The sequence below is a fragment of the Panthera onca genome, chromosome D1, assembly GCF_046562875.1.
Source record: "Panthera onca isolate mPanOnc1 chromosome D1, mPanOnc1 haplotype 2, whole genome shotgun sequence".
Lineage (NCBI taxonomy): Eukaryota > Metazoa > Chordata > Mammalia > Carnivora > Felidae > Panthera > Panthera onca.
This window is the reverse complement of record NC_138348.1, coordinates 98,747,013-98,816,588: the sequence shown is the minus strand read 5'-3', so window position 1 is coordinate 98,816,588 and position 69,576 is coordinate 98,747,013. Positions and strand designations below refer to the sequence as shown.

General features: G+C 54.0%; 2 protein-coding genes and 1 non-coding gene across 7 annotated transcripts; 2 read left to right on the top strand and 1 right to left on the bottom strand.

The window, feature by feature from the left end:
• Window positions 1–4,596: 4,596 nt before the first annotated feature.
• Window positions 4,597–4,763, top strand: LOC132662667 (U1 spliceosomal RNA). Its single transcript, XR_009602682.1, has one exon. It is a non-coding gene; the product is annotated as a U1 spliceosomal RNA (small nuclear RNA).
• A 24,091-nt stretch (window positions 4,764–28,854) lies between these two features.
• CXCR5 (C-X-C motif chemokine receptor 5) lies at window positions 28,855–40,509 on the top strand. The gene is made up of 2 exons (XM_060604937.3): window positions 28,855–29,184; window positions 37,928–40,509. Exons 1-2 carry the CDS (start codon window positions 29,128–29,130, stop codon window positions 38,993–38,995), a joined length of 1,125 nt encoding a protein of 374 aa, XP_060460920.1. The 5' UTR covers window positions 28,855–29,127; the 3' UTR covers window positions 38,996–40,509.
• Window positions 40,510–40,555: 46 nt separating this feature from the next.
• On the bottom strand, window positions 40,556–69,188 carry BCL9L (BCL9 like). 5 transcript variants are annotated; one of them, XM_060604933.3, is made up of 10 exons: window positions 68,360–69,188; window positions 61,877–61,934; window positions 53,264–53,365; window positions 51,614–51,999; window positions 50,784–50,903; window positions 47,716–47,926; window positions 47,468–47,552; window positions 45,098–47,384; window positions 44,359–44,640; window positions 40,556–43,922 (listed from the first exon to the last, which is right to left on the bottom strand). In XM_060604933.3, exons 3-10 carry the CDS (start codon window positions 53,287–53,289, stop codon window positions 42,829–42,831), a joined length of 4,491 nt encoding a protein of 1,496 aa, XP_060460916.1. In that variant the 5' UTR covers window positions 53,290–53,365; window positions 61,877–61,934; window positions 68,360–69,188; the 3' UTR covers window positions 40,556–42,828. The 5 variants fall into 5 exon arrangements, with proteins under 5 accessions (XP_060460916.1, XP_060460918.1, XP_060460917.1 ...); XM_060604935.3 differs by lacking the exon at window positions 53,264–53,365; XM_060604934.3 differs by lacking the exon at window positions 61,877–61,934.
• Between the last annotated feature and the right edge of the window lie 388 nt (window positions 69,189–69,576).

Below are 69,576 nucleotides of genomic sequence, written 5' to 3'. Positions count from 1 at the left end.
ATCTAGTGATGCGTATCATTCCGTTCCTTTCCAATTATCTCAAGAAAATGATCCAAAATAGATTAAAAATTTTATTCACAAAGATCCAGTGTTGTTTATAAGACTGAAAAAGAAGCTGGAAACAACTTAGATGTCAAAAAAGAAGAGATTGGTTGAATACATTTCAGTATCCTCCCACAATAGAACATTAATGCAGCCATCAGATAAGACCTTTAGTCAAGTTTCTAGTAACATGGGGAAATGCTCTTATTGCGGTGTTAAGTAAAAAGAGAAAAATACCAAATCATATATATGTTATAATCTCAAATACGTTAAAAAATAAAACCCCAAAACACAGAAGCAAGGAAGGGGATTAAAATATACTAACTTATTAACAGTGGTTGTCTTGGGGTATTGGAATCACTGGCAATTTTTCCTTTTCCTTCTTCTTCCCTTTTCCCTCTAATGTTCTATACTGATAATATATTGTCTTTATAATAAAATTTTTATATGAAAATAATTGGCTACAGAAATCAAGACGTGCATTCTTGGCATGAGAATAGACCTATTGGTAGAAGAGATTAGAAAGGCCAGAAATAAATTGTTCCATTTATGGTCAATTGATTTTCAATAGGGCATTAAGAAAACGCAAGGGGGAATAATGGTCTATTCAATAAATGGTACTGGGACAACTGGATATCCACATGCAAAAGAGTGAAGCTGGACCCCTTCCTCACATCATGCATAAAAATTAACTAAACTGGATCATGGACCTAATAGTAAAAGCTAAAACTATAAAATTCTTGGAAGAAAACATAGAAGTAAATCTTCATGACCTTACGAAACCTTCTTAAATAAGACACCAAAAGCACAGACAACAAAAGAAAAATGGACAAATTAGACTTCATCAAAATTAAATATTTTTTGTACTTCAAAGAACATGACCTAGAAAGTGAAAAGACAACCCACATAATGTGGGGAAATATTTGCAAATCATATATCTGATAAGGGAATTGTACCCAAAATATACAAAGAACTCTTACAACTCAACAAAAAGATTAATAATTCAGATGAAAAATGGACAAAGATTCGTGTAAACATTTCTCCAAAGAAGATATGCAGATGTCTAATAAGAACTTCTTTATTCATTTCTTATTGCTGCCATAATTAAAATACCACAAACTTAGTGGGTTAAAACAATACCAATTTATCAGAGCACCTGGCTGACTCAGTCAGTGGAGCGTGTGACTGTGGATCATGAAGTTGTGAGTTCAAGCCCCATGTTGGGTACAGAGATTACTTAAAAATAAAATCTTTAAAAAACAAAACAGTGTATTGTCTTACAGTTCTGGAGCTCAGAAGTCTAATATGGGGAGAAACAGAGACTAACTGTTCCTGGGTACAGGATATCTTTTGGGGATGATGAAAATATTTTAAAATGGATTTTGGTGATGGTTGCACAACTCTGAATATACTAAAAAACATTGATTTGTGCATATACTTTAAATATATGGGTTGTATATATGTAAACTATATCTCAATAAGCTGTGAAAAAATAATAAATGAATCCCAGTAGGATCCCAAATCAGTTTAACAATAAATCCAATGCAAACTGGCTTAAAGAATTAAGGAAATTTATTGGCTCATTTACCTGAAAAGTACAAAGGAAGTAAGGACTTCAAGTGCACCCCTCCCCAGGAGCTAGAGCCCCAAATGTGCATGCTGGTGTCCAAGGTGGGGAAGGTGGGATGGATGTTGTAGAAATATCACCCACTAAGGGCAGAGAGAAGAAAACAGAAGAAGGTCAGGTTCAAAGATACATCTTAGTGGGGTGCCTGGGTGACTCAGTCAGTTAGGAATCATGATCTCACCGTTCATGAGTTCAAGTCCAGCTTCTGTGCTGACAATCTTGGAGCCTGGAGCCTGGAGCTTGCTTCTGATTCCGTGTCTCCCTCTCTCTCTCTCTCTCTCTCTCTCTCTCTGCCCCTCCCACATTCATGCTTTCTTTCTCTCTCTCTCTCAAAACAAACAAGAAATTTTTTTTAAAGTTACATCTTAGAGACTGTGCGCACCAGGCTGAAGCTAGTGAGGGAGTTGTGTGCTAGACTGAGGCTTGAGAAAAACAACTAAGGACAGTGATAAATGTTCTAAAATAAGATTGTTGTGATGGCTTCACAGCCCTGTAAATATAATTAAAAAACACTAAATTATACACCTTAACTGGTAAGGGAATCATATTTCAATAAGGTTGGTTTTTTTTTTTTTAATGTTTAGAGCAAGAAGATAATTATTAATTTAGCACTCGGGCATAGGATGCCAGATTTACAAGTGACCGAGAGACAAGGGTGCCTCTCCTATTTAGGGTTCCCTCAAGGAGAATGGAGTTCAGTGTGAAGTCCAAGATGTGGGAAAGATCATAAGCGAGCCTCTGTGTATTTTAAAGGAGTCCAAGACTCCAGAGCCCAGATAAGTTACGTCTTAGGGCCCTGAAAGAACTTGGAGGTGTAGTCATTATTTATCCTACAATCTGTGAGAATTATGGAGAATTGGGGAAGAGAAGTTTTTTTAAAATTTTTTTAACGTTTATTCATTTTTTGATAGACAGAGCGTGAGTGGGGGAGGGGCAGAGAGAGAGGGAGACACAGAATCTGAAGCAGGCTCCCGGCTCTGAACGGACAGCACAGAGCCCGACATGGGGCTCGAACTCACAGACCGTGAGATCATGACCTGAGCCCAAGTCGGACACCCAACCGACTGAGCCACTCAGGTGCCCCGAAGAGAAGTTTTGAAGATAGGGATAGGCACACATACAGCTTTATCATAAGTGACATGGGGAGGGTGAGAATGGAAGTTCTCCCAGAACCTTTAATAAAATGAAACCTGTTTCAAAGAATGCAAGCTCTGTATGGCAGGGACTTCATCTGTTTGTGCATAACTGTATCTTTAGCTCCTAGAACATTGCCTAACCCATTATAGGCACCCAAATATTTGCTTAAGGTTGAGTGTTGACTTCTTCAGGATAGGCAGTGGGGGAGAACCTGGGTACACAGTGAAAAGCATGGAAGCTAGGCTGTACACAAAATGAATCTTGGACAAAAGAAACCTTAGTGAGAGTTTTGCTGTTGTTGTTATAAAATGGTTTTGGATTTGGCCAAATGCTTTTTCTGTATCTATCGAAATAATCATATGGTTTTTCTCCTTTATTCTGTTAATATGATAAATTACATTAATTGATTTTCCAATGTTAAACCATCTTGCATTCCTAGGATAAACCCACTTGGGAAGGCCATGTTATCCTTTTTATGTACTGCTGAATTCAGTTTGCTAGTATTTTGTTAACAATGAAGCCATCTGGGCCTAAGGGAAGATTTTTCATTACCCATCCAATTTATTTAATTGATATAGGACTCTTCAGATATTTCACTTCTTCTTGAGTCAGTTGTGATCATTAGTGTCTTTCAAGGAATGTATCCATTTCATCAAGTTTTTCAATTCTTATTGGTGTAAAATTTTTCATAATGTTCCATTGTTGTCTTTTTAATATCTGTAGGGTCTGTAGTGAAATCCTCCCTTGTATTTGCACCAAAAACTAAACCTTGACCCAAGGTAAACAATAAACTATAGTGATATGGAAAAAACAAACAGACAAACCCTAAATCTTGGGACCAGAGTCAGATTTGAAAGTCTAGGCAAATTGCAGTTGGTTACTATGTCTCTTACATCTCCTATGCTTATTTTCCTTCCATTGCCAACCTTGGAGGATCCACTTTAGATTTAATGAAAGCTGCTAGGAAGAAAGGTAGCCTCCAGAAACAGCAAGTAGCAAGCTCACTGTTGATCTTGGGTGAGATTCTTAGGTAGGTTTGTGAGTGATACAAAAAAAAAAAAAAAAAAAATTGGTGATCACTGAGAGTCATATATTCACTAAGAAGAATTTGGCTGCAATTCCTAATGGTTATCTATCTACCTCCCTTGACAGCTGGGATTATTTAAACTAGTATTTACTGTGGCCCTATTTTGGACCATGTGTACTAGGTGCAGGCAAAACAGAGGGTGAGAAAAACTCCCGGCCTTTACCATATAGTGAGGGTGATAGTCACGAAACCAGTAAGTGCATGAATATAACTACAAACTGTGGGAAGCGCTATGAAGGAATTGTGCCAGATTTTTAATTTAGATTGGGTGGTGGAAGGGGGGAGGAAGCCGTCCAAGGAGGCCTCCAAGAGGAACTCCCATTGAAAGATGAGTAAGCGTTAGCCTAGGAAATAACGACAGGAAGAGTATTCGAAGTGAGCAGCATGGGCTTGAGTTAGGAAAGTGTTTGCTGACTTTGAGGAACTGAGAGCAGGCAAGTGTTGCTGGAAAGTAGTGGGAAAGTGAGACGCTCTGGAGCCAGGGAGGTGGGAGTGTCAAAAACTACGAAAGCTTTAAAGGGCGATTACATGGTTGCCTTTTATCCTAAGGGCACTAGAAAGCCATTGGTAGAGTTTGGGCAGGAATGTAGCATGATCCAGTTTTGTTTTACTCATTACGGAAAAATGTAAACACATATGACAACAGATACAATAGTATTAGGACCTACGACGTGCCCATGACCAGCTTCAAAAATTATCTTAGATACTTACCTGGCAGGGGAGATACCATGATCATCACGAAGGTGGTTTTCCCGGGGCAAGGCTTATCCATTGCACTCCGGGTGTGCTGACCTCTGCGATTTCCCCAAATGTGGGAAACTCTACTGCATAATTTGTGGTAGTGGGGGACTGCGTTCGCACTTTCCCCTAGGGAAAAAAAAAAAATTACCTTAGAGCCGATCCTCAGGATTCCGGAATAAGAAATAGAAATTCCTGGGGTGCCTGGATGTCTCAGTCAGTTAAGCATCCAACTCTTGGTTTTGGGTTAGGTCATGATCTCGCGATTTCCAGTGTTCGAGCCCCGTATTGGGCTCTGCGCTGACAGTGCTGCGTAGCCTGCTTGGGATTCTCTCTCTCTCCCTCTCTCTCTGCCCCTCCCCCACTCATACTGTCTCTGTGTCTCTCAAATGAAATAAGTAAACATCAAAAAAAAAAAAAAAAAGGAATAGAAATTCCTAGAAATTCTTTTTTTTTTTTTTTTTAATTTTTTTTTTTTTCAACGTTTTTTATTTATTTTTGGGACAGAGAGAGACAGAGCATGAACGGGGGAGGGGCAGAGAGAGAGGGAGACACAGAATCGGAAACAGGCTCCAGGCTCCGAGCCATCAGCCCAGAGCCTGACGCGGGGCTCGAACTCACGGACCGCGAGATCGTGACCTGGCTGAAGTCGGACGCTTAACCGACTGCGCCACCCAGGCGCCCCGAAATTCTTGATATTATAAGCAATTCTGTGTTTTGTTTTAACGTTTATTCATTTTTGAGAGACAGATAGTGAGTGGGGGAGGGGCAGAGAGAGAGGGAGACACAGAATCCAAAGCAGGCTCCAGGCTCTGGGCTGTCAGCACAGAGCCTGGCATGGGGCTCGAACCCACAAACTGTGAGATCATGACCTGAGCCAAAGTTGGGTGCTTAACCAACTGAGCCACCCAGCACCCCAGCAATTCTGTATTTTTTATAACACTTTATTTACATGCTTTATATTCTTTAAAAATTTTTTTTAAATTTTATTCATTTGAAAGAGAGAGACAGACAGAGCTCAAGTGGCGGAGGGGCAGAGAGAGAGGGAGACGTAGAATCTGAAGCAGGCTCCAGGCTCTGAGCTGTCAGAACAGAGCCCAATGTGGGGTTTGACCCATGAACCACAAGGTCATGACCCGAGCGGAAATTGGACACTCAAGTGACTGAGCCACGCAGGAGCCCTTTGCATGTTTTAAGTAATAGCGAATGATTGGGGCGCCTGGCTGACTCAGTCAGTAGAGCATGTGATTCTTGATCTCAGGGTTGTGCGTTTGAGCTCCATGTTGGGTGTAGACATTACTTAAAAAAACAAAAAAATCTTAAGTAACAATAATAATAAGTGATCATGATAATAAACAGTGCACCAGTTTTCTGTGATAGGTGTCTACTAAAAGTTTCAGAGGCTTGCTATAAAAAAAAACAATGTACCGGGGGCCTGGGTGGCTCAGTCGGTTAAGCGTCCGACTTCGGCTCAGGTAATGATCTCAGGGTTCGTGAGTTCAAGCCCCACATCAGCCTCTCTGCTGTCAGCGCAGAGCCCACTTTGGATCCTCCCTCCCCCTCTCTCTCTGCCCCTCCCCTGCTTGCACTCACTCAAAAATAAATATTTAAAAAATAAATTAATCGGGGCGCCTGGGTGGCTCAGTTGGTTAAGCATCCAACTTTGGCTCAGGTCACGATCTCGAGGTCTGTGAGTTCAAGCCCCGCGTCGGGCTCTGGGCTGATGGCTCAGAGCCTGGAGCCTGCTTCCGATTCTGTGTCTCCCTCTCTCTCTGCCCCTCCCCCATTCATGCTCTGTCTCTCTCTGTCTCAAAAAGAAATAAAACGTTAAAAAAAATAAATTAAAAAAAATAAAAAATAAAAAATAAATTAATTAAAATAAATTAAAACTTAAAAAAGCAATGTAGGGGTATGTGGATGTCTCAGTCAGCTGAGCATCCGATTCTTGATTTCCATTCAGGTCATGATCCCAGGCTTAGGATCCCAGGATTGGGCCACATGGAGCTCGGAGCTGAGCCTGGAGCCTGCTTAGGATTCTCTCTCTCCCCCACTTGAGTGCTGTCTTTCTCTCTCTCTCTCTCAAATAAACTTAAAAAAAAAAAAAAAAGCAATGTAATAAATGCACATTTATCATTATTGTAAACCAACAAACTGTGACAAGATTATATATTTCGGGGCGCCTGGCTGGCTCAGTCAGTACAGCATGTGCTTCTTGATCTTAAAGTTGTGAGTTCAAGCCCCACATTGGTCGTGGAGCCTTAAATAAGTAAGTAAATGAATAAATAAATAAATAATAAGAATTTAAAAGTCTTTTAAAAAATATTATATATTTCAATAACATGGAAACATGATCTGTACTTGATATAGTCATTTGTTGATAGAAAGTACTAAGAGACAATCTAAAAAGTTAACACAAAAGAAATGTCAAATAAAAACTATGTAAAAAATTGAAGGAGGATGCTACAAATATTTAGTATTTAAAAGGTAGCATTCTTGGGGCACGTGGGTGGCTCAGTCAGTTAAGTGTCTGAACTTCGGTTCAGGTCATGATTTCATGTCTGTGGGTTTGAGCCCATGTGCGGCTCTGTGCTGGCAGCTTAGAGCCTGGAGCCTGCTTTGGATTCTGTGTCTCCCTCTCTCTGCTTCTCCGCAGCTTGTGCTCTCTCTCTCTCAATAATAAATAAATAAAAACTTTTTAAAAATTATTAAAAAATAAATAAGATAGCATTCTTAAAACGAAAATATTAAACACACAAAGCATTAATTGCCCTAATAGTCGCAATTTTTGTTTAATGACAGATATTCCAGGTAGAAAAGAAATTGGTTGTGTTTGCATTGATATCAGTTGAATTGCTAAAAACGCACCTAAAAGCATCTGTAAGTTAGGCATTAGGGTTCATGTTGCTTCATACAAGCTCATTTCCATTTATAACAATTTGGTTTTAGTGTTGAAATTGGTATTACTTTTGCAAATTCTGGTTTTAGATCAGTTTCTGATTTCGTGTCAGTGTATTTATTCTGCAACATTCACATCTCCTCTCTTTGCATTTCTTCTGTGCAAGTATTTACAAATGACCATAACCCACAGCGAATATTCAAACGTTTTAAAAAGCACCAATGAGCAAAAAAAAAAAAAAAAAAAAAAAAAAGCACCAATGAACGTTATTGAGTAGTATTCAAATAACGCAACGTTCAGATTTCCTGGCACCACACAGAATCCCAGATTGAAGTTGACAGTTGAAGGACTTAACTTTGACTACAAACCTTGTTACTTCTTGAATCACCACTCACTGGATTTCTGTCAAGCAAGTTGTGCCTCTAAGCTTATTTATATTTATTTTATTTACAAGAATACTTGGCCCGAGCAGCAGACAGAGCCAGAACACCCACTTCTCACATGGCAGTGAAGATAAATGGGCATGGACAGGTTCTGGCTATGTTTTGGACTCGGTAGAGGCCATCAAGACAGTACAGCCCATTTTAACAGTTTCTACGCAGAACATCATCTTTTTGTTTGCCACTGGCGGTCTGAGTGGAACACATGGGGGTTATGAGACATTAAGAAGGAAATAAGATGGAATTGTTAGGCTGGGTGAGGACTCTCAGAAAGGAGAGAGGGCGACAGGGCAAAACAGTCTTGTCTCTGTATAGGAGAAGCGGATAGGGAAAGCGAAAGCGGCCGGGGTGCTGAGGATGAGCCGTGATGGACCTCGAAACGTCTTCTGGTAGGATTTCATCAGCACTCGGTTGGGTAACTTTCTCTCGTCACTGGGAAACCTGTGGGACTTTCTCCTCCAAGATCAAGGTGGCCCATGCACTTGCTGCTTTCACTTGTTCCTGGTGGTTGTGGCTGTGTGCAGTCTGCATTGGCTGCTTCAGGGCTCTCTGACTAAGTTAATCTAGTGGGAAGGTCTCACATTTATCAGTTGGCTCAACTCAATTTCACTCTTGGGTCACTGTTTTCTATGCTATAAATAGGCCAGAAGTAAAGTCCCTTCTTTGGTAGAGTCCCTTACTTGCCATTGTACCCTGACTTTTCCCATAGTTCAAGGCCGAGCTCTTTTTTTTTTTTTTTAATGTTTATTTATTTATTTTTGACAGAGAAAGAGAGAACAAGTTGGGGAGGGGCAAGGGCAGAGAGAGAGGGAGACATAGAGTCCGAAGCAGGCTCCAGGCTCTGAGCTGTCATCACAGATCCCGACGCTGGGCTCAAACCTACGAACTGTGAGATCATGACCTGAGCTGAAGTTGGACGCTTAACCTACTGAGCCACCCAGGTGTCCTAAGGCTGAGCTCTTCTTACTCCCTTGATCACTGGATGTGTCAAATCTCTTTTTTGTTCAAGTTACTGGTTTTATGTATCCATGCAATGAATTACTATGTAGCCTGTATAAAAATGATGCATTAAGAAAAGGGGGGGGGGTGCCTGGGTGGCTCAGTCGGTTAAACACCTGATTTCGGCTCAGGCCACGATCTCGCAGTTCATGAGTTCGAGCCCCGCGTCGGGCTCTGTGCTGGCAGCTCAGAGCCTGGAGCCTGCTTTGGACTCTATGTCTCCCTCTCTCTCTGCCCCTCCCCCACTTGTGCTCTGTCTCTCTCAAAAATAAATAAATGTAAAAGTAAAAATAAAAAATCAAAGACTTTGAAGTTTAGAGGGGGAGAGAGACCAGAACACAAGCAATTAAAGTGCAGTATGATAAATGCCTCAGAGGTATACCCGGGGATGCGTGGAGAGCAACAGGTTAAATGTAAGTGGTAGGAGAGAAGAGGCAGGCAGGAAAAGCCTCTAGAGGTCAGATTCAACAGCAGTCTTTCATTTTCCCTATTTTCCCTAGGTTGAAATGATCTACCACCTAGATTCAACAGCTGTTAACATTTTGCCATATTCACTTAGCAAGCAAAAACAACCAGATACGCAAATGCTAAACCCTCTGAAACTTCACCCCTAAATGTTTAAGTACGCAACTCCTAAACATGACATTTTGCATAACCGTAATGCCATTTTCAAGCATAGAAATTAACATTCACTCCTTTTGATTACCTAACAGCTAATCCATATAAAAAAATCATCCCAGGGGTGCCTGGATGGCTCAGTCGGTTGAGCGTCTGACTCCTGATTTCGGCTCAGGTTGTGATCTCACGGTTCGTGAGATCGGGCCCCAGGTCGGGCTGCGTGCTGACGGCGTGGGGCCTGCTCGCGATTCTCTCTCTCCCGCTGTCTGCCCCTTACCCGCGCGCGCGCACACGCTTTCCCTCTCTCTCAAAATAAATGAATAAACTTTAAAAAAAAAAAATAAATAAAAAGACGAAAATGAAAAAATCATCCCGATTTCGCCGAGACATCTTTCAAGGGTTGTTTTCTCTTCCAACCCAGGGTCCAGGCCAGACACACACTGCACATGGTGGCAGCGGTTTGTGCTAGAAGAACTTGGTGAAGCTGGAATTCTGTTTGCCAGAAGCTCCTCCCCTGGACGGTTTCAGGTTAGAGTAGGTCAAAAGAGGAATGTGCATGAGATTTGCGAGGCAGAAATGAAGCAGTAAGTATTATTTCTGAAGGTCATTGTGGTTAGCTGTGCTGACAGTTGCAAACATAAGTGTTAGTGAGCTCAAGCTTGTCCTGTTTTGCTCTGATTAGTGTGCAGAAAGTCTTCCCAGCCGCTGACCCCGTTAGCCAACAGTGGCCCAGGCCCACCTCCACGTATTTGCTGGTGTGTCTGCAAAGGTGGTGGCTGCATGAGCTTTCTCATCACGGTCCCATGTCAGGGAGATGTGCCTGACGTCCCATATGGGTGACTCCTGATTCCCTGACTTCTCTGCTTGTCCTTCACTTCCCCTGCTCCTTCCGCAACGGTGTTTCTGATAGAAACTCCTCCTCTCACAATTCATAGTGTCTCTGACTCCCTGACTGCTATGCTTATTGGTATGGGCTGTGGTCTCAGGGAAACAGAATCTTCAAGATGGGAGTCTGGAATTGGTTCTCTGATCTGATTAATTTTTTTTAATTTTAAGTTTATTTATTTTGAGAGAGACAGTGCAAGCAGGGGAGGGGCAGAGGGAGAGAGAAGGAGAGGGAGAGAGAGAATCCCAAGCAGGCTCCGAATTGCCAGCACAGAGTCAGACACGGGGCTCGAGCCCACGAAACTGTGAGATCATGGCCTGAGTCAGACGCTCGACCAACTGACCCACCCAGACACCCTGATCTGATTAAATTTAAATGTATTAATGACGATCGCCAGTGGTAAAGGGGACATTGGTATTCCATGGCATTTGGTGGCAAAACAGTCACTTAAATTCTTATCTGTAGTCATCTATGATAAATACAGAAGCCAAGCCTTTGTGTAACCAAATATTTGCTGCCATAGAACATTTCAGTTGAAATAGTAGCATAACGAGCCTTGTTGGTTGCTTCTAAGTATGCTGGAGAGTTTGGAGAAAGAAAATGATGAGCTTAGGGCTTTAAATTCTCAGCTTAAGATCTGGGAAAAGGACCAAAAAAAAAAAAATTCTTTGACTACCCTAAAAGAAACTCTTATCTCTTGTAGCCTTAGGGTAAAGATTTCTCGTAACCAAACTCTAAATTTCTACTTTCAGAGAACTGACCTCCAATAAATATTGAATAACCTAGTAGGGTCTCATGTTAAAAATAAGACATTTACTTGGAAGGAATAAGAACCTGAACTTAGGGGACATATGGAAGATTCTGATGAAGCTTGAGACCGTAAACTCCACATTCTGCTCACCTTCCTTCAGCAGTGAAAGTATAGTTAATCCTCCCTTATCTGAAAAAGCTGTAATGGCTTCCCCAAGGTAGTTGCCTTCCAGGGGACTGCTGATCCTCCTGGAACGTAACCCTACCACCTCTTTTAGATATGTAACCAGATTCAAGTGACAGCAGGCCGTAGTGTGGCCCAGGAGAAAACACCACACACATCACAAGAATATTGAGAGCTTGTCAGTTTCTTTGGTGTTTCACTTTTTGTTTTGACATAACTTCAGCCTTACTGAAAAGTTACACAAGTAGTACAACAATTCTCTTTACCTTAAAAAAGAAACCTTTTAGGGCGCCTGGGTGGCTCAGTCCGTTAAGCATCCGACTTCGGCTCAGGTCACGATCCCACGGTTCGTAGGTTTGAGCCCCGCGTTGGGCTCTGTGCCGACAGCTCAGAGCTCGGACCCTGCTTCGGATTCTGTGTCTCCCTCTCTCTCTCTGCCCCTCCCCTGCTCGCGCGCTCTCTCTCTCTCAAAAATAAATAAACATTTAAAATCTTAAAAAGATTTTTAAAAATGTTTATTTACTTATTTTGAGGGGGGATGGGGCAGAGGGAGAGAGAGAGAATACTAAGCAGGCTCCCAGCACGGAGCCCAACTAGGGCCTTGATCTCACAACTGTGAGATCACAGCTTGAGCCAAAATCAAGAGTCGGGTACTTGACTGACTGAGCCAACGAGGCACTGCCCCACCTTTTTTTAAAGTAGGCTTCACACCCAGTGCAAAGCCCACCCTGGGGCTTAAACTCACGACCCTGAGATCAAGACCTGAGCTGAGATCAGGTGAGATCAATACCTGAGTTGAGCTCAAGAGGCAGATGCTAAACTGACTGGAGCCACCCAGGCACCACATATGATTCTCTTTACCTTGAATCAAGACCCCTCAAATGCCAATTTATATTGACAGAAACCTAGGGAATATGTATGAGAATAGATCCTAAAGGTGTTGGATCAGGATGAAAGGAATATAGTTTTGGATTGGGCTGAACGTATTAATATGGGTGCACTAAGCAGAGATTCTAAATTTAATGTATTTATTCAGGTTGGCTGGGAATGACTCTAATCATTTGCTTTTTTAAAATTTTAATATTTATTTATTTTCGAGAGAGAGAGAGAGAGACAGAGCTTGAGCAGGGGGAGGGGCAGGCAGAGAGAGAGGACACAGAATCGGAAGCACAGAATCAGAACATCCAATATGGAAGAGAAAGGCATCCAGAATGTGAGAATGGATTTATGTGGAGCCAGCTTCACGTACTCCTCGGTAAGATCCCGAGGACGCTCCCTTCAGCAGAGAAATTGCATTAGTGAGAAGAACACCAGCGTCACTGAAGGGCTCTGTGGTGGCTCTTCTCTAAAAGCAAAGCATAATCGTGCGAAATGCAGTCATCAAAATGGGCTCTCTGAATTGATCCAACGGGGACGATGGGATACCAGGGTGTTGGGAGTCAAGTGCAGGCCTTTAGTAACTAAGACAAAGTCAGCGCGGCGGCTGTAAAGGACAGCAGGGCCAAAGCAGGCATCGGAGTGATTTGGCCTGCAGAGCGTCAGAGCGTCGGCACTGGCTGGGGGTTCCCAGCGTCCCTCGGGCAGAAATGTCTGGGCAGCCTACTGAAAGTCTTTCCTTGGTTTGAATAAGCGCAGAACCTGTACTCGCGGTGAACAGAAGTCTGACTTCTGACAATAGAGTGAGAGTCCTTCCACAATTCTCAGATTCGGCCCAGTTCATAAACCCCAACCCCCTGCTCTACTGCCGAAAAGTCACTGTTAATGGTCCTCCTGCCCCTTCCCATACTGCCATTCACCAGGTGACGTTAGGAAGGGAAAACCACCAGATGTGGGGGAGATTACTGAACCGTGGCTCTGAACTGATGCTAATCCCTGGAGACTCAAAATGCCACTGTGATCTATCAGAGTAGCGGCTTATGGAAGTTAAATGATCTTCGAAAGTTACGGCTTGGCTCCCTCTCTCAGCAAGCCCAGTGGTTCCCAGAACCATCCGATTGTTAATTCCTCAGCTCCAGAATGTATAGGTGGGTATGAATTGCAGCTCAGATATACTCAGGAGGTATCTGACTGTATACCCTGAACAACTGGTAGAGTCCCCACATTGGTCCTCTGACCAAGGGAGTAAAGACGATGATGATAGAAAAGGCCAAGTACAAGTCACGAGAACCGTGTCCACATACTAAAACAGTAAACTAAAGCCAGTATCACATTTCTGGAAGGATTGAGAAGCTTAGTGGCACCAATGAGTTCTTGAAAGATTCAAGGGTGGGGCGCCTGGGTGGCTCAGTTGGTTAAGCGTCCGACTTAAGCTCAGGTCATGACCTCGCAGTTGGTGGGTTCGAGCCCCGTGTCGGACTCTGTGCTGACAGCTCAGAGCCGGGAGCCTGCTTCGGATTCTGTGTCGCCCCTCTTTCTCTGTCCCTCCCCCACTCATTCTCTCTCTGCCCCTCCCCTGCTTGTGCTCTGTCTCTCTCTCTCTCTCAAAATAAATAAACAGCTTTTTAAAATTTTTTTAAAAGAAATTAAAATTAATAAAAAATGTTCAATGCTTTAGTTACTAATTGCTTTTAAGATACCAATAATAAACTTTTGCATGTGAACATAACCTTTTTATGAAGAATATTTTCCAAAAGGATAAGACGAGTGGGGGAAAGCATGGCTCTGTTTTCTATTTTCGTAAATCCCTTTAACGTCTGGCTCATAGAAGACAGCTAGATTCTCATAACTGATTCGGCATAGTCTATTGCAATATCCCGTATCACGGAGCCTCTGGATGACTCCATAGTTCATTCTTGATAAAACAAGAGTGAAAGAGATAGTTTGGCATTATTTCGAAAATAGTTTTCATCTCACAGACCCTCTGAAAGGGTCTTAGGGGACTCTACGATTCCCAGACCACACCCTGAGAACCCCTGTTATATATAGCATCGTGCCACGAGGTTTTTGCTCTCTTTTGCATTTTCTTTCACCATTAATGCATTTTTGTAGCTATTTTTCATTAACTACAAAGTAATTAATGCTCATCAGCTTTGCAGATGTTATAAGGATGGAAGGCGAGGGGATTATTGTAAAAGGTGACAAGAATAAAAGCCGACACGATTTCAGCAGACCAGGATCGAACAAAATTAAAGGTGGAATGACCTGTCTTAACATTTTGCTTTGTTTTTAATTGGTTGCACGAGTACTGGCAGCATAGGCTGGGAAGAACCGGCCTGACAGCAGCTTGTATGAAAAAGATCTGGCAGCTTGTGTCAACCACAAGCTAAATATGAACCAACAGTTTAAACATAACGTTGAGAAGCATCAGTAGGAGCACCTGGCTGGCTTAGTCGGTGGAGCATGCGACTCTTGACTTCAGGGTCATGAGTTCGAGCCCCACGTTGCGTGGGGCAATTACTTAAAATAAATTAATTAATTAAAAAAAAAAAGCATCAATAGAAGTGTAACCACTGAGCTGGGGCAGACAGGTAGTGTTACTGACTTGGAGGAGAGGTGGGGGAGTCCCCACCTGGATTCTCAGAAAGCACAAGGGGAGGGGATAGGACGCGTGCGGCATTTGTGCTCTGCTAACAATGTGGGGTTTTTTTTCTTAACGTTTCCTTATTTTGAGGGAACGAGAGCACACGTGAGTGGGGGAGGGGCAGAGAGAGAGGGAGAGAGAGAGAGCATCCCAAGCAGGCTCTGCACAGTCTGGAGTCTGTGGGAGGTTCAAATCCCAGCTCTGCCACTTGCTAAATGCACTACTTCTGTTAAACTCTCTGAACCTCGGTTTCCCCATTTATAGAATCAAAATGATAATATCGTGTATATTAGGAAGATTGAATGAGAAAATCCGTGTAAAGTGCTTATCTTAGTATCTGGCACATGGTAATTGTTCATTAAACATTATTGCATAAAGTATATTTTATCAGATATTTTTAAAGGGAAACAGAATCTGGAGACATGCCTTTCTGCCTACACATAGGCTGCTGACTTGCTTTGTCCGGAGGAGTGGTGTTCGTGCCCACGGGCCACAGGCGGCCCCGTTTGAGAAGAGGAGCTCTGTTCTACATTTGCAGCACCAGAAGTCCCCTCCAGAGGCTTTCCTAGAAGGAAGATGGATTAACATTTGCTTTGAAATGACAGTTGTTTCACAAACTTTTGCTTTAATTATGAATTTATATTTCTGAGCATACTTACTGAGCTAAGACAACTCACGTAATTCTTTTTTCCTTAATTTTTTTAATGTTTATTTTTGAAGGAGAGAGAGAGAGACAGACACAGAGCGCGAGCAGAGGAGGGGCAGAGAGAGGGGGAGACACAGAATCCGAAGCAGGCTCCAGGCTCCGAGCTGTCAGCACAGAGCCCGACGCGGGGCTCGAACTCACAAACCGTGAGATCGTGACCTGAGCCGAAGTCGGACGCTTAACCGACTGAGCCACCCAGATGCCCCAACAACTCACGTAATTCTTACTGAATTATGCTTGAAAGCCCCTTTCTAGGATGAAATGATAAAATCTAATTGTTTTATTCCAAGACTATCCTTCAAATAGTCTTGTCTTTCACCACTGACTTATGAGTCCTTCCTTAGTACGTATTAAATTCTAGTTGGGGCAGCCAACAAGTATTTCTAAGCCTTGACTATGTGCCATACTATGGTAGGCATGGGGAAAAATGACACATGGTGAGGAAAAACATAGTCCCTCTCCTGACGCCTGGAGCTTTATACAAACGCTGACGTACATTTCCAGGTTATCTATTTGGTTCCACTGGTATCTCTAGGACTTTTCGTCCCAGGGCCACGGTCGTTACCATCGCGTACTTGCCATTTATAGAACAGCTCGTAAGGGCCAGGCACTGTGCTGGGCGCTTTCCATACAATATTTCATCGAACATTCATAACAGTTCTGTAAATGGTATTCTTTCCCCCACTCTACCGAACTCAGAAACGGAGGAACTTTCCCAAGGCGACTATACTAGTCCACTCCAGCCGCCATAAATAACCAAATACCACAGACTGTGTGGTATAAACAATCAAAATTCTTTTCTCACAGTTCTGGAGCCTGGAAAATCCAAGATCAGGGTTCTGAGGTCCCAGAAGGGTTTGGTTTCTGGTGAGAGGTCTATCCTCGGCTTGCAGATGACTGATCGCTCTCCCTGACTGTGTTCTCACATGGCCTTTCTTCTGCGGTCTCGTGGCAAATGGGGAGAACCCATCTCCAAATACAGTCACACCGAAGGTGAAGGCTTCGGCGTGTAAATTTGGGGGGGGGGGGGGACCCAATTCAGTCTGTAAGAGCGACATGTCCAGGAAGTAGTGGCACCACATTCAAACTTCCTCCAGGCCTGAATTCTTATTCAACGCCGTTTCTGTCTAATAGGGGGAAATCCCATCTAATTACACTTACTTTCTTGAAAACCAGAGAAAACCAAGAACAAAACGAAACAAATCGAAGCATCCTTATCCGTGAATCCTTTCAGATGAATTTCACAAATCACCTCGACACGTTCCGCGTTGGAAAGAACCGATGTCTATATACCAACACATCGCCGCATCCGGGAACAGACTAAGTGCTGTCTCAGCACCACGTGAGGGGAGTCACCTGCTTCTCCTCATCCGCGTCTCACGTACATTTCTTCTTATTAAGGGTTTTCTGAGACGATTTCTTTGAGCTTAGTGCTTCTCAAGTTTTAATGTACATGCGGTCCCCTGGGGATCTTCTTAAACAGCAGACGCAGCGGCCTGGGGTGAGCCTGGGTTCCTGCATTTCCAACAAGCTCCCAGACGCGGCTGCGGGCGTGCTAGGGACCGTACTTGGAAAAGTAAGGTTGTGTTCGCACTGTTCTGAACGAGACGGTTTAGTCTAATATTTCAGAACTGGCTACTGTGATTATCCAGAAAAGCTACTGATTTTTATTTGACCAGTTTTGCATACCGTTTCCTTCCCGAACCCAGCAGGTTTCCTTGTGACTGTGGAGACCTGCTGGAGCAGCCAGGGTCAGGGCCAGGGTCTGGGGAGAGGGGACCGCATGCAGGTGCTAAAACAGTCCTCTGGCATCCCCTGCCTGGAAGCCTGGGCAACCAGGCAGTAACGCCCTTCCCACCCTCACCCTTGCGATGTCACCTTTCTTTTTTGTTTTTAAGTTTACTTATTTATTTTGAAAGAAAGGGAGAGAGCATGAGCACGAGCAGGACAGAGAGAGAGAGAGAGAGAGAGAGAGAGAATCCCAAGCAGGCTCCGTCTCACAAACGGTGAGATCATGACCTGAGCTGAGATCGAAAGTCAGATTCTTAAGGGCGCCTGGGTGGCTCAGTCGGTTAGGCGGCCGACTTCGGCTCAGGTCACGATCTCACGGTCCATGAGTTCGAGCCCCGCGTCGGGCTCTGTGCTGACAGCTCAGAGCCTGGAGCCTGTTTCAGATTCTGTGTCTCCCTCTCTCTGACCCTCCCCCATTCATGCTCTGTCTCTCTCCGTCTCAAAAATACATAAATGTTAAAAAAAAAAAAAAGAAAGTCAGATGCTTGACCAACTGAGCCACCCAGGCACCCCGTGATGTTACCTTTCCGCATGACTTAGACTCAGACCTGGTGTATTGCGCATCTTAGCCTAGAGTATCTGCTCAATGAACACTTGCTGGATAAATTAATCTAGAGCAAACTCCCCCCGACAAATCGTTCTGGCAGATAGGGAAACTGAGGCCCAGAGAGAGGAAGCAAATTTTTGGAGCTGAGTTACGGGCCTGGCTGGAAAGAGAACTCAGGTTTCCTGCCTTCTATGCAGTGGTGCTCCTTGTGCTATGCCTTGAGAGAGTCATCAAAGGGGTGTGGTCTCACTTGAGGAAGGCTCCAGAACCTCACAGCATTAGACCCAGGAGGAGACCTTAAGATCACATTATTTCTTAACCAAGGTGTGTGTCAGAACCACTGTTTACACGCCTGGGCCTCACCCCAGAAGAGTCTGATTCAATAGGTCTGCTGTGGGCACGACAGGATCCAAACAATCCCCAGGTGGGTGAATCAGATACACAGCCAGCTTCGAGAACCGCCGTCTGGACCTGATCTCCTTGTTTTCCTGAACCGCAGCAGCTGGCTGATGGCCACGCAGCACCATCCCATAGGACTTCCTTGAGACCTGAGCTTCCAGAAGTAGGAACCATGTCTAATCATGGGCTTCCTGACCAGGAGAGGGGAGGGGGAAGGGTGACAGAGGGTGAGGGTGACTTGGCAGCCAGACCTGGCATCCCATTTCTCCAAGCATAGCGCCAGGCCAGGAAAGTCTTGTGTGCGAGCAGGAAAGGCAGTTGTTTAAAGGCTGTAATCTGAGAGATGTGGAAGGCTTTCTCCCCAGCTTTAAAAAAGTGGTATAGGTCACACGGCGGAGTGATTTAAAAAGCAGAGATGGGGCGCCTGGGTGGCACAGTCGGTTAAGCGTCTGACTTCAGCTCAGGTCACGATCTCGCGGTCCGTGAGTTCGAGCCTCGCGTCAGGCTCTGGGCTGATGGCTCGGAGCCTGGAGCCTGCTTCCGATTCTGTGTCTCCTTCTCTCTCTGCCCCTCCCCCCTTCATGCTCTCTCTCTGTCTCAAAAATAAATAAACGTCAAAAAAAAAAAAAATTAAAAAGCAGAGATCTCTCAAAGAGCCCGCGAGAGAAGTCATATCCCCACTCCACCACCAGTATTAGCAAATTACTTCGCCTCAGCCTCAGTTTCCCCACCTGTAAAACGTGGGCATCAACAGGACCCACCCATAGAACCCAGAGGCGAAGCTTGTGACACTTGCAGCCAGACTGGCTGGTTCAAATCCCAGTTCTGCCGCTTGTCGGCTGTGTGGATTTGGGCGAGTTATTTAAACTTCTTTGTGCCTCAACTTCATCACTTGTAAGATGACGATGATAAAATTTCCTCAGAAGGTTGTTGTGAGGGTTGCATGGGTGAGTACCTTTCCCTAACCTCTGGGCCCCGGTGCGTCTTGGGCCACACGGTCCGTCTCGTCTCTGTCTGCGCTCTTCCCGGGCTGTAAATGTCACCTGACTGGTTCCAAATTTATGTCTCAAGCTCCTTCCTTTCCTCTGAACTCTACATCTGAATATCCGACCGCCTGATAGACAACTCCCCACTCTGCTCCCCGCTGGCACCTCCCCAGCCACTCTCTCTCCCCACCGCCCCCCCTAAGAGTCCTCTCTTTGCGGGCCGACCGGGGCTCAGCCCCCCAGACCGATCTCCAGGACAGTGAGTTCCACGGCCATAAGGCCTGGGCCAGTGTCCAATTTCCACACACTGGGCTGGTTTGTCAGGCTCAGAGTATTGTGGCTTTCTCCACCCTACCCCAGGCCTGCAAGGGCAAAGGGCCCCACTTTGTTTCCGGGTCAGCCAGCAAGTAAACGGTGATGGCCTCTCTCTGAACTCTTGCTCAGTGGCATGCCTTCGGCACCCAGCTGGGGGCCCTGGAGCATCGTGGGACTGGATCACCTGTCCAGAGGACTAGAATTTCCTCTGCCAGAGGTAGAACATTAGTAACAGTGACAGCTGATGCTCATTTCGTTTCCAGAACACCTTGCTTACTTGGAAGTAGGATTCTAAACTCCAGAGACTATTGACTTTCCTGTCATTCACGTGTTCATCCACCCAGTCACCAAACCTCTGTGGACTGCTGTCCCTGCCCCGTGCCTGACACTGTGCGAGGTCGTAATCTAGTAGAAAGGCATCTACACGTACACAGTTGTCTCTACTACAAAGGGTAAGGCGAATGCCCACCCGATCCCACCCCCACCTAAGAAAACAAAAAAAGGCTAAAAAATTACTCTCACTTGAATGGCTAGCAAACAAACGGTTGAGCACTCACTAGGCATTGGGTGTTTTCATGTACTGATCGCATATCGATGGGCACAGTGTTTTGAGGTAGGTGTTTCCTAATGCGTACATGAGGAAGAGGACAGACTTGCCCAAGGTCACGCAGCTACTGAGGGCCAAAGCTGAGATTCAAAGCCTGTGTTCTTTCTCCTGACCTTGCGGGCAGTCCCAGGGTAAGTACAGCATACCCAAGCCCCAGCAAACCACCAGGGACAGTCAGACTCCCCTGGGCCCTACCCAGACTTCCCACCACTTCTCCTCTGACCCACACCTTCATTCCCTCGTCAGTCAGTCCGTCAAAGACAATTACTGAGCCCCTCCTAGCTGCAAAGCTCTTGGGGAAAGAATGAATTATAAATGACTGTCTCAGGAGGCCCTCCGCCCAATAGAGCATAGTACATAAAGAACTGCAATGCAAGGTACAAGTAAGAAATACAGGTAAAGTGTTAGATTCGGTTCAAGGGAGGAAATGATTGTTTGGAGTCAGGGGAATCTTGAGGAGGAAGGGGCACCGAGGCGGCCTTGGGCCTCGAGGATGTTTAGGTTTGGGTCTGCGCGATATGGGGGCGGGAAACGCCTAAGGAAAGGTGTGGGGGGAGTGGGGCACTCCAGAGGAATTAATTCTCAAGGTTGGAGGAAAGCTCACCTGAAAAGGAACCAGCAGGAAGTTAACTTTGGAAACTCACGGTGAACATTCTATAAATATGTATTGCCTGAAAAACAAACAACAGCACATCTGGGCCTTGTTACAGGGGCCTGAAGTGCCAAGCTACAGCACCTGGCCCTTGTTTCCTCGCTAACAGGGAGACGCCCACGTGATTTTCCAATGTCCCCCCCCCCCCCCCCCTTTGGCAGGCGCTCCATCCCTGCCTCTCCAGAGCCGGCCCCACACTGTCAGCAGCCCTGTCTCCCACTGCTGTGTCATCATTTACTCTCTTTCAAGTGCCTGGCCCACGCCCAGCAGCCCCCACACTGCAGCCCAGAAAGCTTCCTTCCTGGGGCAGCGGGGCCCGGCGAGTCATTTGGAAACCTCTCTCAGATGAGCTCCGTGATCAAGGTGCTGATACGGCAGGTGGGCCAGCCTCGCCGTGTCCCCAATCGCAGAGGTGAATGCGGTGGCGAGTTTCGTTGGCCCATCACCTCCGCCTTGGGCCTGGTACACTTTCACTGCCGCAGATGGGTGTGGATGCCTTTGACAAATGTCATTTCACGATCCTGCTTCAGCCCTTTCCTGCCTTTGCCTGTCGAGGCTGCTCCGTCCTGTGGACCCCACCCTGGGCCATCCGATACCAGGCGTCCCACCTACCCCCTCCTCCCTCCCTCTTCCCTCTATGGGGCTGTGAGGACGTGGACTTGGGCAAGATGAACTTTTTGCCATTTTGTCTGACATCTCGTCTACAACACGCAGGCTAAGCGGCCCACTGGGGGCCTGTTCATCTCATGCCCTCAGAGGACAGAGCACAGGGTCTGGCGTCAGAAGAAGTGGCTCAACTTCCTTTCTAAGTGGATATACTTAAGCAGCTCATGAGATGGGCCGAGGCCTGGTTTCCTTATAAATAAAAGAACTGAGAAATCCTGGTTGCCTTTCTCCACGGGCTTGAGATGAGGTTCTCCTGACACAAAGAATGAGAAAGGACTTCATAAACTGTAAATGAATCCGGGAGTGTGACGATGCTAGTTATTAGGTTGTGAAGACTGAGTTCGCATTCTTTTTAAAAAATTTTTAATGTTTATTTTTGAGAGAGAGAGACAGAGCATGAGCATGGGAGGGGCAGAGAGAGAGAGGGAGACACAGAATCCGAAGCAGGCTCCAGGCTCCGAGCTGTCAGCACAGAGCCCGACGTGGGGCTCGAACTCACGAACTGCGAGATCATGGCCTGAGCCAGAGTTGGAGGCTCAACCGACTGAGCCACCCAGGCGTCCCTATATTTTAATTTTTTTAAGTGTTTATTTATTTTCGAGAGAGAGAGAGACAGAGTGCAGGTGGGGAAGGGGCAGAGAGAGGGAGACACAGAATCGGAAGCAGGCTCCAGGCTCTGAGCTGTCAGCACAGAGCCCAGCGCGGGGCTCGAACTCACAAACCGTGAGATCGTGACCTGAGCTGAAGTCAGAGGCTTAACCGACTGAGCCACCCAGGTGCCCGTCCCCATTCTTTCTCTAAATGGCACTTTCAGATTCTTATAATTGGGAGTTATTATTATTAAACACATAAGCTTGTTTAATGCCTGCCTCCCCTCCGGGGTGCAAACTACAATAGGGCACGAGTCACGTTTGATTTTGTTTCTTGTTGCTTTCCCAGCATCCAGTTCAGTGCTTGGAATGCAATGGAGGCTGAAGGAATGATTTGCGGATAAGTTACGGGAGGACCTCTCCACCCACCCATCCTCACTAGAAACATCTACTAGGCTAGACTATCTTGTTTGCTGCTAAACCTGGGCACACAGTAAGCAGTAAATAGGTGTTTTTTTGGAAGTTCGAAATGAACAAATAAATTCCTGCTTCGTTGTGAAGTTCTGTTGCTAAAGACTGCTCATGACCTGAGCCAAAGTCGGACGCTCAACTGACTGAGCCACCCAGGCGCCCCTCCAATAAATCATATTTTTAAAAAGACAATAAAAATAATCATAATTACAAAATAAAATAAAAAGTGTGTGTGTGTGTGTGTGTGTGTGTGTGTGTGTGTGTGTGTGATAGCACTTTGTACCTATGGAGGATTTCTATTTGGAAAAAACTTTTGCGTCCATGATATTACTTTTGCATCCAGTAGCCAGATAAGCAGTGCAGGCATGTCACGAGTGTAGAGATTAGGAAACTAAGGCTCAGGGAAGTTTTATCGGTAATTTGTATACCCAGGATTGTGACTGATTTGTGGATCCGTGAAAGCAACTTGGTTTAAAGAAAGAAACAGAGAGCAAAAGAAACGAGGACGCTACATACACCTACTAGGAATGAGTATTATTTGTGAAACGTGTGTGTGTAGGTACTTATGCCAGCCAGGTTGTGAGGTAAAACATATTTCTTACCGGGGGCCATGGTCAAAGGGACTGGGTCACACGGCCCGCTGCAGGTTACCCAGCGGAGGGTAAGCATCCCCAGTTGGAGCAGAGGCTGAGACCAAGCAGAGAGGCGCCAGAGGTGGGGGCCAGGCGGGCAGCGTGATCTAAATCTCAGTAGTGCCATTTTGGGCCCCGGGGAGGTCGGGTGCTCCAGGGGAAGCCAGCTGTGGGTTGTGGTACCAGCTATGTGAGGGCGTGAGGTGTTAGCCGTTGTTCTAGAGAGGCCTCAGCTGTGGCAGCATCTGTGTGAAGAGGCTGAGAGCGGTGGAGGGGTGGGTTGGGAGCCCCAGGCTGGGACACCGGCTGTGTCGGGGCAAGCCGTCCCGTGTGCCGATCCTGTGTAGACTGGGAAGCGGTTCTCAAAGCGTGTTCCCGGGTTGGTGACCCAGCCTCACCTGGACACTTGTTAGAACTGAGACTTCTCAGGTCCCACCCCCGACCTCTAGAAGTAGAACTCTGGCGGGGGGGGGCGGGCAACAATCTGTGTTTAACAAACCCTCCAGGTGATTCTGAGGCATAACATTCGAGAACTCTTTTCCCGGGGGTGCCGTTTGGCATTCTCTGCTGCGTCTGAGAACAGCGACGCAGGGTCTGGTCCAAAAGCAGCCTTGTCGGAAACCAGAAGTGCTGGGCCTCCAGTCTGGGTCTTGTGATATAAAACCCAGTGTTGTTTCCACGATTTCTGTGGCCCATTCCCGTGCTGCACTTAGGTGGGTGGGAACGGTGGGTTTACCCTTCTTACTCGGTCACCTTCCGCACTGCTAGCCTCGGCCCGCACCGGGTTCGTGGATACGGTACGTTCATACATACGGCTCTGCGAATGTTCTCAAGTTGCACGTGTATGTGAGAGTGCAAAGTTGCACGGGTGTATCTGTTCTGCCTTCTCCGTCAGACAAAGTCCTCCCAGGGCAGAGGCTGAATCCCACCACCCTTGATCTCCACATTTCCCCTCTGGTAGGGGTTCAGCTCATGTTGCACAAACACCTGACCAAGCACCTGACTCACTCTCTAACCCTGGGCACACAGCCCACCCGTGGGCCGAGGTTCCCAAGCACACTCATGGCCCCTGTAACCTTGAGATAACCTTGATGTGCCTACCAGCACCTGCACCCCATTTCCTCCCGCAGGACACCTACCTGTTACCTAATGAGAGAGGAGCTATGCGTGGGTGCCGCCACTGAGAATCTTTACCACCCCACTTCCTGTGTTGATTTGTATTGTGCTTTTGGGTCCCTGGTGCCTGAGTGAGCTGTTAACACTCACAACTACTTCCTACTAGTGCCTGAAGTTCAATTTCCACGTGTGTGATAATGTGACAAAAATACCTTAACACCTTATGAGTCTTCAGAGGATGGAAGGAAATAATGTGTGTGAATTTAGCACAGCTCGTGGCACATAGAAAGTACCTGACGAACAGCCCATCAAGGGTGTAGGCAGAGCTTTCTCCTCGGAGAGCCAGATGAGTGCCTACCTATCCTTTGCAAAACAATCTCTGAGAGAAGGTTGTGTGGCCTGGGGAGAGGTCCTCAGGTCTGGGGTCCGCAGGGTTGCTTCCGACCCTCACTCCGCCAATTACTCTCCCTGTAATCATTCATGAGCGAGGACCTGAGCCTCTGTTTCTTCGCCCCCCACCCCTGTCCCGAAATATGGTCAGGGATGATGCCAATACCTCCCACACAAGGTGTTTTGAGGATTAGAAAGGATTAAATGCGAAATGAAGTTAAATATGAAGCGAAATGAAATGTCAAAATTGCAGAGCTTTGTACAACGGTAAATGCTAGGCGAATGTCATTGCTGTTCTCTTTTGGTGCCTAGAGAGATGCCCAGTGCTCCCCCAAGGTCCACTCACTGGTGGGGAGGGGGGACGAGGAGGGGGGACCTGGGGAGCTCTGTTCTGAACAGTTGGGAAAAACTCGTAGAAAGAAGACAACAAGACCTCTGTCCGGATCAGAGAAGACAGCGTCTCAGGAAAAAACCCCAACCCATTCCCTGCACCCCACCCTCTGCAGAACAGCTTAATTTTTCTGTGGAATGTGGGAAATGAACTCTAAGACAAGTGATTGTATCTGGTGTCTGAAATAGACAGAAATGTAACCTAATCCACAAACTGTGAAGTAAAATAGCGGAGAAAGACTCACCTGAGCTAACCACAGCGGTCATTTTGATGAGAAGCCTGGAAAATAATTCAGCCTTGGGTAGGCTGCCCAGGGTGTGGGGATTGGGAGACCACATAATAGAAATACAAGCACGTTGCACGTTGAAATAAAATTTGGGCTGCATGATCTGGAAGCTTTCCCTCCTACCCCCAACCAGCCATCTGATTATTACACACTGGTGGAAACCGTGCTGTCTCATCTTTAAAGTCAAGGGATCACTGGGGCGCCTGGGTGGCTCAGTCGGTTGAGCGGCCGACTTCGGCTCAGGTCACGATCTCGTGGTCCGTGAGTTCGAGACCCGTGTCGGGCTCTGGGCTGATGGCTCAGAGCCTGGAGCCTGCTTCCGATTCTGTGTCTCCCTCTCTCTCTGCCCCTCCCCCGTTCATGCTCTGTCTCTCTCTGTCTCAAAAATAAATAAATGTTAAAAAAAAGTTAAAAAAAAATAAAGTCAAGGGATCACAGCCTAGGCATTGCCTTCTCTATTTTGGGGGGGTGGCGGGTGGGGTGCTAGTCTGACTTGATGGGTTGGAAGGTCATAAGATCATCTTTTCGACCAGAGGCAGTTACTCTCTGAACCTTCTAAGGCAATGTTAGAATTCATGGTCGAGAGGTATGTATCCATTTAGGGCAAATTGAGTTGACCATCAAAGGCCAGTGGCCGGGACAAGTGGGCTCTGGGGACCTGCAGTATGTCCTAGCATCTGGAGAGACAGGAAGGAACATCTGGATGGGTCCATGGTGCAAGAAGCATCAGGAAGTCAAAGGACTGGAAGGGAGTTTGGGGGACAGTCACGGTTCCCTCTGTCCATGAAACCCAGGTCAGCCATTGAGAAGCCAGTAGATACCTCTCTGCCCCACACCATCATGGCTGGAACTACTACCACAGCTTGCTGCTGCACTTAAGAAGTAGTCCTGAGCCTCCTCACAAACTCCTCTTCTGGGCCTGCAGTGCATCATGGGAAATGGGCAACTATAAGAAGAATAGGAGAGCAGAAGGCCCCAAGAGCAATTCCTATCTTTCCCCAGGCACACTCTGACCTCGTGCCTCCTCCTCCTGCCGTCCTTCATCATCATCATCATCACTACCATGACCACACCCCCACGTATTTTTTCAGGCAGTCCTCATTATCTCCCATGCTCCCTAGCCATGCACCCTCCCCTCTAGTCACTTCAGGTCTTTATCCAAACTTTCAATGTCCGGCTCATGTCCCACTTCTCCCACGAAGCCTTCCCTGGCCTTAGAGAACAATGGGCCTCTAATGCAGGAAGCAGAGCTCCGTGTTTGACGTTGTCCTGCCCATATTTTCCATCGGGACTCGGAGAGACCGAAGAATGGCGTGCTTACCTATGTTGTTAACACATCATCAGATGACCGAATCAGGATTTGAAAAGTTGCCCTTCACAGGCTGAGATGATGCAGGAGAACCACCAAAATGAAGTGTGTTAGGCACGTTGTCAAGGGGAGCGGGGGGCCTATAGGAAAGCCCATTTTAATCATGGTTATATACGTACGGAGTCTCGAACAAAGAAACTCTTATCTTTGTATATTTTGTCCTAGACAGATAATATGTGGACCGATAACCAGAAATCACCCAGTGGCTGATGAGGGACTCAGAAATCACGTCCTCTGAAGAATGACTGGAGACACGCAGAATGTGTATTTTGAGGAGGAGAAGACTAATGGGGATGTGGGATCCGTCTTCAGAAGGTGCTTATTAGACAATCAGGATGAAGGCAGTGCCAGGACCTCTGGGATGAGTTACAGGGAGATACACTTTGACTCAGCATGAGGAACCTGCTTGCGATGATTAAATCACCCTGCCTTAAAACACCAAGCTCTTGAGAGGAACAAGTTTCTCACCCTTAGTGATGTTTGTCCAATACCGGGTGACCGTGTGATAAAGATGTAGTGACAAGAATCTTGCATTTGCTGGGGGCAGGGGAGGGGGAATGAGAAGGGACTGGCTTATCTTCCAAATTTCCTTCTGGTTCCCATATGATTCCGTATGCTGTATTCCCTCCTGATCAATGTCCTTAGAAGTAGCAAAAACTAAGTTGAATGTTATCAATGGTTTGGAGGGGCAGAGATGTTGGGGCATGGGGCTGGAAGAACGGGGAGCGCTTAGCAAGCATGGGACACAGGAAACATTGGGGCAGCTTCCTTCTGAGCATTTCAGGACTGGAAATACAGAAGAGGAACTCCCACCCCTTGTCCTTGGGTTCTTCCTCCTTGAAAGCAGTTGCCAAAGGCGGTGAGCGAATGAGGAGGGAAAGACAGGCCCCAACAGCGCAAACAGAAGCCTGGGTTCTTCAAGTCGTTGAAATCCAAGAAAGCTGTGTCTGTTGGGGGTGCAGCGGGGGTTATAAACGAGGCGAATAGGAGAGAAAGAGGGGGGATGAATATGGAGGAAAAGGTGAAGGAAGGCACTAGAAAGGGTGGAGTCCCAGCAAACGGTAATCTGGCTGGAAAGGAAGCTGATGACAAGAGCAAAGAAGTGGCATGTCATGTGTGGGTACCCCTGTGTGCACAGTCACTGTTTTCACGACATTGTGGCCCAAGAGAGGAAATGCCCCGCTCCTGGAAGAAAGGGCCCAAAGATGAGGTGTGGAGAGGAAATTGATCTGTGCCTACAAAGGGGCTTCTTAAAGGAAGGGGTCCTCAGACAGGACAGAGTTGAGGGAAACGCGAGGGTCACATGAGCCTGTGAGAGTGGCAGCCTGGTGTATACAGAAAACTCTGAATGTGCCGTGAGGACACCTGGGTTCGGGTCCCCGCTCTGCCACTGGTTAGTTGTGGGTCCTGGGGATGTTCCTCTCCCATTCTGAGCCTCAGGATCCTCCTGTGTAAAACTCTGCTCCAGCTGGGTAGTGGCTGCTGTTAATAATTAGGTGCCAACCAAGTTAATGTGTAGCCGAAACATCATTCTTTTGAGTCAGAAGACGACTCGGTGACTGTTTATGTTTTTGTGCTGGTGATTTGGGTGACTTTATTTTTGTCTTCCAGTAATGTTTTAATGATGTTCCCTTTGAAAGTTTCTAACGTTTCTCTCCAGGACTTGAGCTGGAAAGGCAAGAGGTTTTGCCCTTGACCGGGCAAAAGGATAGCAGCAAGTTGGATGACCAAGCGTCCCCATTTGCCTGGGAGTGAGGGGTTTCCCAGGACAAGGGACTTTCGGTTGGTGGCAAACCAGATGATTGGTCACCCTAGTGGCGAGAGAGGTGAAGGCTTGGAGTGACTTGGAGAGGAGGTCCTGGAAGGGCTCTCCTCTTCCCTTTCTATCTGGAGTGTCCCTCGTTGCCACCACTGACTGGTGTGGTGGTTGTCATTACAAGGTACAACTCCCTTATTGGGAGGTACAGGGAGGAGAGGCGAGGGGCAGCCTTCGTATCTGTCACAAGCCCCATTGAGACAACTATTGCCAGGAAAGAAGCCGAAATGCTTGACTAGCACTGATGCTATGGGGATTTTCCCTTTTTCTTCAAAAAAAAAAAGACCCAGTGGAAAAAAAAAAAAAAAGCGATGAGTTGTGAGGCAGACAGCGGGTCCTACGCGGCCCCAGGAGACAGTGCGCAACTCATTTGCTTAAATTTGCAGCTGACGGCTGCCACCTCTCTATAGGCACCAGGCAGAGAGCCTCTCAACATCAGACAGTGACCAGTCTGGTGACATACGGCTACAAGCATGAACTACCCCTTAACCCTGGACATGGACCTTATCAACTACAACCTGGAGGACATGGTGAGTAGAGACAGATGGTCACCCAGACCCCACTTGGAATTCTCAATTTCCTGTGCCCAGGGCTTAGGGAAGAGGGGACAGCTGTGGAGTCCCCTCCCGCTGTGGATCAGCAGAATCTAGACAGGCCCAATGGCACCTGCCTTTTAAGACTGTATTTCCCCATTCCAAGGAGGAAGCAGAGAAGTAGAGTTGTTGCTTTAAATAGACATCCTTTAGAGGGGATCAGAATTTTGGGTTCCAGTCCTGCATCCTCCCGGGCTTGCTATGTGACCTGGAACAAGTCACTTTGCCTCTCCGTTCTTCAGAAGAAGGTCCTCCTCTTATCTTTTAGGGCTGGAATAAGGGTCTAGATGGGAAAGTACTTTGGAAGTGTTCTTACCGTCAGGAACCTGGTGCTGTTCCAGGATATTTATTCATCACTTGCTATATGATTGTATCATCAGGGCACTACATTCTGTGTTGAATGGAGAAGCCGAGGATTTGGTCCTGGCCCTCAGATAGCTCACGGTCTACCCATGAAGACAAAACCCCCACTCACTGGAAACTTAGACAGTAACTGGGTGCTAAACCAAGGAACTGTGAGACCAGGTGGCCAGCAAGGGAGGGGACCACATGGGGTCAGAGTCAGGGGGGGCACAGGGATGCCAAATTGGTGGGAGAAACTGTGTTAATGCTAGAAACGTTTTAAAGCATGTTGTGGTCCCCGTCAGAGCACTGGAATCTCTAGCGTTGAGGTGTTCTCGGATGGGCTAAGAAAATGATTCCGAGAATCACACTCTGCTTCGCACCCAAGTCCCTCCTGTGAAGCAGAGGTTCAGCTGGCTTGGCTGTCACTGGGCTCGCAAAGGAGGTGTGTAGGGAAGAGCTAAAGCAGAGACTCTGGTGCTCCTGTGTGTCGGCAGGAGAGGGCTCTTTAGGAGGATCTTTGGGGAACTTCTTTCCTCCTTTCCTCCCGTGGCCGATGGCACCTCTAGGGAAAGGACTTTTCTTTGAGCTATACTCTGGGCTGGATCAGAAAAGATCCAAATCCTTTCTCCCAACGCCCACTTGCTTTCCTGACCCTAAACTCACCCTGAAATGTTCTCCAACACCCTTCAGTTCCACCGGCTGGAATCCATGCTGGAACTCTACCAGCCGGGTTCCCAGACGTGCTTGGAAAAGCCCGCCCACTTGCCCAGATCCCAGAGCTAGGAAGCCGCCGAGAATGTGAGGGGAAGAGCTAATTACCCCGAGTCTGGTCCCTCAGACCCAATCAGATAAAAAGCAGAGCCAGAACCATCAGTCTAATCCGACCCGCCGCCTAGCCTGTGGGAGCCAATACAAAATGAAAACGCAGGGCCCCTTGTTCAAAAATTATTAAGAATTTCAAGATAGCAATCGCAGAGCCCTAAACCAAGCGTGGAGCTCTTCTAAGTACAGGGCCCGGCGTCACTGCACAGGCCACATGTCCATAAAGTTGGCCCTGAGAGAAATGACAGACTCTGGGCAGTACCCTCAATCAGGCTAAAACCCCACCGCCCTGACAAGGTGCCAACCTCCCACCCTGGCCCCCAGTCTTGGCCCCTGGCCTCACCCGAGTAGGTTAGTGGATGTTTTCCTCTGCCCACAGCTTCGAGCTGACCACGAACCCTGACCCAGTTGGACGCATAGTAACCAACCCAAGATCTGGCCACTCCTGGCTTCTGAGAAACCGCAAGAGTTTCCCCTAACTGCATGCGCCACTCCACTGCGTGACCTACTAGAGACAGGTGGTGGCAGAGGGCAGGGGACAACAGGGTGCGTCCCATATATTAAAGACCACCAGCAGCCCAGGGAGAGAGACCTGACTATTTGTTACGAACTGAGGGCCCTTGGCCATAGCCAGGTGTTGGTCATCCTGTCTTCCCTTCCGCCTCTTGAATTCTGAGATCAACTCCAGCCACTTGAAATGTCCATTTTTAAAAGATGAGCAGCCAATCCCCATGAGTGGCGGACCTACACAAAAACTCTAGATGGCTGACTAAGCACAAGGAGCCAGGTCCCTGGGGTGGGTGTACCAGGGACCGATCCTGCTAGGAAGGCAGACCTAGGCAGACCTAGAAAAGTCTCTGTCCACAGGAACCTTGATCTGAGAGTGCAGAGCCTCCTCTTGACAGCCCCGGGGCCTGGGCTGGGGGACCTACAGGGGCTGGGCGGAAAATCTCACCTCCAGCCCCACCACACCAGCCAGGAGGGGAAGCTGCTAAAAAGCAGGACGAATCTGGTCCAACCCCAGGACCTGGACTCCCCTATCCTCTCCTCAGTGATGGTCCCCCCAAAACATTTCACTGTGGGCAGAGCATCAAAGCCTGTCCACGTGTATCACCTCATTTCATCAAGGTGTAAGGAAGAGGAACCAAAACCAGCCCAGGCTGTCTCGGGCCATGCGTTGGGAGAGGGAAGGATCCCCCACGCCAAATAGGTCAAAAGTCCCAGAAGAATCCCAGTGGAGAGGGCCCCAACTGGAGGTGACTTGAGGAATCGGAGGTGAGGGAGAGACCCAGGTCCAGCCTGGGGAGGGTTCAGTGTTGGGGCGAATCTGGGCTCAGACATACAGACCGCAGTCTCCACTGGGAACTCTTGCCTTCCTTAAGGACACAGATCCCACCCCTCTGGCAGAACGGCAGAAAAAGGGGCCACGGACTAGGCCCTGAGAATCAGGAGACAAGAACGAATAGTCTTTCAGGAATGACCGGACAAAATGTTTCAAGTGGGTGCTGACCCACGAGATGGTTGCTGTACAAAACCTAGGGTACACATCTACCTGTCCCTCAGACTAGGTGACTGTCCCCAAAGTGTAAATTGACTTTGGGGTGCCACATGGGGACCCTCCCCCAAAACCTAAAGATTCTGCACAAAGATAGAAGTAGCTTTGGAGCACCTGCATGGCTCAGTTGCTTAAGCGTCTGACTCTTGATTTCAGCTTAGGCCATGATCTCGTGGTTCGTGGGTTCGAGCCCCGTGTCGGGCTCTGCACTGACAGCTGGGAGCCTGCTTGGTACTCTCTCCCTCTCTCTCTCTCTCTCTCTCTCTTCCTGCCCCTCTCCCTCTCTGCCCCCACTCGTGGTCTCTCTCTCTCTCTCAATCAATAAACATTAAAAAAAAAACAAAAACGTAGAAGTAGCTTAAAGTCTCCCCCCAGAACCACATCCGGGGCAGTACCATGTTCCTAATGGCCAAAACCCTGGGTACAGAGGAAAGAGGAGCCTGGAGGCTTCACTTCTGAAGGGGGGGAGGGAGAAGGGGGGAGGGAGGCAAACCAGGCCCCACATCTCTTCTTCCTTCAAGTGGCAAGCCAGAGTCTCAGATGGTCTTTTGGGAGTGTGGACCCTCAAAAGGAAGAATGGGATCAGGGACACAGACCCCCATTCGCACCCTTAGCCCGATCTCAGTCCTCAAGCCACTGAAGGCTGGAAGGACAGATGCCCGGCTGACTCCATTCACAGCTCTTGACTCTTGGTTGGGAATATCCAGACAAGGACACAAAAGGAGACGGAACCTGTGGGTGCTCCCTAAGGCCAGAGCAATGACCTGTGTCTGTGTGCAGACGCGTCCTGCGGCCAGTATGACTCAGGCCCCTGGGCTCCCGGGGTTCTGCCCGGATGAGCCACAGCACCCAGCAGGCCGGCGCTCTCTGGGGGGCTGAACGCCAAGGTCAGTCTGGCCACAGGACAGACAGCTAGAGAAGCGAAGCTCCCCCACAGGTGCCGAGCTACCTGAAGATCGTGCTCATCCTTGGGCAGAGCATGACAGCCCGAGAATCGGAGTATCTGGGAGCTGTGAGTGAGGGGCACTCGAGGGCAGAGCCCAGTCTCCCGTCCAGGGCCGGAATCCCTTCCCGAATACTTGAGCCCATTCTTCCTCCTCCCAGGGGACCCCAACCCACCGTGGGAGAGTTCTGCCTGTGAGAAGCTCCTTTCTCCTTTGACTGAAACACCCAACCCCCAGCCTCTGCCCATCCCTCCCCATCTGCCCTCGAGAGCCTCAAACAGTGAGCCCGTACCGCCCTCTTGCCTATGGTGGTTCTTCCAGTCCTTGAAGAAGGCATCTGTCCTGGGCTCGGGTCTTCTTCTCCTAAGACTCTGCACCCCGGTACTCAGAAAACTTCCTCCCAGGGTGGGGATTTCCAGACCCCTCAGCAAACTGGTCACCCTTGTCCAGACCAAACAAACTGCGATGGTGTCGGCTGCCCACCTACAGGTTTCTGTTCACCTAAGTAAGGTGACGGGAGCCTTTCTGGCAGCCGCGTCACCCTGTTGACTCATCTTAAGCTAGCAACCAACAGACTCTCGGGCCTTTTTCTTCATCAACTGTCGGTAAGCCAGGTCTTCCCTAACTTGTCCCCCGACGGTTGAAATCTTAAACCCGCGTCTAGGTCTCTATGTTTTCCCCTGCCGATTCCATCTGGTCAGCTTGGGCCTCTAGTTCCAGGTTGTGGAGGACGCTGCGTTGCCTGGAAGGGTCCCCCAGCCGTGTCAGCTAAGACAGGGTGGAGAGTGTCAAAGGGGTGAGGGTCCGGGACAGACTCCGGAGGAATGCCCCGGTTAGCCCCTGCCCCACCAGCTCACACAGTCTAATCAGCAAATGTTTGCTAATCCTCACGCTGGCCAGTGCAGCGCCCCGATGCACCTGCTCCCCTCCTCCCCCCGGCCCATCCTCTCTTCTCCTCAACACCAGAACACAGAATGTTCTAACTCCTCTCGCTCTGTCCCCGGTGCTCAGGGCAATTTCTACCTGGATTCCTGGCTCACTGCTCAGCTTTATCCTGCTCATCAGGTCTCCTTGCCTTCTCTGGGGCATGAGCCCCCGGCTCCTGTGCAGGCTCTCTGCTGGGTACCTGCCTAGGCCACATGCCCTCGTGGCCTGGCCTGGGCACGTGGCTGAGTCTCTACACGGCGCATGCTGCTGTCAGGGTATGTGTGTGCCTGAGGGCCCCGGGTTCCTGCAGCTTTTGATGTCAAAGAATGAGTAAGCGCTCGGCCAGATTGCCTGCACTGAGCTCCCTCAGGGTGTGAGCCTTGGAAGGTTCCCTTCTGCACCCCACTCCCCAGCGTATTTAGGATTCGACGTATTTAGGATTAGGTTCCTCATCTTCCCACCAGGCCAGAGTCAACCTTGCCTCACTACCTCTCTCCATGGTTCGGGGAGGGGTGGGGCGACTGATCCCCTAGGTATGGGAAGTGGCTTTCACATGTGTCACTTCTGAGCCCCCAAAATGTCTGTTTGACACCTCCTGCTGAGATGTACTAACAACTCCCAGCACCCCTCAAACCGGCTTCCTCCCATGTTGTTGCCCTCCCTGCCCGAGCCCTTTTCCAAACAAATACCTCTTGGCAAGAAGGAAAAGATAGCTCCCCTCAACCCTCTTTGAAACCCAGCTTCTCAGGAGATGGGAGTTCTAGGGTCCTAGGGGCACCTCCCGCCGTGCGGATGTTAAATGGGCAATAAACCAATCAGCCTGGATGCTTTAGAGGGTAAGGATTTGAGTGGTTCTCATAAAGGGCCTCCCGGGTCAGGTAGGCGGGCTGTACCTACACCGGCCAGACGTTGCCCAAGGGGCAGTGGGCGGCCAGGCTCCCCCCCCAAAGGTAGGCGGACTCCAGCCCCACTCACTGCCCCAGGCCCCCCGTATCTCTTCGCCCCTGGTCTGAATTGCTTTGCTCACCACTCACCTCACTGTTTCCCCCGTGTACCTCCTGGTCAATTCCAATAGGAGTCAACGAGCATATTGGAAATAGCTCCCGGTATGGGGACAGAACCCAAGATGGGCTCTAGGCTCTCAAGGGTATTGGGAGGAGGCAGGAACCGAGGAAGGGTGAAAAAAAGTGTTTGAGTTTCTGCAGAGGCACAGAGAGGGACTTGCCTCAAACTTTGGAATACAAGGGCCCCCGGCCCTCTCTGAGAAACTGCTCTCAGCGGTAGTAACGACACAGAGAGGGGCGCCTGGGTGGCTCAGTCAGCTAAGCGTCCGACTCTTGATTTGGCTCAGGTCACGATCTCACAGTTAGCGGGATCGTGGGATCGTGGCATGGAGCCCTAGGTCAGGCTCTGTGCTGACAGTGCAGAGCCTGTTTGGGATTCTCTCTCTCTCTCTCTCTCTCTCTCTCTCTCTCTGTTCCTCCCCCTGCTCTCTCTCTCAAAGTAAATAAAGATGAAAAAACTTTGTTAAAAAGACGCAGAGAATGTAAGAAGAGAATCTAGTTCCGAGCTAGGAAGGAGGGAGGTAGGAAGGTGGGGCTGAGTGGGACCTTGGAGGAAACATAGGCATTAATGAGACAGGCAGTCGTGGGGAGAAAGAGTTATTCTGCAAAAGGTAGAGTTGGAGCAAAGTTTTGGAGACGGGAATGATGAACCTGGAGGACAGGGCGCCTAAGGCGATAAAGTAGAAGGCGAGGCTTGAAAAGTTGGAGGAATATACATTTTGTAGACACGTCAAGCCCCCGTAGGGGAGTTCAGACGTCACCCTGCAAGCCCATGGTTTTCAAATGAAAGTAGAGCTGTGTTTTTTTGTTTTGTTTTGTTTTTTGTTTTTTGTTTTTTTTTTTTGTTAAACGAGAGCTTCTGTGTGAAACACCACACGAGACAAGAGTGGAGAAGTCTGGTTTGAAGGCAAGGAGAGGAGCTGAGCCTCCCCCTCCCCCCTCCTCCCCACCCCTCCAGCCCCAGGAAGCCCTGCAAGGACAGTCCCTGGATGGGATCACGCTGTGTGGAGTGCCCTGCAATCGGATCTGAAACGTGGCCGTGTGTGTCAAAGAGAACAGGCAGTTAATCTCATTTCTTTTTGAGAACTACATCGTATTCTGTTGTGTGAATGCACGGAGACTGGCTTACGCCAATCTCCTATTGAGTAATTGCATCACAGACATGACTTCTTATAATTGGCTTTGCTATTAAATGTGAAACTGGGCGAGGGGGGTAAAGGTGAAAAGAAAACCACGGCTTACAGGTAACCGGGGACCAACGAAGGACTTTAAGCAGGACACTGATGGGATCCGCGGGTTGGAAAATTCCTCCTGTGTTTGGCGGATGGACAAGGGTGGAGAAGTTGCTGGCATGGGGCCATGGAGGCGGTAGGGTGAAGAAGGGCTGGACTGAGGCTGTGGCAGAGGGATGCGGGGTGGGGGGAGGCAGAGGGCTCTGCCATCGCACCGATGTATCCCCCACCCCCTTCCCCCAGACCCACTTGCCCCGGGGACCGGAAGGAAAGACACAGGTTGGGGACCTGGGTCTGCCCACTGAGAGCGAATGTGTGACCCACAACTGGGGCCCCTGGGTGGCAGTGTAACCATCTCCTGCTTTGTGCAAGACCCTCACTCTCCTGGAAGAAGGGCAGTGTGAGACCATCTAGAGCTTCTGTGCAGAGTATCCTGTCCCATCCTCTGCCTCCCCGGGGCTCATCATTTATAGAAGTGTCTTTTTCAACCCACATAAGTTGGTTATAATTGGTTTGAAACCATGGGGAGGGGGCCGGTGGGAGGGGTGGAGAACAGGGCTGGGAAGTGAGGAGGAGCAGGTGCAGGGGGACAGCTGCGAGTGAAAGGTATGAAAACAGACACCGTGTCTTCCTTTGCGGTTAGCTGGGTAAACAACCTGAGCGCTGGTGGGGTGGGGTAAGGGGGGAGGAGGAGGGGGGGAGGAGAAGGAGGAGGAGGTGAGGGGAGGAGGAAGGGGAGGAGGAGGAGCTTCCAGAGACAAAGTGGGCGCATCACCCTCTCTTGGAACAGCAACACCCCTTCCTCTCTTCTGAAGCAGAGGAGGGAGCTCCCAAGTGATGGGCAGGAGCAGGGAGGGAAGCCCAGGCAGGGCTGCATAGTGGTGGAAAAATCGGCTCTGGAGGGAGATCAACGTGGGTTCAAACACACCTGACCTTCGTAAGATAGGAAAATCACAGGGGCGCCTGGGTGGCTCAGTCGGTTAGGCGTCTGACTTCGGCTCGGGTCGTGATCTCACAGCGAGTTCGAGCCCCGTGTCAGGCTCTGTGCTGACAGCTCAGGAGCCTGGAGCCTGCTTCCAATTCTGTCTCCCTCTCTCTCTGCCCCTCCCCTGCTCGCTCTCCGTCTGTCTCTCTCTCTCTCTCAAAAATAAACAAACATTTAAAAAAAAAAAAAAGACAGGAATAGCACATACCTGAGCTTGTTATGCGGAGTGAACAAAGCAGGAGGCTAGCACTACAATTTCAGCTACAGTGAAGACATTCAGGTACAGGGAGACGCATCAAGAGGAAGCCCATAGGCCACACCAGCAGCTGCCCCCTCAGCAGGATCTTAGGTTTTAGCGCCCTCTGCTCTGTTGGGAATGGGAGCAGACGGCCCCTTGCCCCAACCAGACCCATTTCCAAAACTGAAGTTCCAATTCCATGCCGTGAGCCGGCGGCCTTCCCTACCCGAGGACGCGTAAACTCAAAGCACCTAACAGGTGCACAGCCCTTCAGAGTCCGTGAAGCCTCTCCCACCACGTATCTCCCTCCATCTTCGTCACCACCCCACCCCGCGAGGAATCAGTCCCGTTTACAGTCGAAACCTGCAGCTGGAAAGGGCAAAGCGATTTGTTCGTGGACACACAAGGGGAGGTCGGGATTTGGTCGGTGGGATGTATCGGGAGTCCAGGGACAAAGGCAGCGTGGGGGTGGGGAGGACAGGAGAAATCTACAGGGGACTCGGGGTCCCCCTGTGAGGGGGAAGATGGGTCCTCAGTTCCCCGCCCTGCTGTCTCCTTGCCCTTGCAGTACAAGGAACTAGGCAACTACAGCGACAGCACGGAGAGCCCCGCGGTGGAAAATCACCTCTGCTCCACAGCGGAGGGGCCCCTCCTGTCCTCCTTCAAGGCCGTGTTCATGCCCGTGGCCTACGGCCTCATCTTCCTCCTGGGGATGATGGGCAACATCCTGGTGCTGGTGATCCTGGAACGCCACCGGCAAACCCGCAGCTCCACCGAGACCTTCCTGTTCCACCTGGCCGTGGCCGACCTCCTCCTGGTCTTCATCCTGCCTTTTGCCGTGATCGAGGGCTCCGTGGGCTGGCTCCTGGGCACTTTCCTCTGCAAAACTGTGATCGCCCTGCACAAGATCAACTTCTACTGCAGCAGCCTGCTCCTGGCCTGCATCGCCGTGGACCGCTACCTGGCCATCGTCCACGCCGTCCACGCCTACCGCCACCGCCGCCTCCTCTCCATCCACATCACCTGTGCCACCATCTGGCTGGCGGGCATCTTCTTCGCCTTGCCCGAAATCCTCTTCGCCAAAGTGAGCCGCCTCCATCGCAACGACTCTCTGCCACGCTGTACCTTCTCTCAGGAGAACCGAGCTGAAACCAACGCCTGGTTCACCTCCCGCTTCCTCTACCACCTCGGGGGCTTCCTACTGCCCATGCTGGTGATGGCCTGGTGCTACGTAGGAGTGGTGCACCGGCTGTGCCAGGCCCAGCGGCGCCCTCAGAGGCAGAAGGCGGTCAGGGTGGCCATCCTGGTGACGAGTGTCTTCTTTCTCTGTTGGTCACCCTACCACGTCGTCATCTTCCTGGACACCCTGGCGAGGCTGAAGACCGTGAGCAACAGCTGTGAGCTGAACGGCTACCTCTCCGTGGCCATCACCATGAGCGAGTTCCTGGGCGTGGCCCACTGCTGTCTCAATCCCATGCTCTACACGTTCGCGGGCGTCAAGTTCCGTAGTGACCTGTCGCGCCTCCTGACCAAGCTGGGCTGTGCCGGCCCCGCCTCCCTCTGCCAGTTCTTCCCTACCTGGCGCAAGAGCAGTCTCTCTGAGTCAGAGAATGCTACCTCCCTCACCACCTTCTAGGTCCCGGCCCCCTTCGTTTCTGCTTTCCTTGGGGGATGCGGTGTTACTGGAGCCCCTTCCACGGGACCTGGGATCCTAAGAGCTCGCCGTGGCCTAGCTGTGTCCTCACATGGGGCAGCTGGATGAACCAACCCCTCTCTCCAGGACATCCCTGCCATGGCTTCTTCCGGCCCCAGGGCTGGGCTGCAGGCCGGGGAGGGGAGGCAGCCCAAAGGCAAAAGCAAAGGATACCTGTGCCCAGCTGTATCCCCTGGGGCTGAGATGACCCCCCACACGCCTTGTTTCATCGTAACCATTGGAAGCTCAGGAAACAACTTTTACTTCTGCCCTTGCCCATCGCGGAAGTCAGTCCCCTCCCAGAATGCACTCCGTCAGCTCAGGGACCACCGACCTGCACCACTACCCACCACTCCTCTCGCCCCACCTGCCGAAAGAAGCTAGAGGCTGAGCACAAGGGGATGGATGGAGGTCAAGGCTGAGGAAAGGCCAGCTGGCAAAAGAACGCGGCCTTAATGTCTCAGTCACTAACAATCACAGACGTTCTGCCGGGCCACCAGCCCTGCAGCATCTTGACCAGGCAGGAAACTCAGACTGACCCAATCCCGGAAGCTGCTCCTGGCCCTGACCAAAATGGCCCTGGGCCAGCCCCGCGTCACTGGGCCCTGGGAGGTCTGCAGACTAAGGGCAGACTCCAGGCGCCCTCAGAGACCAGCCAGCCAGTGTCCTACAGAAGAAAGAAGGCCCAGCCAGCAGAGAGAAGCCACTGACAGGAAAGATTCTCCTTCCTTAGCCCCAAGGAGGCACAAGTAAAAACCAAGGCCTGCTGTCTTCTCTGCCCAGTGTAAAGAGGGCCAGGGGCAGTAGGGTCCGGGGTCCTGGCGGGTCCGGGCACTGATAAGGAAGGAGGCAGTCCGTTCCTTCCCGCCCCCCTCTCTGCAAGCTACACAGCAAAGGGGTCGCAATCGCACGGAGGGAGCACTTCGCCGAGAGTCAGAACGGAGATGGAGACCCGCCCCCAGAGAAGGACGACAGACTGAAAGGGGCTTCTGGGGGTCATCACATCCAGCGCCCTGCCTGCAGGCCAAACCCAGAGCTTGCCTGTCTCTCTGGGCCTCAGCAAGAGCCACGAGGCATCCCCTTCGTCTAGGCAGGGTGAAAAGCAGGCCTGGGCAGGGAAGTCCCCGAGCCTCAGGAAGCCAAGCCCTGCCCCTGAGAGGATACTACTCAGATGGAACCAGAGGATGCTGCTCCGTGCCTGCCTGCCCAGAGAGGGCTCTCCCTCCCTCCTCCACAGCCTCTGGGCTCGCCAGGGCTGGGTGTCCGGGACCCCAGCACTCGCTGAGGGCACCTCTGGGTTGCCCAGTCCCGCTCAAGGCAGCTGGCCAAGCTCCCTGGGAGGCCCCCATAGTGGAAGTCAGAGCTTGTGACCCCAGGAGGGAGGGCTGTATCTTCACCGTAGAACCCTGGGAAAGCCCCCGGAGCCCCGCTTTTTCTCTCCCAGCATCCAACAGTAAGCTGGGCAGTCGAGTAGCCAGACACAGAAGCAAAAAGGCAAGAGGATGGATTTTAATTTTCTCTTTTTAATAAAAAGGCACCTATAAAACAGGTCAATACAGTACAGGCAGCACAGAGACCCCCGGAACAAGCCTAAAAATTGTTTCAAAATAAAAACCGAGAAGATGTCTTCACATATTGTATTTATATATTTATATTTATATATATATATTTATATAATGGTACAAAATGGCTGGGGGTATGGCCGTGGATGGAGGGAAGTAGGCTGGCCTGTGGAGTTCACCTTGGAAAGCTAGTCTGGTGGCGGAGATGGGAGAAGAGAATGGGGAGGGCATTAGGCCCTTTGCGGTCTGACCCCTCTCTCCTCTGGGCAGGAAACACTTAGAGTCAGTTTGGGGAGTCTTGGGTCAGGGTGGGGGGGGGAGGGGGGTTCATGGGTACAAGGCCCAGGTTGAGGCAGGGTGGGCAAAGCGCCTGGCAGGATGGAAGCTAGGTGGCCCCCAAACACAGATGTCGGGGCCCTGGCCCTGGGCCCCTGGGAGGGTGCTGGGGGAGGCCGGGGCCTGCAGCCAGCCGGCCCCAGAGGAAGCGCTTGACCTGGCTGACGGTGGACTGAGGACAGCACCAGACTGGGAAAAGTGGGGCGAATTCCCTTTGTATCACAGCTGCCAATGCTAGACCAGACCCTGCAGATCAGGAAGGCTGGGGAAGGGGCCACGGCAGAAGACCCCTTGTCTAGAAATGGCCCTCGGCCCCGGAGGCGGGGCACAGAAGGCCAGGGAACTGCCCTGCCACCTCACAAGGCAGGAAAGGAAGTGAGAAAAGGAGAAGTGTTTTACTCCTGGGGCCAAGGGGGCAAAACACTGAGTCTGTATGGCTTCAGCTCTGACCAGAGGCAGGTGGGGAGTTTTGGGAAAGAGCAGGGGACCGAGGGGGAGGCAGTGGCTGCGCCTGGGCGGGCACAGAGCCCTGAGCCCGGGGCAGGGGGACCTTGCCGGTGAGAAGGCAGGCAGAGAGGAGGCGACAGGATGCCCCCTGCTTTTCCAACACTTTCTCTAATCCACGCTCAAAGGATGGAGGCTGGAGAGAGACAGATCTACTCAGCCAAACCCTTTTCCTTCCGCCTTTGGTGATAAGAAGTAGGTGGCAGTTCCTGGAAGAGACGGGGCCTGGGGGTCACCTGGCCCAGGGCTACCGCAGCAGGCACGGGACCACGTGGACCACCGTGCCACCACCCCATGGCTCCACTCAAGGGGGCCACACAGCCTCCACCTCTCCCTCCTTTCCTTCATCCCACACCGGGGAGGGAGGACTTCAAGTTCTGGCCAAGATGTAGCAGCAGGGGATACCAGCCATCCATAGCTGGGGAGCCAGGGCCCCGTGTCGCCTGTGCGGGGCGAACACACACGCCCGTGCACACATTCTCCTGAATCATTCAGCAACAGACAGACTGCCGCTCTGGGAGGCCTCAGCCCGGATGGGGCTCTCCGGGAGGAAGCCTCGGTGGTCTGACCTCAGTTTAGGTGCGGGCTATCTTTCATTTCACCGTTTGGGGAAGGGACCGGAATGGTATCCTTACAGACCCAGAGACAATGCAAACACTGGGTACCTGTGTCAGACTGCATGGTCCTGAGTCCAGGAGAATGGAAGGGGCAAGAATTTGAAGAGGGAGGGAAGGGTTTTCTTTTATCCTTTTTTCTTTTTTTGTGACTTCTATCAAAACACAGAAATACAGCACACACACAAACCGGCACAAAAGCGCAGCGCTCTATTTACAGCTGCGGCTGGCACCTGCCCACCTGGCCAGCCGCCTGCAGGGAGGGGTGGGAGAGGGGGTCAGCCACATCAGCAGGGAGAGGAAATGAGGCAGGAAGAGACAGAAGGAAAAACAGGTGGGAGCAGAGAAACCAAGAGGAGAGAGAAGCCCGCGGCAGAAAGGAAAGGGACAGAGTGGGGAGACCTCCTCCTTCCCCTCTCCCCCACGGACTCGACACAGGACTCCGAAAGCACAGCTGCAGAGGGTGGGTGCAGAGAAAGAGGGAAGGGAGAGGCTCCATAGGACTGGGGAGGAACGGGCGAGGGGCAGCCCCGGTGGCCGAAATGGAACCCCAATCCAAAACCCCCCACCCCGCTCTGTCACTTCCCCTTAAGCCGCCAGCACATCTGGTTTCCACAAAATGCCACGCCCCACACAAGCCCCTCCCACCCCCTCCACCCCACCCCTTGACCCAGGCCATCCCAACACTGGAGGGGAAGGAACTTTCTTAAGGTTATCATATTTGCAGTATCGCCCCAGCTCCGGCCCCGCACGGGGACTGCTAGAAGGGCAGGTTGGCCATGCTGCCCGGCGCCGGGAGGTAGCCCATCTGGCTGTCCAGAGACACACTGCGCTGCCGCAGGGGATGGGACACCATGAGGTTCTGCTGGGGCGGGGGGCCCATGAGGGAGCCCTGTGGGGACAGCATGTGGGGGGGCTGGCTGTAGACCTCGCCCCCCACGCCCCGTTGCTTCATCAGCATGAAATTCTGCTGGGTCATGAGGCCTTGCGGAGGCGACATGACCCCCTGGTGCAGGCCGTGGGGCACCATGCCTTGCTGTGGGGGCACACCTGTCCTGCCCAGCAAGGACATCTGTCCGGGGTGGCACATGGACATGTTGAGCCCCCGCTGGACGCCCTGCTGGCCCGGGAGGTTGGGGGGCCGTGAGGGGGTCTGCTCCGCCATCATGTTCTGCAGGTTCATGAGATGCAGATTGGGGGGCTGGGCCTTGGGGGGCTGGTTCTCGCTCTTGGGGAAGTATTGGAGGGTGCTGCTTGGCTTCTCAGAGGGGATGATCCTCGACAAGTCGAACTCAGGGATCCCCGTCGGGGTGGGCCGGATCACCTCGCTCAGCTCGGGGTCGTTCAGCACTGATGCCACCCCGGGGAGCACGCCCGGCGGGTAGGCGTCGCCCATGCGCCCAGCCATGCCTTTGCCCATCAGGTGCTGCTGAGGGGGCATGGGGCCGGGCGGCTGGCTAGGCAGGTCCTCTGGGGGCAGGGGCATGCCTGAAGGGTAATGCTGCTGCAGGCCAGGCCCCCCACCCCCACCCCCACTGGGGGCCATGGCACCGTGGGGCTGCTGCAGCCGAGGAGGGAAGGGCATCATCTGGGAGGAGCTGGGCACAGGGCCGCAGGGGGCATTCAGGGTGTCTGGGCCCCCTGGAGGCAGCATCATCGAGTTTTGAGGGGGCCCTCCTGTCCCCTGCGCATTGGGGTGCAATGGAATGTTGGACCCCAGAGGGGTAGGGGAGGGCAGCATGGTAGGTGGGGGTTCGTGGGACAGGGGCTGCTGGCCTGGCAGGTTCATGCCCATGGGGCTCTGGGCAGCAGCCGAGTTCAGGTGCATCTGGTTGGGCTGGTTATTGCTGATCCCTGTGGGGAGAGAGAAAAGAGGGTCAGAAGCTGTGTGCGCCCAGCTGTGAGAGGGTGCAGAACTCAGTCCTTCCCCACTCCCCAGCCAGGCTCATGCCAGGAGGGGTAAGGGGCCTCCACCGTGGGCCTGTCCTGGCTGCAAGGGCGTGGACTTGAGGCATTCAAGTTAGAAGCCAAGAGACCCAAGTTCTGGCCCAGTGTGCCATGGGGTCATCATTGGATGTTGGAAAGACCACTGGAGTACTCTGGGCTTCGTTTCGCTAAATTGACGACAAGCGGGAACTTGACCCGGGACGCCACACCCCCATCCCCAGGGCCCACTGGAAGCGCACGAAAGCCAGCATAACCACAGGGGTGACCGCTGGCCATGGCATCTCTTCCCGTGCCCGGTGCCCACACCAGCTCTTCTCCTTGCGGCCCCCTTCCTGCCTCGCACCTGGCCCAGAGCCCTGCGGCGGTGGCGGAGGGGGGAGCAGGGGCCGGTCGGGCAGCAGCTCGTCGTCAGAGGTGGCGATAGTCTTGATGGCATTGTGGTAGAGCGGGGTAGAGCTGGGCATGGCGTACTTGGACATCTGGGACATCATCAGTGACAGGGGGTTCTGGGAAGGCGTGGGGTCTGGGGAGGAAGTGAATGGCAGGCTGGGGTTCATGAGGCCGCTGGGAGGGTTGGCGGGAGGCGCTGAGGAGCTGCTCCGGGGGCCGCTAGGCGGGAGGGCACCTACAGAAGCGGGGAGACAGAAAGAGCGGGAGTGACTGGGGAGGGGAAGACGAATTTGGCTGCTCACGTTGTGGGTGAGGAAAAGGCCAGCTCCCGAATCTCCCGACTCCTCCAAGCACGCCTCCGTTCCAGTGTTCTGCTCAGCACCCTCAACGTGGACCCCCGCTATCACTACAGCCCACCCGTCTTCAAGCAACTCCTGCAGCCTCAGGGGCCCAGACAGTGGGGAGACCCCAAGTACGAACCCCTCAAAACGCCTGGGAGACCACCACGGCGCTCCCTGCGGAAGCTCACGCCCAGCTGGTGACACGTGCCCCTTAAGCAGAGCCACCCACCTCTGCGCCCGGATACAGACGCCTTCACTCACTTGCCTGCCCCAGCCCGAACACGCCCCCCGACCCCCGGAGGTTCCCAGCGCCAGAGTCCAGTGCCCCCCGGCCTGGCCTGGCGGACTTACCCTGTTCCATGTTGCCCAGGGTGGTGGAAGAGTTCATGTTGAGAGGCGGCTGCTTGTTCTGGGGGACCCCAGGGCTGGGCATGGCTGTCTTGGGTGAGGCGACCCAGCCCGGAGAAGGCACCGCCATGGAAGGAGACTTGAGCCTGCTGGGCGAGCCAGTGGGCGAACGGACACTGAGAGAGGAGCTGAGGACCTGGGGTGACTTGAGAGGTCCCGGTGGGTTGGCCGAAGGCAAGGGCACCATCTGTGAGGGAGTCTGGGGTGATTTGAGGTTGGCAGAGGGCGATGTGACCAGGGGTGAGTGCACCTGGCTGAGGGTGGGCGACTTCAGGTGCCCCATGCCTGGTGAGCCCATCTGATTAATACTGATGGTGAGGTCTGAAGGCCGTCTGCCCAGCCCCCGACTGGGGGCCGAATGCACGGACCCGGGAGGATTGGACACGGGGGGCAGAGGCATGTGGCTGAGCCGGGTGGTGCCCACATTGCCCATGGGCATCGAGCTCTGGTCAGGACTGAACATGTCTTGAGTATTGCCCATGTCCTGGGGCATGGCTTGGTAGGGTCCCTGGCCCCCAGAGAATCCCTGCTGGCCCTGGTTGGGAAACTGTGAGGGCATAAGCATCTTCTGCGGGCCACCCATCATGCCACTGCTGTTCTGGGCCCGCACCCGGGCCATCTCCTCAGGGCTGAGGCCCTGCGGCCCCATCATGTCCCCGGGGCCCCGCATCTTCTGCGACATCAGCATCTGCTGCTGTGGGGTCATCTGGACGTTCAGGTTCATGTTCATGTTCATGTTCACATTCATGTTCATGTTGAGGTTGCCTGGCCCCATGGGAGGGTCCACCTCTCTCAGCCCAGACTGCCCCATGGGGGGACTCAGGAGGCCCCGGCCTCCACCGAACTCCATGCCCATGGGGGTGCCCGCCAGGCCCTCGCCACCAGCCATCTGCCCGGGGAATATGGCCGGATCCATCTGCCGATGCGCCTGCATCATCCGCTCCATCTCCATGCCCTGCCCCATGGCGCTGCCTGCCATGCCCAGGGGGCGTTGCATGCCCATCGACCGCTTCTCCAGCAGCTGGTGCCGCAGTAGCTCCTCCCGGACCCGAGGGGTCATGAATCGCTCTGCTTCGCCCTGCCCCCCTGGGTAGGGCACAGCATTCTGGGCAAAATTGCCGGGGCCCCCCATGGGGGGCAAGTCTTCGGTCCAGCCCATACCCGGCCTCACGGGCCTCTGCATGGCATTCATGGGCACCTCCATGGGCATACCCTGCATGCCCCCAAACCCAGGCACCCGTTGCATCTGGTTGCCGGGGAAACGGGGGCCGGGAAAGGGAGGCCCGCCCCGGAGCTGCATGGGATCTTGGACGTCCATGGGTCCCCGCAGCTGGGCGCCCATCCCTGGTGGCCACTGATCCCCAGGCTTGCTGTGGTAGGGAGGCGGCGGCCCCCTCACCATCATGCCCCCCATGCCCATCATGTCCTGCAAAGGGCGGCCCCCGTGCAGCCCAATCTGCTCCTCCTTCCGCCGCTTCTCCTCGTAGTATTCTTCCTGCAGCTTGCGCCAGGCCACCTGCTCCGGCGTCAGGCTGTCCTGACCCAGCCTCTGCATCATCATGTTCATCTGTTGCCCCATGTCGCCGCCCGGGGGGTGCCCAGGCACTTCATGCTCCAGCGGGGGGCCCCCTAGGCTCTGCGTCTGTGAAATCATGGACTGCAAGGGCTCCTCGTACTTCTTCAGCCCGCTGGGAGGGGCCGCAGGGGGCTGCTGCGGGGCGGGAGGGGCTTGTGCTGGTGGGCCCCCCTCCACGGCTCCTCCTGGGGGCCCCTTGAGGAAGGGCTCGGCCTCCCCGCTGCGGAGCAACAGCCGCTCAATGTCTCGAAGCGTCTGGAGGGAGCGCTCCCGATGCTCCAGCTGCTCCTTGGACAGGCCTTCCGAGCCCACCAGGCTCCGCTGTCCGTTCCCGGCGGGGGCGGCCTCCCCCAGCAGGGCAGGGCCCGGGGCGCCGCCGGGGTCTCCTCCAGGAGGCAGCGGGTTGTTGGCGGTGGCGGCTGTCGGGGTGTTGGGGTGGGTGCCCCCGGCGCCACCGCCCGTGCTGGCGGCTCCCACGGAGTTGGGTGTCAGGTCCTGACCGGCGTCCTCGGGAGGACCCTCTGAAGGCAGGGCGGGCGGTGCGCTGCCAGGGGCGGGGGGCGGCGGGGGCGGCGGCAGTGGCTGGGGCTGTGGCGTGCCTGCTGACGGCGTGCTTAGGGGCAGCGGTTCGGGGGTAGGTGGCACTTTCGGGGCCTGCAGGACGACAGAGGCAGAGTGTGAGACAGCTAAGGGGATGCGCCGGGCAATCCTCCTGTTCACAGGGGCGCCGCACCCACCTGGTCCAGCTTGGCCCGGGGCACGTTCTGCTGGTGGTAGGTGAGGATAGAGTCGGCCCGGCCCTGAAGCACCGCCTCAGCAGCCCTGTACGGGAGGGAGGGTCGGGCACAGAGAGCTCAGACAGGGGGCCGGGAGGGAGCCCTTGCCCTCACCCAGCCCAGCCTAAGCCTGGCTCCCGGCAGCCACACGCTCAGGCTGAGGGGCACCGGGGAAAGGCAGCCGGCTTGGCCTGCCCCGAGGCACTTACGTGTTGGCCAGGTGGGTGGTGAAGACGTACACGTACTGCGAGGGAGGCTTTCCGGGGACGCCCCCACCCCCGCCCCCAGGGGCATCAGGCCGGAGGCCCGGCGGAGGCCCGTGGGGGGCGCCTGGGGCGCTGCTCTCGCTGAGGGGCAGTTGGGCGGCTTGGCCGGGACCCAGCTGTGGGGCCGCCATGGCTGGGTCTGCTACATTACAGTCTGCGTGAGAGAGGAGAGAAACAGGGTAAGCAGCCCAGATTTAGAAAGGAGAGCCAGCTGGCACTCCCCACCACCCCATCCCAGAGATGCCCAGGGACAGACGGGCTCACTGTTCTGCAGCTCGTGCCGGCAGGGGCCGTTTGTTGTCACACTCTGGCGGTGTGTGTCTGGCTTCTACGCTTACTTGCCCGATACCAGTCCTCGACCACGATGGATAAATTGTGGGGAGCATACGGAGCCGAGGGGGAGGGAAAGCGTGACCCCCGCAAACAGGCTCCCGTGTGCCTGGCATTCTGCAGGGTACTTACAGATGTGATTCCATCTAACCACAACGTCCCTGGGAGGGAGGTGTCACACACCCTACTTTACGGAGAAGGAAACGACTTTGGAAGGATGACATTACTCACCCAAGGTGACACAGCCCATCAGTGCAGAGCTAAAGTTTGAACCCAGGCAGGGACTGCAAAGCCCTTCTCTGAGCCACGCACTATAGCGTGTGTGTGTGTGTGTGTGTGTGTGTGTGTGTGTGTGTGTGCGCGCGCGCGCACACACCCCTGCGAATGCTCCAACAGTGGGGGTGACGGTAGGAGGAGGCCAAGAGGCTGTACAGATTGATGATTCAAACGATGAATGGTTTTGCAGGCGAATCCACCATTAACGGATGTTATGACCTTATGAAGATGATAGTCCGTCCCCTTAAGCCTCAGTTGTTTCGTCTACACAATGGAAATACTAACTCCCACTCTGCACAGGAGGCAGGCCAAAGAAATCTGTTTTTACGGTAACTTCAGAACTGTGTCACAAACTAAAAAAAAAATCACTCCAAAAACAGAGTTATGAAAGGCTGGCATAGTGGATGCACTCCCAGGGTAGACGGACCGCCCTGAGTATGGACTGAAGTTTGTTCCACGGTCACAAAGTTGATTCTGAGTCCTAGCCTAAAAAAAAGAGCTACACGTGGTCATTAATGGGACTAGGTAAGTCAGCAGACCCATTCCCACGCCAAGAAAAACAAAAGTTAGGGGTGCCTGGGTGGCTCAGTCAGTTACGCATCCGACTCTTGATTTCAGCTCAGGTCACGATCTCATGGTTTGAGGGATCAAGCCCTGTGTCAGGGTCTGTGCTGACAGTGGAGCCTGCTTGGGATTTTCTCTCTCCCTCTCTCTCTCTCTCTGCTCCTTCACGCTCTCTCTCAAAATAAATAAACAGACAAGAAAGAAAGAAAGAAAGAAAGAAAGAAAGAAAGAAAGAAAGAAAAACAAATTTTACATAGAATGACAGAGCCAAAAGCTTGGGGGCCCGGGGGGGCTTGAGAGCTGACCTCAATGTGCAGGGTTGCCCTGGGGAAGAGGAAGGTGCATATTTGGTATACAGAACTAGGACTCCCAGGTACAAGTTAGGGGAGGGAGGCAGGCTTTATTCCAATGAGGAATTTTCTAGTACAATAAGAACAATGGCAAAAGCTAACTGTTCTAAGTGTTACACATAACTACTCATTTTCTCTTCATACCAACCCTATGAGGTAAATACTTTTACAGATGGGACAACCGAGGCTCTTTCCCAAATGTACACAAATAATAAATGGGAGACCCGGAGTATGAACCAAAGCGGTCTGACTGCAGTCTGTGCTACTCACCTCTACATTAGACTGCCCCCAACCTAAGAATTTGGGAATCTAATGACAGAACTGAAACAGTAACAGTGGTTGCCTTAGTTTGGGGTATTGGAAGCTATCAATTTCTCCTTTGTATTTCCCTGTTTCTTTCAATGTTTCTACATCCTGGCAGTCTAATGTTATAAAAGTGAACGAGGGTGGTGGGGGGCTGAGGGTCCTGGGAGGCAGTGACCAGCCCCATCTATCCCTGATGGGTTCAGTGGGGCTCATGGACCACCTGGGCGGGGGTGGGGGGGAGACTTGGGACCAGATGACCTTTAAACTCCCAGACAGCTGCAGAGGCTTCTGTATTTAATCCCATCCACCAACACGGTCCACTCATTCCACAAACATCTGCTGAGTCTATTTCCTCCTCTGCAATAGGCATCCTAAGAACACCTACTTCATAGGGCTCTTGTAGGGATTAACTAAAACAAAGTAGCAAAGTAGCCAGCACATTCTTTTTCTTCCTTCTTTGTAGGGTCCCAGCCCTCGAGAAGCTCACAGTTTAACATTTCTCTGGCTGGCTTCTTCTGCATTAAGTTGTTTCACCCCTCAAACAGGTGTAATCTTTGAGGGGGCCGACCAAATAAATGCGTATGGACTTCCCAAGGGCAGGACAGTATCTGGTTCTCCCCATTACGTGAGCAAAGGCCCAAATACACACTGATCAATACAATAACGAGAGGAAGGGGCATCCACCCACACCCACTCCTCGTCCTGGTGACGCACTCTAGGCATTTGCCAGGAGTCAATTAGAGGTTGGGGAAGGGTGCCAGAGACACAGCCACTGTCAGCTCACACCCAGGCTTAGCGAGACTTCGCGAGCAGAGCCAATGTCTGGCTCCCAGGGATGCAGGACCCTCGCCACCCTCCCGCCACTGACCAGTAGGTGGCAGCAGAGGCCAGGAATTCACCGGAGGAGGTCTAGGTGGTGTGGCCAAGAGGGGCCACCCCACCCTACCTCTGTCCCAAGGAAGAGGGGGCCACTGAGCACCTGGAAGGCAGGGGCCAAGCTGTCACATCGCGGGAGGGACAGAGTGACAGGTAGGATGGGAAACAAGTAGCCTGGGCTCCTGACCCCTGCTCCTTGCCCAGACTCAGCCGGCTAAAACCCTAGGTGAGGAGAGGGAGGCTCCCTCAGGGCAGCCATCCCCCAGGGGCACAATGGGCCACAGCATCCTGGGATCAATGGGCACTCACTGTGGGTGGCCCCGATGGGCTTGTCGTCCTCCTCGCTGTCGGGTCCTGAACACCATTCGTCCCCACTGTACGGCTGCTTCCGCTCCAGCACACAACGCCGCTTACTCCGGGGTGCCACCTCTGCCCGGGCAGGACAGAGCAGGCAGGGGTCAGAAGGAAGGCCCAGAGGCCCTGTCCTCCTACACCCAGGGTCTCCACAGGCCCATTCTCCCAGATGCCCCACCCCAAGAGAGGGCAATGCCCAGGACATGGTGGGCACTTTGCCAGCCCTTGGCCCCCACCACACCGCCATTTGTTTCTGATTTCTCTCTCCAGCCCCGCTGCCTGTCTCCCTTCCCCCACCCAGCACCAAGCACAGCATAATCCCCAACCACAACTGGTTCTAATTAGGGCTGGGGGGGGGGGGGGGATGGTGAGGGAGGGGGAAGGCGCTGCTACTCTTCCAGGCCCCAGAGCCTGCTCAAGAGCTCCCACCAGCTGGGATACTAGGAGGTTCCTAGGAGGTGTGTGGGTCTGCTCCTCACCCCAGAGCACCTCCCTCTCCCCCTCTGGAGGCTCTGGTGGGAAAGCAGAAGAGCAATGAGGCTGACCGGAAGCCCCATCACGCTGGGTGGCCCCTCCATGGGTGGCACCTAAGGATGAGAAATCTCCACCCTGGCCAACCCCACTCCTGAGAGAATGACCAAGTTGGTGGGTATAATGGGGGTAAGAGAAAGGCGACCCTGCATAAATGCTGGAGAGAAGTGATAGGAATCGGGCAAAGAGGGCAGCAAGCTTGGGCCTTGGACTATGGAACATGCTGGGGTCTTGGGGACCAGGAAAAGGGATACCTTTGGCCTCTGAATCCAGGGATGGGGTCCCAGCCTCTCGCTGCTCTCCAGAGTCCACAGACACGCTCCTCTCCCTCTTCACCTTGCCCTTGAGCGAGCTGAAAGGGGGCACCCCTGCCTGGGGGTTCTTCAGACTTGAGTTGCTAGGTGAGATCTGGTTGGCCTTGGCCCCATGGTTCCCCGCCCCCACGCCCTTCGAGCCCAGGTTGCAGGTGGGTCCTTGGTTCACATTCTGGTGCTGGGATTGGGCCCCGCCATTCCCTGTCTTGCCATGATTGGTCAACTTATTTTCTGGGTGCATTGGCTTGGCTGGGGCTGGGGGGCAGTGGCCGCGTGGGGAGAGCGGCGGGCTCCCTGGAGCTTCTCTCCTCCTGGGGTGGGGTAACCTGGGAGAAGGTGGGAGAGACATGAAAAGTTAATCTTGCTAGGGGCCTAGCGCACCTGATTTTAATGCCCCATCCTGCCTCACCCGGTGGTAGTGGAGATGGGGGCTGAGTAGCATCTTAAGACCACCAGCTATTCCCTATCTCCCTCCATGGTTTCTCAGACAAGGGCTGAGGTCTTTCTCCACCTTGGGGAGTGAAGATAGGGCAACCCCCTCCACATCTCAGACCCCACGATTCAAGTGGACGCCAGGGCCTTGGTTGGCAGAATCCGCCCCCCCCCCCCAACACCCATCACACTGCAAGCCTCCGTGGCAACTCCCCTCCTCTAACACCTGACCAACACTTAAACAACCTCTTTTAGGGTTTGCTGTTTTCAGACTCCTTCCAAGTTCCTACACCTCAACTTTCATGTGCCCCTACACCAGCAGGTAAGGGAAATGGGACCTGAGGGTCATTGTTCATGCCCCAGCCCCCTTCCTCTGGGGAAGTGGGGAAAAGCACACTGGAGAGTAGTGCCCACTGATCCAGACAGCTCCCCAGAGCAGGGAGGGGGGGAGCCTGAAGGGGGTCCACCGGCAGGCCTGGCAGGCAGGCAGGCAGGAGCAGGAGGAAAGGGGGAGGGGAGTGGCGTGTTAAGCAGAATGGAGTGAAGCTGGAAGCCAAGGATTCCTGCAGCCTAGGCTGCGGGCCCTTTAAGCTCCAGCCCGCTCCCCCCACCGCCTCCCCCTCCCCGGAGACCTATTAATAGCCGCTGGAAAGATCACATCACGGGAGAGGATATTTATCCCCCCTCATTCCACACCAGCTCAGATTTATTTCAGCTCTGCTGTCCTGCTGCTGCCGCCTGGCCCTGTCTGCCGGCTTCTCCTGGGGAAGGGGAGGGAGGCAGGCACCGCCCCTCCCTCCAGCTCCCACCCCCGGCTAGACTGAGGCCAGAGGGCGCCATTGGACCCGACAGTGAGGTGGGCGGGGGTCTGCTCAAACCGTTTTTTTTTCGGAGGCAAGGGCTGGAAGGGACTGGAGCAGCAGTCATAGCTGATTGCCATTCCCCTCTGTCCCCTGGGCCCAGGCACTAAGGCCGTGGGCTCCTGCCTCAGGGCAGGCCTTCCCATTCTGACCCCCCTTTAGCCCACCGGTGGCCTGGAAGCCAAGTGCCCACAGGGTTCACTTTCCAAGCCAGCACCGCTCAGCCCCGTGACCACTGGGCCCTTCCCTTCCCCGCACTCCACACACACACTTCCCGCCCTCCACGACACCCACACACCTTGTCTTGTTAGCCAGGATCCTCATGGCTCCCACACACAGTGGGGCTACGGCCCCTGTGCGTGCCCAGGGCCCAGCCAGGTACTCGGTACTGGAGCACGGACTGCAGCAACAAGCCCCAAAGAGAAAACTTGTGACTTGGGGAGGGGGTGTGAGAAGGGGAGGGGTGACGGGAGGACCCAACAGCCCTGGGACTAGGGAACTAGAGAGGGTAAGGTGGGAATGGAAAGGGAGGACTACTAGGTGGGGTCTCTATCCTGGAGGCCGGTCCTATCCCCATCCCTCCCGCACCTTACCCTCAGGGAGCTTGCAGTCTCTAGCAAGCACACACCCCACACCCCCCGCCCCACCCCGGGCCGCTGAGGCAGAAATCACTAAAAGGATAGGTTGCAAAGGTGCCCGCGTGGGGCTGCCAGGAGGTCTGCTCTAGCCCCCTGGGGGACTCCCGCTCCCAGGCACGCCCCTCACCCGGGGTGGGGACCTCCTCACGCCCCGCCCCCAGGGCGCCCGGGGCGTGGAGGGGGCCGGGGTGGGGGCAATGCCCCGCCCCGCCCCCAGCTCGAGGCCTAGCCCGTGCCCATTCCAGCAGGCCCGGGCGGGCAGCTAGAGGCCTGGCGGGGCCCCGGGGCTGCAGCTGGGCTCTTCTGGAGACCAGTAACGCTGGCTCAGATTCCTCCCCGACCGCAAGAATGCAGGAGCCTCCCCTCCCCCCCCCCCCCGCCCCTGCACCCCACCCCGCCCCCTTCGGCAGAGCCCGAGAGGAGAGGCAGAGCGAGCGAGGGAGCCAGCGAGCGAGCGAGGGAGCGGGAGACGGACAGGACTGCAGCGTGCCTCGCCAGGCCCCGCACGCGCCGCACGGACAGACACACGGCCAAGTGCGGCGATGGGCGGGGCGCGTGCGGCGGCGGGCCGAGGTTCAACCTAGCGCCGGGCGCCGCCTGGCAGGGGCTCAGAGACTCACAAGCACCCAAACTGACTCACACACACTCACAGCACACACGTGGACGGGAAGACAAAGACACGCACGGAGCCCAGGAAACTAAAGGCGCGCCCACGCCGACCCCGAGGAGGTGTGCTGGAGGGCGAGGGAGGCGCTGGCCCAAGCAAGAGCACGGAATCAGCCTGGGGCACCCGCGGACGCCCAGGCTGCCCGACAGCAGAGAGGGAGCGGGCCGACTCATTGAACAGATGAAAAGACTGAGGCCCGGCCACAAGGGAACCATGGAAAGTTGAGCCTGATAGTGACAAAGAACCACGCGCGTGCGCGCACGCACGCACACACGCACACGGGGCCACAGATACACCAACAAACAGACTTACACAAGCACCGACGCCCCACCCAACCGCCCCCTACCCTGCCCTCCCCCGCCCCACCGACCGAGTGGGGGAGGGGAGGAGTCTTGGGCCTAGCTTTGCCCTCATGATAGGCCCAGCCAGACACCGGTACACATTCTCGCTGCTCCCTGGAAGGCTGCTGGAGGCTGGGCTGGAGCGGGAGGCGAGGCGAGGCTCCCTCCCCCCCCCACCCCCCCCCGCCCCCGTGATCCTGTGGAAGTCTAACCCTAATTTAACCCCAGGCATATTGGCCTTCCCTGCTCTAGCTCTGTCTCCGGGAAGAAAGGCTGCTCAGGGGAAGGTTCCAAAGTCCAGGGCCTGGCTGGGAAGCCGCCCGCTGCCAGCCCGCATCTCCTGCAACAGGTCAGAGCAGGAACAGTTAAAGAGTGGGGCTGGAGAAGGCACCTGGGCTTAGGGACAGGCCCGTGGCTGACAAGTCTCGAGCGCTCCCTTTCACCACCGCGCTGATCCTCAGAACTACCTACGACCCGATGGGGACAGTATCCCCATATCACACCGGGGAAACGGAGATTCGGGAAAAGGGTCTGGGTCATGTGACCAGTATGTGGGAGCGCCGAGACCCCCATTCCTGGGGTGTTTCTCCGCACTGCAGTGTCTCGCGCCCCCCCCCCTTTGGTGTCATGACGACGCATCAGAGCCTGCACCATATCGGTGGGCTTCTCACAGGCCACCTACTGGGCCCGCCCCCTGTGGGGCAGAGGGGCAGGGCGAGGGCCACCCACTACCTCCTGTGTTTACTTCAAATGTTGGGACCTGTAATAATTTGGGAAGCGGCTGTTAGAAAACTAGTCCTCTCCTGTGTCCCCAGTCAGGCCAGGGCTCCTCCTCAGAAGAATCTCGGAGTGACCCTCCCGACTCCCTCTCGGACTCCACCCCCTCGCTCCCACCCCGCCGCAGGGCGAGCTGAGTCAAGCACAGATGAGTCAGGACTTTCCCATCTCTCACACCTCCCCCCGTCTACCCCTCAGGAGTCTGCCCCAGCTCCCAACGACCCCTCATCCTCACACACTCACAGGCCCAGAAGAGACCTGGAAGGCCTGGGGATGGGGGTAGAAGGGCTAATTCCTGGAGGGTGCAGTTTTTCACCACCGAGTAAAGGGGACTTCCCAGCACTAGAGCAGAAGCCCCTGGGATGAGTGAAAGGAAAGGCACCACCGGGCTCTGGGAACAGCGCTGTGGCTCCCTCTCAGAGGGTAGGGTGGGGAGTGGTGACCTGTGCTCACAAACAGGCTTCAGTCACCTGAGTGAATGGCCAGGAGCACACCCTGAGAACAGAGCCCAGGAGGCAGTTGAGACAAAGAACCTCAGATCAGCTGCTTTGCTGGTTGTCTTCCTTGGGGGAGGTGGGGGCTGGGGGGTAGCCAGCGGACCTGACCCCAGCTGGGGGAGAAGACCAGGAGGCTTCCATGGATGCTCAACACAGAACCGCCACAGGTAACAACAGGCATTCACACACCGGTTGGCAACCTGCTTATTTCCAGCTGCCCCCACACTGGAAGCCCCTGCTTGGTTCGCCAGCCAGCCCACCGGTCTCATTGCCTAGCTCAAAACCATCCAAGAGACGCAGAGAGAAAATGGCTTGGAGGCTCCATGCTCCCCCCATACAGTGGGCAGACACCTCTAGAGAGGAAATGGGCTGCCTGGGCCCTCTGTGATGGCCGAAAGGTCAGGGCCTGCTAGAGCAATAGGGGTAGGATTATTGTCCCCTGGCTCAGGGAGACGCAGCTCCCAAGACAACAAGGTCCGGGTGCCCCTTCCTCCTGGGTGTCAGGATACCTTGGTCCCTAGAAGCTCTCCCCTACCACCCAGGTCACTTCCTCTTCCTGAGGTGGTGACTCAGCCAAGAGGGGAGGTCAAGGATTCATACCCCAGCAGGAAATCTGCTCAAGGACCAAGGTATTGCTCTGGGACCCTCTATGGGGACTCGTAGACTCAGAGGCCTTCCCCTTGCCCTGGTTCCTAGCAGCTCTCCCCCTTTCCCCCCACCTCCTGCCAAAGGAGACCATGCAAATCAACAATTTTTGTCTGGTTGACAAACCACCTCACCCCACCTGCAGCCCCAGGGTGACGCCAGGCAACCTCAATTCTCCAGGGACATGGCAACTTCTGGCCCCAGACTACTGTAGTCTGGGGGCTCTGAACAGGGTGCTTCTGGGGGGGGGGGGATGCTGCCCATTCTGGTGCCCACTGTCCCTTCTGGAGGCCGCAGAACAAGTGGCATTGCCTAGACAAGCTTGAAGTCACCTCACTTGGCTCCTTCAGCCAGTGCCAATGTGGCCAGGCCTTGGGACACAGTCATGCCCTGGCAGTGGGGTGCCCCCAAAGGCTGCTGCCCAATCCCTGGCTGCTCCCTCCCTCGGGGGGGGGGGTGGTGGGGGAAGGGAGGGTGGGGGGCACAAGGAAACAAGACAGGGCAGGAAGCCCAGGCAGGCGGCGGGCACTCTGGGCCAGGCACAAACAGCCAACACAGGAAACCACAGCCCACCCCCGCCCACCCCACCCGCCCAAAGCTCTGGGAGAGAGGAGTTGCCAAGAGGCTGGTACCCCGACTGGGGCAAGGGCCTGGGGTTAGCCGGGGGCAAGGCGGGAGCAAGCAGTTCTTCAGCCTTCTCTCTGCCCCAGACCCTACCTGGGGAGGGGGAGAGGAAGCCAGGCTGGCAAGGGACGGTGCTGCCTCTTTAAATCCACCGAAATCCTGAGCTAGGCCCAACCCAGCTCTGGTTTCACAGGAAGGAAAGGAGCTCAGGAGCCAGTAGGGCAGGCGGTGGTGTCTGGAATTAGCCCCACCGGCCCAAATATATCTGGTCTCCGCCTGCCACCCCACTGGCACTTCCTGCCCCCTGGCACCTGCACCACGGTGGGGGTGGGAGAGGGTCTAGGTGCTACTCCCTACCCAGTGGGAGACCCTGGTCTCTGGAGTTGTCCTGTTGCTGGGTACACGTGGGTGGGAGGTGACCTCCCAAAGCCTTCCCAGAAGGGAGGAATGGGCAGGGTGGCTCCCTGAGGGCCCTCACCTGGCCTGTCCTCCAAGGGGTTAATCTGGCCCCTGTTGGGGGGCGGGGGGGTAGGGGTGGCCTAGGAACCTCCTCCAAACTGCCTGGCGGCTGGGAACAATGGGGCCATTGTGGGAGGACCGGAGTGCGGGCAGACTTGCTGGCACAGCCAGCCAGGCGGGACCTCACCCAAAGCCGGCCTGCCTGCCGCACTGCTCTCTCCCCCAGGTACTGCCAGCGGCCCAGACGTCCTCCCAACCCCCTCCCCTCACCCGCCTGGCCCAGACCCCTGGCACCAGCAGCACCTGGAGGGCCCTCAAGCTCTGCCCACGTTGACATCCAGACTGCTCTGACCCTACAGGAAGCAGGGGCATGTGGGCCAGGGCCGGGTGGGGGTGGGGACTGACGAGACAGGATGTGTGCCTGTGATCCTCCTGCAGGGAAGACAGGAAGGCCAAACGGGGTTTCTGGTGTCAGTCCTGGCACCCTCAGGCCAGAAGGGCTTAGGGGATTGTGAGACCAGTGACCGGCAGGGTCCCCTGCCCCCAGGCCTCCTTTCCCACACTCATTCCATAAACCTGCTCCCTGAGGAGATCCTGCCCCAGCAGCCTCACCTTCTGGGGTCGGGACACTGGCAGGCAGTGCGAGTGATGCAGGGCAGTGAGAACTGGGTTTGCGGTCAGACAGACAAGGTGCCAGTGACATCCCGCCCTTTCTGAGCTATGGGACTTGTCCCTCTGAGCCCGTTTCCTCATCTGCAAAATGAGGATACATTTACAGGGTGAGATACGTATGACATACTCAGCCCTCAGGAAACCACCTTTGGCCCTGATATCCCCTTCTTTGCCCCCTGCATAGCACCCAGATATGTGGGCATTTGGTAAAGGTGGGCATTTGCCCTTGCAGTATCCAAGGGAATGGGGCCTGTGGACATCATATTAATGGTACCAAGTACAAACGCTGGGCTCTTCCTCTGCCCTTCTGGAAGAGGCCAGCTCCCTCAGCTAGCACTCCCCTGGGTATCAGTAGATGTACTGACATACACTTGAACCCAGAGTGTGAACCCCCAAAGTGATAACGTTCTCCGCTCTCTTAGCTTCGGGTGTGTGTCTCAAAGCCTCAGGAGGCAAGTGGGAGGGGTTTTCCTTCAGTAGTGGCCTGTATCCTCCAGCCAGGCATCCCTCTGCCCGTCCGACCCCTTGGTAGTATCCTGTAGGGTTTGGGCTGGAGGAAGCTGGGGCCTCCTTTCTTGCCATGCGCATCTTTAAAGGGTGAAGGGTCCAAGAGAGCAAGAAAAGCAACTGGCACAGGCAGTTCTGGAAAGCATGGGTCCAGGGAGAAGACCTGTCCTCTTCTCAACTAGAGAGGGCTGTCCCTCTCAGGGTGGCTCCCCGAGCCCCCAAAGGGTTAACAAGGCCCTAAAAATAACCTGCTCCCAGCAGGACCCGCTGATTGGAACCCTCCAGCCATCTGTTCCCATTTTCTCCTGTTCACATTGGAACATCTGAAACCAGCCCCAGAGCCCCAGCCCGATCCCAAAAATAGCCCCAGCCTGCTCAAGGAACAGGCCCCAGGGGCTGGGCACAGGCAGCATGGCCAGCCCGGCAGTGAGGCATGGCCCAGGCCAACTCTGAGCCCTCACTTTCAGGCGCATAGAAGGGAGGTGTCCTCTCTGGTCCCAGAAGGAGGTGATGAGCAGAGCCAGGGTCTCCAGCCCACTCATCTTGGTACCAGGCCAGAGTACCAGGTCCTCATCTTGGTACCGACCAGCCAAGCCCAGGTCTCAGACCCAGGAGCCCTGGGATCCTAGCTCTGCCACATCTTAATCCACTTTGTCCTGAGATTTGAATACTCGCTCCCCAGAAGATCCAAACCACCCGTCTGCAGAGCTCCCCCTGTTGTGGGTACCCCATGCCTGCTGCCTACTCCTGGGCTCCTCATCCAGAAGTTCCCAAGCCTCAGCCCCTCCACTATCTCACTCCTACCCCAGGGCCCACAGGACCCTGCTCACCCAGGGTCACTCAGCATCCCCCCTGCCCCACGGTACACAGGGCTGAAGCAGAACTCTTTCCAGCACTGCCCACACTCAAGCAGCCCAGGAAAAGAGTCCTCTGGCCACGGTGGATGCCAATATGACCCCACCCCACCCCCGGGGGTTCAGGATGCCTCCTCCCTGCCGGCTTGTGTACAGCAGGTGCCAGGCAGGCCCATCTGGGCTTCTATACATATCCCGGGCCTGGGCACTGCTCTGCCACACTTGGGGAAAATGTCCAGGCAGGGTACAGGGAAACTAGGGGACCCTGGACCCTGGGGCAGGCCTCACAGCTGCCATCCAAGTCACAGCTCCACACTGCCATGGCTCTCCCCAAGGAAGGTCCCTGACCTCTTAGGCCAGGAAGGAGAGGAGGCAACCAGTTAAGCCATTTAAGGACAGAATGTAGCGTTTCAGCCTGGTGAAGAACAGAGCAGCAGGGATGGGATGGTGGGAGGGGTGCTAAAGTTGATCTGAGCCAAGCAGCCCGGGGGAGGGAAAGCTCAGCCTGAGAAGTGCTGGCAGACCGGGAGGGACATGTCCTAAGTCCCCCAGGCTCCTCTCTGGGCCTCTGGCTATTTGGCAAACTTGCAACCCAGATGTTGGTGGGCTCCAACGGTGGGGAAACTGAGGCAGCAAGAAAGTGAGTCTGGAAGGGTATTAGAATCCAGGAATCTGAAGTGCTGGAAAGGTTGCCCCCCCCCCCACTCCTCCCACCGGCCATCAGTTCTTCCCTGCTGGAGCACCACTGGGAGGGTCGGGAGGGGAAGGGTCGGGGGTTCCTGCAGAAAGCCGTGACTAATAATGAAGAGAAGCAACTCTAGCGTTTATTGAGCACTGGTTCTGTAACATCAGACTGCCCCTAATGCTTCACATGCATGATCTGATTTAATCCTCCCCATAACGCCACAAAAAAGTACTTTCCTGATCCCCACCTTTAAGGCACAGGGAAGCTAAGTAACTTGCCGAAGGTACACAGTCCAGAATTGGAAGAATCAGGATTTGAACCCAGACCCGCCAGCAATTGGGTTTGTAACCATTTTGCAATACAGATTCACCCTGGATCGGCTTTGACGAGAGAACGGGTGCCCCTCACTCATTCCGCACACACTCCCTCCACGCCTGATGTGCACCAGGTCCTGGCTAGAGGCCCCCAGTTCCTGCCCAGGGAAGAGATCAAAGAGAGGGCACCAGTCCCCACCCCCTCAGCACAGGTGCCCTGAGAGCAAAGTTCTCTAGGGCCCCCAGTCCTACCCACCCCCAATCTGCTAAGTCCTCACCCATCCTGGTCCCTAATAGTGGGAAGGGAGCCAAGCAAGTTACCATGACAACAGCACAGGGCCCCAGCTGAGAGAGGCCCCTAGGCTGGCGGTGAGTCTGCCGCCCCTCTCACTCACCAGGTGGGGGTCAAAGGTCAAGTAGGACTCACTGGTGAGGGTGGAGTCTAAACCCTGCCCCCACACCTGCTCAGCCACACCTGTCACTGCTCCCCTCTTTTTTCAGGGCTCCAGTTGGAAACAGGACCACTTCCTGCCAGTCCCTGAGGGGTAGTGGCCTCCAGCAGGGAAGGAGGGTGGGGGGATTAGAAGCCCCTCCCTCCTGAGGACAGTCTGAGAGAAGGGCCTCCTCCTGGTCCTCAGCCTTCTCCAGCTTTCCCTAGTCAGTCCAGGAGCCTACAGGCGTGTTTGTTGTGAATTCAGAGAGTTGTTGCTAAGTAAGGAAGGAGGGGAGGGAGGGGAGGGAGGGAAGGAGGGGGGTGGTAGTAGGGAGAGAGCCTCTGTGTGTGTGTGTGTGTGTGTGTGTGTGTGTGTGTGTGTGTGTCTAGAGGCCAGGGCAGAAACCACATTACGGTGGCTGGTAGCCACCCTGGCTTTGACTCAGCCAGCTGAGGCCAAAGCCGGGACAGAGCGGGGCAAGTACTTGGGATGACCAGGAAACTGTACCTTGCCCTCCAGGGGTGATTGGCCAGGAGCTCCCCACCTCCCACCGGGATGGGATCCAGCTAAGAAAAGGATTGGGACTTTCACTGGAGTGGCGCTTTAACCCTTCCTGCCCCGCCCCGCCCCAAGGCTCCGCAGCTCCCCTCCAATGGGTGTAAGAGAGTGAAAGGAGAAGTGGGGGCAGAAAGCCAGGAGGAGGGCGCCCAAGACAAAAAGCCAAGCGGGAGACTCTGGCAGACAAGAGAGCAGCGAGGAGGCTGCGGAGGGCACACACAAGCACACGGAGCTCTCACCTCAGGAGCAAAGTGTGACGGGCTCAGGCTCAAGGGTGTGGTCTGGGAAGGGGGCTCCCTGTGGAGAGACGGTCAGAGCTAGAAGCCCAAGCCAGCAATCTCTGCCCCTGCTCCTCCCATAACCCCAGCCCCTCCCCCAACATGCACACCACATAAACGTGTACACACAGACACACAGCCTGCAGCTCCAGGAAGTCTCTGAGCAACTCGGACACCACCACCACCCACCCCCCCCAACTCCAGAACTTCTGTGGATTGGCTGGGAGCCAGGCCTGACCCAGCTGCTGCACCACACCGCTCCCCCTCCCTATCCTGGAAGCAGGAAAGGAGAAGGCACTGGAAGATGCCTTTGAGAGAGAGAGAGGAGGGGCCGATGACTCCCATGACCTGGCCTGAGGTTCTGGGGGAAAGGATGGATGGGGAGACCTGAGGACCCTGGCTTTCAGTGCCCGCCGCCCCCAGGGCTATCCTATGTCAGAGAAAAGAAGGGTGCCTCTCCTGAGCCCCTGTGTGGTCTCTTTGGCTACACCCCTTATCCCCTGAAGACGCAAAATCCCCACCGGCCTGGGTGGGAGGACCTGGGGTGAGAGAATCAGGCTTAGCCGTTCAGTAGGAGGGGGGCTGGGTGAAGCTCCCACAGGCAGGCGGGAGGGAGGCTGGTGGCTGGGCTCAGTTTGTACTGGGGGTCAAAGGGGAGTTCTTTTCCGAAGAATTCTGGGAGAGACGCCAACTAGAGCAAGCTGCTAACCACCCCTCCCTCTCTCTCTCTGCACTGGGGGCAGGGGGGTGTCCCTGCCAACCAGACTTAACCCTGTCCAGACTGTGTTGTTCCCAGGCCCAGGATGGGGGAGTTGGGTAGGAGACTTCCAGTTGAGCTCAACTTCCAGTTCAAGGGGGCAAGTGCAGAGTTTCTGCCAGAATGAAGCTGGTTCCACATAGCCCCATCTGGTAGCACCCTGCCCTACCGCCACCTGGGTGACTTTTCTAGGCTCATCTCCTGAAGGTGTCTGCAGTGACGTGTGTGTGCGTGTCTCAGAGACAGAGATTGAGAAACAAACTGAAAATTCCTTGCCAAAGCCCTCCCCTTGCTGGGTCACTGAGCACTGTACCAACCTGTGCCTCTACCCCTCCCTTCCTCCCACCGTGTCCTGGGACCAGAGGCCATGGGGGTGGGGGGAAAGGACAGCTTATCCTTCTGCCTACCTCCTGCTGCTGTCTCCACAGGCCCTTGACTCCTACAAACAGCCCCTGCCGTGGCCCTCTTCTTCCTCACTGATTTGACCCCAGTGCTACTGGAGGGAAGCATCCAACTGTAGCCAGAGATCCCAGGATGGGAAACTGAGTCATAGCGAGACATCAGGGTTTCCAGCGCCTGAATCCCAGGCTGACATGACAACATAACTCTGCTATCACCACCCTTGCTTTAGCCAAAAAAAAAAAAAAAACCCCAAAACCAAAAAACAGCCCCTCTGGCACCACCACCCCCTCCCCGCCCCACTGCAGAGCACAGTCTAACTGCAGCAGGGACGGATAAGATTCAACATCAGGAAGGACTTCCCAGGATCCAAGCTGTAATGGCAGCTGGCCCCACCCCAAATGCCTCATATTTCTGGGGTGAAACATCACACCCCTAGGATTCCAGCCCCTTCTGTCTTCTGTGAAGGTGGGAAACGCAAACGTCTTGTGTCGTTTTACCGTCTGCCCCTAGCCAGAGAAGTCAACTTTCCTGAATCTTAAATTAGCCACCACCAAACTCCCAGGTCTGATGTGGCTGGATGTTCCTCATCCCTGCGGGAAGGAAGTGACTGGGGTAGAGGGGTAATCCCCTTTCCTAGCCCTTTTGGGCACCGGGGCCTCCCTGTGACAGCCGCCACTGTATCATCAGGTCAAGAAGAGGGTGCACTGATAGTTTGGGGATCCCTCAAGATGCTGGGCATCTGCGAGGGGCAGAGGAAGAGAGCCCAGCCCTGGGGATAGTTTATCCCAAAGTCTCCCCACTCCACCACTTTCTCTCCAAGGACCACGGAACTGCCAGAAGCCTTGGCCCCACTCCAGGAAACCTCCCTATCAAGGGACAGAGGACTCCATGTCCCAGGTCGCTGCAGGGAGACCTGTGACGACACACCCCAGACATGTTCAAAGGGAGGAGGAGAGAAGTGAGAACAGAAGCAGAGCACACACGTGCACAAACGCACACACATCCACACACGTACGCTCATCAAAGAGACACAACCCCAGGCGTATATACCCACTCCTTACAGATACTCCCCGTAGGTGCAACTGAGACACGGACACAATTCCCGAAGATACACATCCGAGATACCTCCTACAAGTAACCCCAAACTCCCTAAGAATGGCTCAAAACCCACAGAGGCTGCCATCCTCATAGAGAATGAGGAGATCTCAAGAATCACAAAACACATGGGCCGGTCACACAGAACTGCTGACAGAAGATACACCCACAGTGGGATACACACACACACTGGCGTGCACGCGCACGCACACACGCAGAGTAGTATGCACGTGGCTGAGTGTTAGCACTCAAACTCACACACACACACCCTGGCAATGCACAGCGTGAGGTCAGATTAGAGGACTAAGTTCTGGGCTAGTGGGGAGGAGGGGAGGCAGAGGGGGGTGGAGAAGTACTCAGGGATTTCAAAACAATCTTGGTTTCGAAATGCTGGAAATGCTGGATTCAGGGCCATTCCCAGTTGAGGCTGGGGTGGGGGGTGGGGGGTGGGGAGTAAGGGGGAGGGGAAGACAGGCCAGTGCAGGGCCACCAGCCCTTTGGAGGAGGGGGTTGGACAGAGGGAATCCCAGCCTCCTCTGGGAGAAGGGGGCCTAGAAGAGACACCAAGGTTAGGAGGGGCAGGTGGTCCAGGACCAAGCAGGAAGGGCCTGGGGTGGAAAGGAGGCAAAAAAAGGAGAGGGCTCCCCTTTGGCCACTGACTGAAAAAGTAAGAAGACAGGGAGGCCACCCCTCCCCTGAGGAGTGAGAGGAAGAGGGAAGCTGCCTGTGCCCACTTCCCCCAGTTATGGGCAGTGGTAAACACCTTCTCCCCTACAGAGTAGCCCCCTGGCTGCCCTTCTCCACCAGCTAGCAGAGCCCCAAGGTGGGCCCAAAGCTAAGGGGTCCGAGAAGGTGGGGGGATAGCTAGGGCCTGCAGGGCTCAGAGATCTTTCCTGGGACCCGAGCCTCCCCATACTCAGAGCAGGGTGGGAGACAGCTGCCTGGGAACCAGGAGCTTCCCTCTTCTTCATGGGGGGGGGGGGGGGGGGAGGGGGAGGAGGCTTTGGGGAGACTGAGGGAGTACAACACACCCCCGCACCCAGGAAGTCACCCCTTTCCTCCCAGGGCAGCAGAATGCCCTCCATGCCCCTCCCCCAACCTCTGGGGAAAGTCGGCAGTTCTCTCCCAGGGAGGGGAGGTCAGGCCAGGCTGGGGGTGGGGCTCTGGAGGCCTGGCCCTGGCACCCGGCAGAGGAAATTCCAGGCTGTAACTCCAGGCTGCCTTTAGGGCCGCCCATCCAAGTGGCATGCAGCACCTCAAGAGTGCTAGTACGGGGGCGTCCTCCACTGAGACCCTCAGCTCCCAGCCTCTGGCTACCTAGCCCTCCAATGGGCTCTAGCCCCAGCTCTAGTAGATAAAGGACAGGACCTGGGGAAACTTAGGACTCTCTGGGCGAGCCTCCACCAGCCCCATCCCGGCCCCTTGGCCACTCAGAGCCTCCTTTTCCCAGATCCCCGGGGGGCAGCCCCTACAGTGTGGCTAAGGGTGGGCAGCTGCCAGGGCTGGCAGGCAGGGGCACAGATGCCAAACTACAGCAGCCGGGCGCTCAACAGGTTGAGCCAGTCCCTGGAACAGCCAGCCCCACCCCAGGGAGAGCGGGCCTGGCAGAGGCTCCCTGCCCGCGGCACCCAGCCTGTACCCGCTTGGCTCCCACGGCTGCCCACTTTCCCACGGTGCCATCCCCCTCTGCCCCCTCCCCCCCGGGTCAGCACCCGGGCAGCGCCCAGGGCTCCTGGCGCAAGGAAGGGATGCCATTTCCCCATCACCCCTGGATGCCAGGCTCTTGGGGTGCCTCACTACCAGCAACCAAGGAGCCCCAGAAGAGCAAGCATGTCCTGATGGACAACAAGAACTCCAAAGTGCCCCCCACCTCCTTGCAGGCTTTTCCCGGTCCTGGGGAGACAGGACACTCAGACACCCTGGCTCCCTGCAGCTGCCCCGAACCCTGGGCACTGGGGCAGAAGTTCAGCCTGTGGCGCCAGAGGCAGTGTGGGGGTGCCCCCAGATCCTGTCTCAGACTCCCTGGAGGAGGGGCTGCAGAGCTGGGTGACCGCTGGCCCCTTCCGCTCCCACCACAGCTTCTGCCACCTGCGGCGCTGGTCCCTTCCTTCCACCCCACTCCTGGGCTCCACGGAGCTCCATCCCAGCCACTCCCCCACAGGCAGGCATCCCCCCTTTGCAGGCATCTCCTTTAATCTAAAGCAGGTGCCAGGCATTCCAGCCCTGGCTGAGTCGACATTGCCACCCACTAGGCCTCTGCCCAGAAGGCTACTGCCCTGCTCATTCATGGAAGTCGAGTCCCCAGCCCAGGGCTCCCGCTTAACCCAGGTACCCAGACACTGGGGTGGGGGCGGGGGGCGGGAACTCCCCAGACAGGCACGGGCGCCCAGCACAGGTTCAATAAGCAAGTTCACTGGACCCCACGTCACCACTGCTGTGCTAGCCCCAGATTTCTGTGGACCACCAATCCCTCTCCAGGACTCTGTAATCTCTTCCCGCCTTGACCCTCAACCCCAGTAGTTAAAGACTCCTTTTGGACCTCCACATGGACCTCCACAACCCACCTCTAGCCATAGGGCCCCTGCTATCCCAAGCATAAGAGTTACTCTGGATCTAAGATTATGCCATTCTATCCCCGACCAGCACCTTCGGAAACATTAAGCTCCCCTTCCCCTAATCAAGAACAACACAGGTAAGCAGAGAACCTCTGGAGGGAGGCGGCGAGAACCAGACCAGGTTCTCCAAGGCCAAGGAGCCTGATCTCTTAGGGGAGTGAGCACCTTCCTCCCTTACCAGACTTCCTTGGCCCCTCACCTTCCTTGCCCATTCTCACTGGGTCCTGAGGCTTCTATCAGCAGACAATTCACAGATGACACCAGAAAGACAGGGCCTAATCACGCTCTTCCCCTGGGGCCATGAAAGCATGGTCTTGACCCAGAGAAGGCGAGATGGTGCTGAGGGTTGTGGGGGGCAGAAAAGCCAGGCCCAACAGAAGTGGCTGCTTGCTGGAGAGGCTGAGGAGCAGGGAGAACCGGGGCAGTGGAAGCCCACCCACCCTGGAGGTCTCACTCAGAGAGCTGCCCAGAGGCATCAGTAGGATTCCAGCTGATACAGTGTGCAGACAGCTTTCCTAGGTAAAACAGGAAACCAAGGCCAAAGATCAAGTGGGCCTCAAGCCCCCTATCCCATGGCTCAGTCACATGCCCAGCTCACCTTTCCCAAGCAACACTTTTTCTCTCTGCAGCGGAGCACCCCCCACCCCCCACACCCAGACACAGACACACACCCCAAGCAGCAGACAGACTGAAGGAGGAGGGAGGAGGGGTGTCAGAAAAACCCGGAAGGAAGGAGGCCGGACAGACAGACAGAAGCAGATCCTGGCTTCACTGCTCCAGAGAGACACCCTCCAGACTCCCAGACGGTGAGGGACACTCTCTTTCTCTGCTCCCAAGAGGGAGAAGGGGAGAGTAGACTTAGTGTCTCCTGAAACCAAATTCCAGTAGCTCTGGGATAGGACATACCCCCAGACAAGTGAGAAGCCCTAAGCCTCACTTCTCTTCCCCATATGCCTCCCCCACGGTCTCCGGGGGGACCAAGGCAGAGGGAGCCTCCCCTTAGCAGAGCAGGGACACCTCCAAGGAACTGTGTGACTGCCCCACCCCCCAGCCAAGCCCACACCACTGAGAATCCTTGGCCGGGAGACTCCTCCAGTCACAGCCCCTGCTGCACCTAGGCACTGCTTGGGGGCAGAGGGTAACCCCAGCAATCCCCAATCCCAATGTACCTCTTTCTGGAGGCTCCCATTAACCAGGGGAGGAGTGCTGGGGTGCTGAGACCCAAGGGGTTGGTGAGCCTGGGAGGGGGACTACATCTCCCAGAAGCCCCCAGGGCAGGGTTGCTGCTCCAGCTGGCCCAAGGCCGGCCTTGTTCTCTGCGCTAGGGTGGCAGGGTCCCCTGATTGCCCCTAAGCCCTCCCCCCTGAGCTCTGGGGCTGCCAACCTGATTGGGGGCCCAAGAGTAGCCACCACAAACCCTGAGGGCGTCCCCCACCCCTTAAACAGCCTAGGGGTGCGGTGCCAGAGGGCAACAATCAAACTGTGTTCCCCCTTCCCAGTTCGAACTGGATCTCCCTCCTCGCGCCTCTGCCTGCCTGGCATGACTTTCGCCCTCGGCCCCAGCCCACCCCTCACCTCGCGCCGGTCGGGGGTCCTCACGCCAGGCCGGAGCTGGACACCATGACCAGGTCAGGGTCGGTGACTGGATTGGGGTCCTCCGGGTTGCCAGTTGGAGGTGCGGAGGGGGGCGGGCAGGCGGTGATCTTTTGATGCTGGATGCCTTGATCTCAATACCAGCCCGGGCCGGGAGAGGGTATCCGGGGGTCTCTGGGCGCCTGGGTTCCTGCCTCCCAACCGCCGAGCATGGTCTTGGGCGCCGGACACCGGCGGGAGAGCGTGCACACCCGCCCGGCCCGGGGCTCGGGGCTGGGGTCTCGGCCCCGAACCTCAGGGCTCCGGCTCCTGCTCCTCCTCCCTTCCTTCCTTCCTTCCTTCCTTGCTTCCTTCCTCCCTTCCTTCGCCTCCTCCTTTCACTTTCCCCGAGGCCCGCGGGGACGGCGGGCGCGGGGCGGGGAGGGGGCTGTCTGGGCGCTTATTGTTGGTCGGACGCCGAGGGTCCGGGTCGCAGCCCCCGGGCGGCGCGGCGCCGGGGGACCCAGGCGTGCGGGCGTCCGTCCGGCTGGCTCCGGGCGGCGGCGGTGGTGCAGCGGCCCCGGGTCCGGGGCATGTCCGGCCACTGGCTCCGCCGCGCGCCGCCGCCTCCCCGGGCTCCCCTGCGCTGCCGGAGCCTCGCTCGCCCCTCCACTCGGCTCCTCTCCCCAGCCTGAATAAGCATCGGGGCTCTCTGGCTGCCTCCTTCTGCCTTCATACCAGAGCCCGGAGAGGCCCCTGTCAAAATAAGAGCTCCCCCATCTCGCTCGCCTCCTCGCCCAACCCGGCTCCCCCAGCCTCCCAGTGGTCTGACTCGGTAAGGCGCCCGGCCGGCTGGCTAGCGGGAGGCAGGTTGGCCCGGGGGCGGGGAGGGGGCTTCTACCCTTCTCTCCTCCCCATTCCTGAGGACTGGGCACGAGACGCCCCAACACCATCCCAGGCAACAGAGAGATTTGACAAACCTACCCTCCAATCTACACTGATTGGAAGGAGTGGGAGTTGCCTGGACTTCCGCAACCCCCAACACACACACACACACACACACACACACACACACACACAAATACTGGGTCCCCTTTTCACTGTACCCACCCACATTCATTATGCACTGAGCATCTCTTTATTCATCTTTCTTTCCTAGTAGATCATGAGGTCCTTGAGGACATAGACTGAGTTTTTTCATCTCAGTCCTTAGCCCAAAG

What these genes read in the sequence shown, in the direction of transcription:
- BCL9L (XM_060604933.3), bottom strand. Translation starts at nt 53,289, where the DNA reads ATGAGGATCCTGGCTAACAAGACAAG. An exon ending in CCCGGGCCAAGCTGGACCAG is followed by an intron (nt 47,385 to 47,467) that starts GTGGGTGCGGCG and finishes GTCGTCCTGCAG; the next exon opens with GCCCCGAAAGTGCCACCTAC. An exon ending in GCCGCAGGGCTCTGGGCCAG is followed by an intron (nt 43,923 to 44,358) that starts GTGCGAGGCAGG and finishes CTCTCCCCACAG; the next exon opens with GGATCAGCAATAACCAGCCC.
- CXCR5 (XM_060604937.3), top strand. Translation starts at nt 29,128, where the DNA reads ATGAACTACCCCTTAACCCTGGACATGGACCTTATCAACTACAACCTG. An exon ending in ACTACAACCTGGAGGACATG is followed by an intron (nt 29,185 to 37,927) that starts GTGAGTAGAGAC and finishes TTGCCCTTGCAG; the next exon opens with TACAAGGAACTAGGCAACTA.